Source organism: Phocoena sinus, chromosome 9, assembly GCF_008692025.1.
Source record: "Phocoena sinus isolate mPhoSin1 chromosome 9, mPhoSin1.pri, whole genome shotgun sequence".
Lineage (NCBI taxonomy): Eukaryota > Metazoa > Chordata > Mammalia > Artiodactyla > Phocoenidae > Phocoena > Phocoena sinus.
Genome location: NC_045771.1, coordinates 70,916,212 through 70,988,300, shown reverse-complemented (window position 1 = coordinate 70,988,300; position 72,089 = coordinate 70,916,212). Strand labels below are relative to the sequence as shown.

The 72,089-nt window shown below is 40.8% G+C and overlaps 1 pseudogene; it reads left to right on the top strand.

The window, feature by feature from the left end:
* Positions 1–21,620: 21,620 nt before the first annotated feature.
* Positions 21,621–60,176, top strand: LOC116759158 (annotated as a pseudogene).
* The last annotated feature ends 11,913 nt before the right edge of the window (positions 60,177–72,089 follow it).

Here is a 72,089-nt window from a genome sequence, read left to right as displayed (position 1 = left end):
CCTCCCCATCCCCCCAGTAATTTACTGTTTCTTAGATTTCTAAAACCTCAAGGTGTTTCGCCAATTGAGTGTAGTTAAATAATACCAGGTGTGGTGTTAGTAAGGAATGCTTCATGACAGCAGGAAATGGACTAGATGCATGAAAGCAGGAAAATCGATGTAGATTTCAGTTTATTGTCAGAGTCACTCCCACTCCTTTCTGTGGGCGAGAAACCAGAGGACCAGAGAAACTCGGGAATTATTAACGCACACGATTTGGAGTCCTTTTCTCTGTGTCTTGGCTCAGCCCTGTTATTGCTATAGGTCAAGACAGGATGTAACTCCTTAAAGGCAGCAGCCACTTATGTAGCAGTTCCATCAAATTGATAGACTGGTATTGTGATGAACATTTGAACATGGAGAGTTTCTCAACCATCAAAGTTGACTCTCATTTTTATTTATTTATTTATTTATTTGCGGTACGCGGGCCTCTCACTGTTTTGACCTCTCCCGTTGCGGAGCACGGGCTCCGGACGCGCAGGCTCAGCGGCCATGGCTCACGGGCCCAGCCGCTCTGCGTCATGTGGGATCTTCCCGGACCTGGGCACGAACCCGTGTCCCCTGCATCGGCAGGCGGACTCTCAACCACTGCGCCACCAGGGAAGCCCGACTCTCATTTTTAATCTCTATTCTCTGAGCCTTATCCTTCTTCCCCCTGAAAACGTTGATTTGTAAAAGAATGAAGATGTAAGAAGTCAAGAAAGGTTAAGCAAGGAAATAGTGAGAGGGTATTCTGCAGTGGTTTGAGCCTTACTCAAGAGGAAAGGGGGTATTGAAACTATGGAATGGAGAGGAGTGCTTCTCCCTCTTGCTTTCCTGTTCTGTCTCTTGCCATCCCCTACACCCTACCCTGTCTGTTTTGGGTTTCTTTTTTTTTTAAGATTGTTTTTTGATGTGGACAATTTTTAAAGTCTTTACTGAATTTGTGACACTATTGCTTCTGTTTTATGTTTTGTTTTTGTAGCCCCGGGACATGTGGGATCTTAGCTCCCGACCAGGGGTTGACTCCATACCCCCTGCATTGGAAGGTGAAGTTTTAACCGCTGGACCACCAGGGGAGGCCCTCCCCTGTCTGTTTTCAAGTTGCTGACTGAAGTGTGCTTTAAAAATTACCAATTGACCTAATTATATCATCTTTCCCCCAGATTGACCATATTTGTTTGTTTTACCGCATTTCCCCACTCTATCTCCCAATGCTTAGGTCTGGTCAAAAGGCCAGACTTCACAAGCCCTGGTTGAAAAGTGTGTATGGCCGAATCGGAAACTGGAGGTTGGTTCAATGATGTATTATGAGGAATTAAGGTGTTAATGCCCAGTTCTCTCCTGAGCTTCCTTTTACTTATTTATTCACTCAGTGCCGTGTATTAAGAATCATTTCTAGGGCTGCTTCTCAGGGTCATGTGGGTTGCCCACTGTACAGCCTTACTCGGCAACCCCATATAAAACACTGTCGTTGCTCTCACAGAGCTTACAGTCTAGTGGGAGCAGATCATATCTGATGGCCCATTTGGATGTCTCAGTCACCTGCAGTGTGACACAAGTCTAGACTCATCAGGCTCACCCAGAAATCCAAGCTGTGGACTTGTGAGTCATCCCAGGCATCTCTGTTCTCCCCCCATCCTTCAGCTACTCCATCCTGTTGCCTCTGTCTGTGAGCCTCACCACCGTGCATAGACGTGTACAGTGTGTGTACTGTGCAAGGTCACCTGGGCGACGGGGTGAATGTGTCTGAAAGCCACGACCCAGCCCTGCACCTGGCACAAGTCCGTCTCGGGTGGGAGGAAGGGCAATCTTTCTTTTCACAAAGGGGCTCTTTTTCAGTGTTGTGTTGCTCAAAGAAGATCTTTTCCTCTAATTCCTCTGCCCACAGAGGGTGCCTTGGTGACTTTTTCTGATTGGTACAAAAGTTTCTTGGAGAGTTGTGGCCAACTTTCCACTAGGTTAGTTCAATTACATCCTACCAATCCATCTTCACACGCAGCTGGTCAGGATGATTCTTATAAAACTCAAAACTTGCTAATGGTGTGCCCTGCCTAAAATCCTTTTGCATCCCATTGTTTTCAGAAAACATTTCTTTGAAAGCCTGTAAGATAATTCCTAATATGGTGCCATCTCCATTGTCTTCAGAGCTCCATTTTTATACCCTGCTGTTGAGTTCTATGGATCTCTTCTCAGTCCCTCAATGCTCCATGTTATCTTTGCCTCTGTTATGGACTGATGTTTGTTTTCCCCCTTCCCCAAATTCATATTTTGAAGCCCTATCCACCCTCAATGTGATGGTATTAGGAGGTGGGACCTTTGGGAGGTAATTAGATTTAGGTAAGGTCATGAGGGTTGAACCCATATGATGGACCTGTACCTTCATCTTGGACTTACTATCCTCCAGAACTGTGAGAAAAAAATGTTTATTGTTTAAGTTACCCAGACTATGGGTGATATATTTGTTATAGCAGCTCAAGCAGACTAAAACAGTTCCTTTCAGATGCTTTTCCCTGCACTGGGGAGAGTCATACGACGTTTTCACTTAACTCACTTCTCATCTTTCAAGATCTTGTCCACATGTGACATTGTGCCTAGCATTAATGATCCTTGTAATGTAGCTGACTTTCTGGGTCCTCCTTGGAACATCATGGGAGCTCAAGAAATATGTATTAAATAAATACACTGAATCTATGTTTAAAATGTCAGAAAAAAAATCTCCTACTTCTTTGGAGTTCCTTCTAGAAAGAGATGGTCATGCCAAGGATGGTCGTTCCAGTGGAAAATCTTGTGGTACAAATAACCAATCAAATGAAAGACACTTGGTGGGTATGTGTTGGCGGATGGAGAATCCCCGGTAGAAAGGCCAAGCTTAGGCTTAGATCACCAGTAGGTAGGGACATACAAACAAATAGACAAAAACTGGGGGGAAATGGATGTTTTAGAGAAGGGATTGCATTATCTTGTTAACATTCTGAACTTTGTTGAAACTCCTTTTACTTACTTCGGGGTTTAGATCTTTAAAAAAATATGCTATTACATATGGTAGGTGGTGGTGAGCATCAGGTCTCAGGCTCAGGACTTCTGAAGATCTTCATCCAGCCCTGGGAGGGTGTTGGATAAAAATCTTGGTCAGAGTTTAACTTTCTGGCTTCCAGTAAATCTTCTGTCAGTTTCTGAGCTCATATGGCAGGGCAGAATTTCATGATTCTGGAATGAAACTGGAAGGGGTGGGAGCTTGAAAGGACAGGCAGTGCACATCCTTATATTGATGCAGAACATTTGCTTCAAACACTAGGTTTGGAGACAAAGACCCAGTGGAAAGGAAGCGAAGGGCCTTCCCAGCTGGTCATCTCTTTTCAGCTCCTCTGCTGCACCCACACTCTTCCCACACACCCCTTGGGCAACAGGCTACCCTTCCTCACTTACAGTCTTCATTCCAGAGAGCTCTAGAGACACATTCTAACCTGACTTTACCTTTGTAAAGAATTTAATGGGTAACCCTACTGTAAGATTTATTAAGTCCCAGGAATCTCTAAGGATGGCCTTCATCAAAAAGATTTCTGTATGTTGGGGGAAAAAAGGCCTGAATTAAGACAAGTAGTGAGAGGTGAGATCAGAAAAAAATAACAGGGAGAGTTAACAGACTCAATCATGACATAAATCGAAGATGGGAATGTTTAACTTAGAGAACAGAGGAAGAATTTAACAATGCGGACAGAAAGAAAACGTGGACCGACAGCTTGTTAAGCTAAATTTTCTGCTGTTTGTGAACTCGAATATCTTCATCTTCCCTTTAACTGATAGAGATTTCTCTCTGGTGAGATCATTTCAGTGACTAAGAAAGCCTTCCTCCACTGGCCTTATCCAGGATGAGGGCCCCCCCGGGACACGCATCATTGTTTGCACTGCTTTGCTTTGAGTGATGCAAGACCCAGGCGGCAACCTGCAACAGTGCTGGCCTCCCCAAACGCTTCAGGCCTTGTTCTAGACAATATTTCTTTTTAGGCTAAGGGGTGGCAGGCTGCCCACATCGCTTTATTCCCAGGACCAAATGAAACCTTCCTTAAGTGTTACTACATGTTAATAAACACAGTCAGTGAAATCCACTTAAAAAGAATGACCTGTTTATGAAAGAAACTTTTTGAAAGACAGCATATTTTTCCCGGTGGGCCAAAGCTTAGGCAGAAAAACAAAGAGCTCTTTCAAATGCTTAAAGCATGATGGAGGGTGGATTCTGACTTTCTAACTACAAAAATAATGATACTTTTAGCTCCAACCTGCCTCGCTCCAGGGAGCTGTAAATCTTTACAGGGACAGGTTGAGCCTTTCCAACTTTCTTCCTCGCATGCTATTGGAACTTGTTAAGTGGGAGTGATGTTAGCCTGAATTTATACACCAAGAAACTGAGGCAACAGAACTTGAAGTGATGTGTTCAGTGCCACCAAGTAGCTTGCAGGTCATGTCAAGGATAGAATGAGCATTGACACATACACACGACTCTATGTAAAACAGATAACTAATGAGGACCTGCTGTGTAGCACAGGGAACTCTACTCAATACTCTGTAATGACCTATATGGGAAAAGAAACTAAAAAAAGAGTGGATATATGTATATGTATAACTGAGTCACTTTGCTGTACACCTGAAACTAACACAACATTGTAAATCAACTATACTCCAATAAAAATTAATTAAAAACGAATAGAATGAGCAGAGACCATGTATCTGTGACGCGTGAACATCTCCTGACATCACGACGAGCTGCCTTCTATTTCTCCCAGTATCTTCTTCTGTTCCCTTCCCTCTTGTCTTCCATGTTATGTTTCATTGATTCTTAACTCTTGGCAATGAGCTGGGCCCAGCAAGAGTGATGGCTCTTCCATCAGGAAGCCTGTGTTGGTCCGGGAGGTGAAGGACCTACCGCTTGTATTAACAAGCTTGTACAGCTCATCGTTATTCTTATGAACAATAAAAGAGTATCAGCAAAACTGATCTGAAAGACAACAACATTCTCTAATCCTTAATACTTTGTATTTCTAGAAATACTACCTTAACGTATAAAATTGTACATTTAAAAAATCCCTAGTGTTTGATTGGCATTTTTCTAAAGAAATTGTGCCTAAATCGTTTTTAATTTCCCCCATGACGAGTCTCCTACCTATCAAATGTACACTCATTTACTCATTTTTAATGTTTTTATTTGACAATTATTTATTCCAAACTTATTTTGGCACACTGCTGGGCTTTGTAATGAATGTTGTAGAGCAGATCAAAAATACATCTTGCTTTGGTTTTTCTTAAAAAGCGCATTTAAGGAATGGGAGTTGGTGTCTAGTTAGTTAGTTTTCTGCAATTTAAGAATTGCTGGTTAGCTTAATGGACACAAGTGTCATTTTGAAAGAACATCATTGATGTATTGTCTAATGCTATTTTGAAGTATATTAATATCCTTTCTCTTGTGAATGCCTCCATAGGAAATCTTCCTCAATTCAATCACTTACCTTGGGAAAACAACGTTTCTAGAGATGCATAAGAATAAGAAAGGAAGATTGCTCAGCTGTGACATGATAATAGGACCAAAAGAAACTTAAGCGACAATATAATGTAAAAGCTAAAGCTTTCTATTTGAGTGTATTTTAAAAAGATTTTGTAAACAAATAAAAAGCAAATCAGAAAGTTTTTTAGTATTTACACAAAAACTTGTATGCAAACATTCATAGCAGCATTATTTTTCCTAGGGAAAAGGTAGAAACAACCTACATGTATAGTAATGGATGAATGGATAAACAAATGTGGTATATCCATACAGTGGAATGTTATTTAGCCATAAAAGAAAATGAAGTACTGATACATGTTACAGCATGGGTGAACCTTGAAAATATTATGCTGAGTGAAAGAAGGCAGACATAAAAGACCACATATTGTATGATTTTACTTATATGAAATGTCCAGAACTGGTAAATCAATAGAGACAGAAAGTAAATTCTTGGTTGACAGGGAATGGCAGAAGTGACTGCTAATGGGTACGGGATTTCTTTTGGGGTGGTGAAAAGATTCAAGAATTAGACAGTGGAGATGATTGTACAACCTTGTGCGTATACTGCAAAAGTCACTGAATTGTACACTTTAAAAGGGTAGACTTTTATGGCATATGAATTATATTTCAATAATAATAATAATAATAATAGCAGCAATAATAAAAAGAGCAAAACCAAACAGCAAAACCAACAAGCATGAAAATAGAAAGATGAGAGGTTAGGTGAGGGGGCTCGATGGCCTCCTGTGCTGGGGGGGACCCTTGCCCAACCCGTGGAGAAGGGGATCTGCTTTGAGTGACAGCTCAGCTCTGCACGAGGGAGCGTTGTAGAATCCAAGTGGACTACAGTGGAGGGTTTGTTCTTATGAGAGAGCACCTGGGGCTGCTCAGCAACACCTGCCTGCAAATCTCACCTGTCTCTTCCGAAAGGGACCATCCCTATTTATTCTTCAAGACTTTGCTCAGTTCGTCCAACAACCATTTACCTCCTTTGAAAGATCAGGACACTTGAAAGTGACCACCTCTGAACTACAAACAAACGAGATGAACTAAATAAAATGCGTGCGACTGTAGACACCCAGAGAAGATAGAAGTAGTGTGGAAAGGAAAGTGTCGGCTGTGAGAGGGACTTAATATAACCCGCTTGATAGCCTCTCCTACCCCGAGGCTTTAGAGGGATGACACCTCTCCCTCGGTTGTGACTGTCTAGTTGACATTTGCTGATTGACTGCATCTCTTGATGCAGGGTTGCTTCTGAAGTCAATGTACTGGGTGCTATGAGCCACACTGTCTGCTAAGGAGACTCGGCTTTTCTTCTTCTTGCCAACTCTTGTAGTTCTTCCAAGACCATCACTCCTTTGACCTTGGCCTTCACTCTCAGTACCTTTGTAGCATAAAGGTGCAGTGGAAAGAGATGAGATCAGAAATCAGAAACATTGATCGTAAAGCGACCCCTTATTATCTGTGAGACAGAGCTTGGAGCCTCCCAAACACAGTGTTGAATGAGTTACAAGTAGTTTTTCAAATTAATGATCTCTCCCACCCTTGGGGTCACTCAGGGCCCTGGTGGTTGAAGCCCCGAGGAAGAGCAGCTTTGACTGTCAACAGGCTTGTCCAGGCCACCTCGAGGGCAGACCTAAGAGAGTCTACAGTGTTCCAGGTGCACGGTATCTCAGGAGGTGAGCATTGTCAGCTATGTCATCATTCATGGCTCCTTTGTCACACTCTGTGTACCGCCAATAGGACTTCTTCAGCAGCCGGGGACAGGCAGGACCACGCCCATCATGGACAAGTGGCCCATGGTCTGTGGCAGAGGGGTGGTTCATGTTCCAGATGCCCAAATATGTACAGAGCTCAGCCCAAGGTGTGGGTGGTCAGGAGGATGTGGGGCTAGAACGGGCGTTCTGAGTAGGACTCCTGAGGGCAGTGGTCCACCTGCCTGTTTCTAATTACTCTCTCCATATCTATGATACTTCTGTCCCATTTTGGCTGATGGGTCATTTTAATAGGATTCATGCTCACTGACTCTTCTAACAACGCCTGCACCTCTGCAGGTTAGAGCTTTATCTTTATCGGTAAATACTTGATGTAAAAAACTTGTTTTGTCTTGAAAGTCAACTTGCATTATTTTGGAGAATTTGGTATTGCTGTGTCAATGAGAGAAAGGAAGAACTGTACCGAAGTGATCAATTTCTGTGTGTCCCCTGATGTGGAGAAGGATGTGAGGAAAGAGGAAGTTCTAGACTTTGTAAGCCTCAGTTTTCTCATTTGCAAAATAAATGTAATAGCTCGTAACTAGTTTAGGCTAAAGCTCAAGCATGACTCTCTTCTTGTCAAGCCTTAAATTAACTAGCAAGTTCTTTATATAAGACATGAATAAAAGGTTCAGAATTCTAAAAGATAGACATCAGGTAGAAGGGTTTTTATTTTAAACAAAGTCTTTAATACTCAAAAACATTAGTTAACATCAGACATTGCCCATACTGTTTCCTCAGCCTTCTGTTGGTGAAGTTTTCTCCACTTTGGTTCACATGTTGGAATAACGAATATCTTCCCTCCACCCACCAGTCTTGGGAGACAGACATGGAGAGTGTCATCCACGGTGCAGCTCCAGGTATGTGGCCTGTTCACTTCTTCTTCCCAGGGTAAGGTGACTGCCTCCTTCCTTTGTGCTTAAGTTGATGTACCATGATGGTATCTCTTAGAAATGCTTTCCTTTCTCATGTGGGTCTCTGAGACATGAGCCTGGAAAAACTTTTATGACACAAGGCAAAGCAAAGACTGCAGTAATTGTGTACTTTCCACTCCTCCCTTTTTATATATATATATAAATTATCTCTTGTAAACGGAATGGCCCAAGCCTTGGAGTATTATGCATTCTGGTGATGTCAAGTGCATCGTTTTCCCTCTCAAGGGGGAGGATTGTCACATGGCAGATATATGCCTGCAAGGACATATAAGAATTTTATGACAGACTATCTTACAGGTAAGAAAGTTATAGGGTTATTGTGAGGATCAAACGTAATTGTATGTGTGGGAGCACTTTGTACGCCCTGTGTATGTATGCTTTATCATTGTTGTTTTGGACAGAAGGTGACTGCCAAAATATTTCTTCTTCCCTTAAGACATTAAATTGGTCTGGGATAAAAATACCTGGGGGTGTGACTAGAGGTCAGGTAATAAAGGGGGATGGGCCAGAGTAGGGGGTGGGCCGTGGGAGAGACATGCACTTCCCCCTGTGCATTGTAACTGAACCCAGAGGAGAGAGGTGGTTTTAGACCACAACAAGGAAGATGTTTTTCTACCTAAAAATGGTTCTGTTTTTTGAGGACTACTTGAGCAGGATGGCAGCTTTAATGAGAAGTAATGTTATCACGGTGCAGTGTCAGTGGCTTTAGATCACCCATCTCAGACCTGTCTGAGTGCACAGCATGAGGAAAACCCGGTAGATTCAGTCCTGAATACCTACCATACCAGTGGTGCTTCATGCCAAGAATAATTCTAGAAATGACTTTCTAAACCACATTCCCTATGCTATTCTTTCTAGCCCACTGTGCTTTCATCAACTATAGAAACTTAAGAGTAGTCTCAGGACAGATGGGGTTGGGAGCTGGGGAAAATGAGTTTCAGAGAAGCCAGATGAAAATTTTCCAAAAGGAAGTATTCCAGGTGAAAGTCTTGGAATCATATACTGACAGACATCACCTTAAAACACACCAATACATCTTATTGCATAGAGGATTTATTCTAACTTACACATTCTTCAAAGGAGAGAATTCTTTTTATGTGTGGCTACTGTTCCAAATTAGCCAGGAGATAAATCTGTAATCATTATTTCATAAAGATAAAACTGACAATGATAATCCTAGCAACTGAATAAAGACTTACCTTCTTGAAGATTGAAATCATATCAAACATCTTTTCCAACCACAATGGTATGAAACTGGAAATCAATTACAAGAAGAAAACAGGAAAATTTATTGGAAAATACGCAGAGATTAACCAACAGACTCCTGAACAACTAATGAATCAATGAAGAAATCAGAAGAGAAATAAAAATACCTTAAGACACATAAAAATGGAAATATAACATACCAAAACATATGGGATGCAGCAAAAACAGTTCTAAGAGAGAAGTTCACAGCAATAAATGGTAACCTCAAGAAATAAGAAAAATCTCAAATAAACAACCTAATTTAACACCTCAAGGAAGTAGGAAAAGAAGAATAAATGAAGCCCAAAGTTATCAGAATGAATGAAACAATGAAGATCAGAGCAGAAATAAATGAAATATTTACTAAAAAGACAATAGAAAAGATTAATAAAATCAAGAGACGGCTTTTTGAAAAGATAAATAAAACTGACAATCCTTTAACTAGACTCACCAAGAAAAAAAAGAGAGAACTCAAATAAATAAAATCAGAAATGAAAGAGGAGGCATTACAACTCATACCACAAAAATGCAAAGGATCATAAGAGACAACTATGAACAATTTTATGCCAACAAATTGGACAACCTATAATGGATAGATTCCTAGAAACATACAACTTTCCAAGACTGAATAATACAGAAATAGAAAATCTGAGTAGTAAAAATATTACTATTAAAGAGATTGAATCAGTAATCAAAAAACTCCCAACAAACAAAAGTTTAGGACCAGATTGCTTTAGTGGTATATTCTACCAAACATTCAAAGGAGAAATAATACCAATCCTTCACAAGCTCTTTCAAAAAATGGCAGAGGAGGGAACATTTCCAACCTCATTTTACAAGCCCAGCATTACCTTCACATCAAAACCAGACAAGGACATGGCAAGAAAAATATTACAGGCCAATATCCCTGATGAACACAGATGCAAAAATCCTCAATAAAATATTAGCAAACCAGATTCAACAATATAGTAAAAGGATCATACATCATGATGAAGTGGGGTTTATTCCAGGGATGTATGTTTCAACATCCACAATCAATCAATGTGATACACCACATTAGCAAAACAAAGGAGAAAAGTCACAGTCATCTCAATAGGGGCAGAAAAAGCATTTGACACAATTTAACATCCATTTATGCTAAAAACTCAACAAAGTGGGAACCTACCCCAACATAATAAAGGCTGTATATGACAAGCCTACAGCTAACATTATACTCGATGAAAAACTGAATGCTTTTCCTCTAAGATCAGGAAGAAGAAAAGAATGCCCACTCTCACCACTTTTATTCAGCATAGTACTGGAAGTTCTAGTCAGAGCAATTAGGCAAGAAAAAGAAATACAAGGCACTCAAATTACAAAGGAAGAAGTAAAACTGTCACTACTTACAGACGACATAATTCTATATATAGAAAACCCTAAAGAGTCCATAAAAAAACTGTTAGAACTAATGAATAAATTTGGTAATATTGCAGGATACAAAATCAATATACAGAAATTGATGCACTTCTATACACTAATAATGAACTACCAGAAACAAATTATGAAAAAAATTCCATTTATAATTGCATCAAAAAATAACCAGGAATAAATTTAACCTGTACACTGAAGCACCTGTACACTGAAAACTATAAGACATTGATGAAATAAACTGAAGGAGACACAAACAAATGGAAAGAAACACCATGCTCATAGACTGAAACAATTAAAATGTTCATATTACCCAAGCAATCTATAGATTTAATACAATCCCTATCAAAATTCTGATGGCATTTTTCTCTGAAATAGAATAAACAATCCTAAAATTCGTATGAAATCACAAAAGACCCTGGATAGCCAAAGCAATCTTGAAAAAGAAGAACAAAGTTGGAGGCATCACGGTTCCCAATTTCAAACTATATTATAAAGCTATAGTAATCAAAACAGTATGGGATTGGCATGAAAAACAGACACATCGATCAACAGAACAGAACAGAGAGCCCAGAAATAACCCATGCATGTATGATTAATTAACTTATGACAAAGGGGCCAAGAATATACAATGGGGAAAGACAGTGTCTTCAATAAATGGTGTTGGAAAAACTGGACAGCCATATGCAAAAGAATGAAACTGGACCACTCTCTTATTCCATACACAAAAATAAACTCAAAATGGATCAAACACTTGAATGTAAGACCTAAAACCATAAAACTCCTGAAAAAAAACTTAGGCAATCTTGTTGATGATTTTTTGGATTTGACACCAAAAGCAAAGGCAACAAAAACAAAAATAAAAAAGTGGGACTATGCGTAAAATGGAGGGGGTATTAATGTCACTCATAACACAAGGTATAAGAAAAGTCATGCTTCTCTTATTTGTTTAAATCAAATTTAACTTATTTTCTTGTTCAGCAAGGTAGGTAGGGACTTCTCTGTCATTTGGAGTCTTCTTTACCTTGACCCCAGGGTCATATGAGTGATCCCAGGTGCATTTTATTGTCCAGAGCATTTAAATAAGGCCCTGTGGTCTCCTGAGTTTATAGTATTCAATACTGGTATTTAAATTATCTTGACCTATTTGGTTCCATGAAGGTAAGTAGCTTTTTTAAAAAAAATTAAAAAACATTTTATTAGAGTATAGCTGATTTACAATGTTGTATTAGTTTCAGGTGTGCAGTAAAGTTAACATATATCCACTCTTCTACATATACATATATCCACTCTTTTTAGATTCTTTTCCTATGTAGGCCATTACAGAGTATTGAGTAGATTTCCCTGTGCTATACAGTAGGTTCTTATTAGTTATCCATTTTATTACAGTAGTGTGTATGTGTCAATCCCAATATGTATGGGATATGTACATATTATACATATGGGATATGTACAATATGTATATATGTATATGTCAATCCCAATCTCCCAATTTATCCCTCCCCTACTTATCCCCTGGTAACCATAAGTTTGTTTTCTATATCTGTGACTCTACTTCTGTTTTGTAAATAAGCTCAGTTGTACCTTTTTTTTAGATTCCACATATAAGCAATATCATATGATATTTGTCTTTCTGTGTCTGACTTCACTCAGTATGACAATCTGTAAGTCCATCCACGTTGCTGCAAATGGCATTCTTTTGTTCTTCTTGATGGCTGAGTAATATTCCATTGTACATTTGTACCACATTTTCTTTATCTATTCCTCTGTTGATGGACATTTAAGTTGCTTAGCTTGTCTGCCTTTTGGTCAAGCCTTATCATGGGCTTTGCTGAGTTAAGACAAGGAGCCTTACTAAGGTATACTGTAGAGACCAGCAAAGCCCCACCCCCTTCCCAACCTTGAGATAAAACCATCAAAATCTTACGCCTCCTTCAGACATGCCCACATATTCTAGTCCAAGTCCATTCTTTCATACCCTCTACCCCTCAGACTATCTGGTATAATTCTTCTGAGTGGGTTGAGTTTTCCATAAAGAAATATCCAAGGCCAGTAGGAGTGAGGTAGGGTGGTGGTGGGACATGGATTTTGGGATACCAGACAATGCTGCATGCATCCATGTAACACAAAACCTCTGAGATAAGGAAAGAAAAACCTTGACTACCCTCTTAGAATAAGAAAGAGAAGACTCACTCTGTAGTGAGAACAAAATAAGTTAGCCTGTCAGTTAACCTGTCATAATCATAAATGTCACATTGTTCCATATTCACCCGGAGCAGAAACTATATATGATGGAGGGACATAAACTAGGAGAGAAGAGGAACACATGGAGTCCCTGTTATACGCCAGGTGCTGGGACACCCAGGTGCTTTGCATTTTATTTAATCCTCATAATAGGCCCACAAAGGCACCATTATTCCCCGCTTCAGACAAGGAAGCAGAGGTCCGGAAAGATGAGGTATCTTCTTGTGATCGACATCGCTGACTTCTAAACTCCAACACTCGCCCACTTCTTTCTCTCACCTCTGTCTCCTTTGTAAAGACTGGAAATGCTAAAGAGTCACTTTTCCAGCCTCACTGATGGCCAGGGGTGGCCCAGGGACACAGTGTTTGGCTATGAGACAAGTAGGAGGGTGATGGAAACTTCTGCAGGAGATTTTATCACCCTTTTCTTCCCGTCTTGAGGATGTCTGTGTCTTCAGGCAACACACACCTGCAATGCCGAGCAGCTTTTCCTCCCAGTGTCCCTAATGCTTTTCCCATGATGCTCATTGGCTCATGGCATTTATCCTCTCTGGAGTGGCCTTTGCCCTATCCTCACCCTCAACCCATGTCCCAATCCTACTCAGACTTCTGGGCTCATCTCAACTATTACCTCTTTCCTTGAAACCTTTTCCTGGCCCTCCTGAATAAAGTGATTATATTTCAGCTCCTATACTTCCACAACATATTATCTATATCTTCTTTCTGGTTCTCAATGCAATCTTTCACTGAAGTTCTGTGTGTGCATGTTTGCTCATCTCTGCTGTCCTATAAGGCCTTACTGGCAGGGCCTTTGTGTGTATTTCCCCCAGAAAAGCCTAGCATCATCCTGGAATGTAGTAGTGTTCAACCAATATTTTTTGAGTGATCAAAAGAGAATCTAAGGCCAGATTTAATATTGGGGGCCCCAAAGAAGAGGCCAGGAGAATCTTAGGCACCAGTCCTAACACAGTGAAGGCTGTTCAAAGAATGCCAGGTATTGCCTCTCTCCAGTCTTGGCTTATATGGGATAATTTATTATCTTTTGCTTAAGCTACTGTTTGTTGGGTATTGTATGACTTAGAGATAAAAGCAATCTACTTTTTTTCCTGATGTACTTCTCAAGGTTGTTGAATTAAAGACAGAGCTATTTGATTTTAAAATCCAGCACACCATACAAATAACACAATTAAATGCTTAAACCTTCAGCCCGTATTGAATGACCTATAAGTAAGCAGAGAATATCTGTGTTTTGAAAAAGGCTTGAGAATAAATTGACTACGCATTAAGATACTATTAGAGAAAGGGTGAAGCTCCCAGGTTAGCATCAAAGCTGAGCAGATCATGAGTGCAGTGAAAGGCTGGCAAGTGTGGCTTTATCTTGTTTCATCAGGAAAATGATTTCAATTTATTGAATTTATGGGGTCAGGGTAGTGTGGGCATCTGAGAACTGGCTGAGGTGACCACCATTTTCAACAAGGTTATCTTCCTGGGTTTGAGTGTTTTGTTTGTAAACCAGATAGAAGTGGAGAATCTCAATGTGTTCCAAGAATCGCTGTGGCTGCCACGACATAGAAGGGTTGGGGAAAACTGCCAGTTAGTTCACACCTGCAGTAGCTTAGAATTCTTGCTGATTTACAGCTCTTGGGAGAGCCTTTGGAATCCTGTGGTTCCAAGTACAGTAGTTCTCTTCATCAAAATTCACTCTATCAAAGTGGATGGAAAGCAAGCTGGAAAAATGGACTCCCAGATTCATTGGGACAGATGGTGGAGAATCATGTGTGTGTTGAGAGGGAGGTAGAGTCCTTGGGACATTACAGCAAGGCTATAAAGTTGGGTGCTATGGACTGAATTGTGTTCCCCTAAAATTCGTATGTTGAAGACCCAACCCCCATGTGACTGTAGAGGAGACAGGGCCTTTAAAGAGGTAATGAAGGTCAAATGAGGCCATGAAGATGAGATCCTAGTTCTGTAGGACTGGTGACCTTATAAGAAGAGGGAGAGAGAGAAATCTCTCTCTTCATGTGCACACTGAGGAAAGGCCATTTGAGGACGCAGTGAGTAGGTGGTCTTCTGCAAGCGAGGAACAGAGCCCTCACTAGAACCCAACCACGGCCAGCGTCCTGATTTTGGATTTACAGCTTCCATACTGTCAGAAAAAAATTCTGCTGTTTAAACCACCCAGTCTGTGGTATTTTATTATGGCAGCCCAAGCTGACTAATACATAGAGTCTTGTCATATGAGGACCAGTGAAGTGTTTTAAGTTTCAGGAATTCATGGGGTGAATTCCATGTGAATTCCATGGCTGGTGGACTGAACAGTCCACCAATCATGGACAGTTGGTGTAATACAGCAGCATTTGCTTCTGAAAAAATATGGCAATTTTTATTATTTTTTTATATTAATTGACTTGTTCGTTTGTTATCCTGGGAGTAACCTCGTCAAGAGAAACAGCAACATCAACCTCAAGGGGCTTCAGGACATGTTTGCACACCCAGAGGTCTTCGCAATTTTTTTTTTTTTCTCAATCAAATCAGGCTTAAAAAGAAAATACTAAAAGAACTTTAAGGTAATTTCCCCTTCACAGCCCTTAAGTGGAATCCCTGTTTTACGTGGTCTCCATACTGGCATGAGATAAAATGACCATCTCCAACTCTTGTTTTAGGGCCATATGATATCCCCAGAGGTGTCAAAGGTCTGACAAAACAGGTCTGGAATAGTTGGTATTTAATAGGTCTATAATACTACTATATACTTAATGTTTTCTCTAGGTTGGCTCATCTTTTAAAATTATATATGTTTAAAAAAATAATATCTGTGAACTAAGGGGTTCGGTAGGCTGGTTATATTTTTTTCATTACATGTTAAAATAAATATGTAACTATTAAAATAAAAATATAGTTACTCGGGCTTCCCTGGTGGCGCAGTGGTTGAGAGTCCGCCTGCCGATGCAGGGGACACGGGTTCACGCCCCGGTCCGGGAAGATCCCACATGCCGCGGAGCGGCTGGGCCTGTGAGCCATGGCCGCTGAGCCTGCATGTCCGGAGCCTGTGCTCCACAACGAGAGAGGCCACAACAGTGAGAGGCCTGAGTACTGCAAAAAAGAAAAAAAAAAAAAAAAAAAAAAAAAGCTCTGGGGAAATTTAGTTGAAAACCCATAGGTGTAAAGCTGCTGTTTACAGAATGGCATTTCTGGTTGACTGTGATATCACCATGAGAAAGTCACAACTCGTTCATTTGACTTAATGCTAAAAAAAAAAAAAGCATTAAATACGTGATTTCCTCTAAAATTCAAGAAGGTTTTAACTTCTGATATGCTGTCCTTTTATATTATAGTGGCCCTGAATAAATGCCTTTTTTAGTAAGTTAAATTTTAGTCTAGGGTTTCTTTGCATGTCTGGGCCAGGTATAGATATTTTAGTATTAATTTTTTCATCTAAAAATAGGTATCATGCATTGAATGACTTCCTAACTATCTCAAGGGAATTCTCAGTTGAATTTTTTATTTATTCTTATATCTTGATTATTTTTTAAAAGTAGCTAGCTCCCAACTGACTCCAAGTCCTTCCCTCATATAATGTGTCTTTCCCATATTATTTATTGCTGGGTTAATATTCCTTAGTATTTCAATTCCTTGTTTTAAAACTTTCACTCATTTTCTTATCTTGGTGTTAAAAAGCCTTTCCAACACTTTCCCTATATAGTTTATCTTCATCTTCACCTCAGTAATATTGAGCTGCTTATCTTCCTTATATACTTTTTATACTTCCTTATAACACTTTTTCTTATGTTGACTCATGTTTACACTTTGAAGTGGCCTTTGTCTGGTCTCCTGTGTCCCAATTCTACCCTTTCTTTAAAGGTCCAGCTTAACTATCACATCTTTTCTTGAAATCTTCTTTTATTCTCCTTAAAAACACTGCTTCACCTTCTAAAATTTCATATCACTTTGTAATTCCTTTATGGCTTTCATTGAAAGCTTGCATTTTGTGGTTATCCATGTAACTATGTGTGAACATGCTTGGTCTTCTCTAATGTCATATAAGGCCTTGGTCTTCTCTAATGTCATATAAGGCCTTTTGGGAAGGGCCTATATGTGTAATAATTTCTTCTAGAAAAGCCTAGCACAGTGTGTGGCATACAGTAGCATTTAGTAAATATTTTCTTTAATTAATAAATAAGTGAATAATTGTGTGTATGTGTGTGTGTGCGTGTGTGAGACAGAGAGAGAGAGAGAGTTAGAAATGTACCCAAGGTTTAGGATCCACCAGATATAATGTAATGCCTTTGAAATATGTAAAAGTTAAATCAACTGTGTGTGAGTGAGCTAGGTCTTGTGGCAGCCTTTGGGATTTAGAAAGTTTCAACTACATTAATGGTTACAGCCAAGGCTGTAGTAGCTCTAGGCTCCAAGGACAGTTTTGGAGTCTCTCAGACTTTCCTAGAGCTGTAGTCCTCAAAGTGTGATCCCTGGACCAACAGCATAAGCATCTCCTGGAGCTTGTGAGAAATGCAAATTTGGGGGTCCATCCTAGTCCCACTACATCAGAAACTCTAGGCATGGATCCAGCGATCTGTATTTTAACCAGCCCTCCAGATGCTTCTGATGCACGTCCATGTGTGAGAACCACTGGCTTAGAGGGAGTTCTAGGAGGGCTTCTTTTCAGTCTTGACACTTGTCGGTTCAGCTATAAAATAGGGCTTTTAGTTACACTCTTGTTAAGTGAGCCTGCAGTAATGCCTGCCCAATCTCAGTGCATGAATCAATGGATGAATTGTTAGAAGCCTGCCTTTGACCTTCTCATCAGGTTCATTGTGAGAAACTACTGCTCACAGCAGCTTGACAAGTGAATGATGCTGCATGCAACTGAGCAATGTACACCGGTGCTGAGAAATTGATGTGAAACGTAGCAGGGACCGTCAGCTTCCTATCGGCTGACTAGTGAAGGTCATGGTGGGACTAATGCCCTTTGTTAAGGGATGCTCTTTGACTCTGAGTTGCCTGGATGTCCCTGTTTTCTCATCTCTCCCATTTCTCAAGTACATCAATATCCTCGTGCTTGGTTTCCCTGCCCCGGTGCAGCTGTCAGTGCCGGCCGACTGACCCAAGATGCATTTCCCCTTTTTTGTATCCTGGCAGTACCTAAGATTGTTTTCCAGCGCCCGCCCCTCCTCCAGGTAAGTCAGATTCTGATTTGTCACAACCCATTATGATACTTCCATTCCCTCATCTGAGACTCAAGGAGGATTGGGCAGGTGACCCAGTACTGGTTAATGAATTGTGAAGGCAAATCAGCTAGTGGGATTCTGTGAAAGTTTTCTTCATTTTTAGTAAGAGATGTGCAAGGGGAAAATGGCCTAGGCCATTGGTGTGTGAGGATGTGGTGCTTGGAGTTGAGACAGCTTTCTTGGTACCACAAAGACATCTTAGGCAACACGCTGGGGGGACAGCAGAGTAGAGGAAGTGGAGGCAAGCTGCCTTCTGATAATGTGGCTGAGCCACTGAATCAACTCCCCTGGGAGCTGCCCGCATCAGGACTTTTGTTCCAGGAGACAGTAAATTCACTTCTGCCTGAAATTTATTAAGTATTTATTATTGTTGTTCCTCTCCCCTTGATTTCTCTTGAAAAGTAAAAGGGATTGATGTGATGACACCTCTAAATTACTTCCAGCTCTAACAATTGATGATTCTTTGCTCAAAGCAACTGCGTGGGGAGTTTTAAGGTGCAACAAGATTTGGCAGGAGTGGGTTCCGGAGAGGGATGCAAGTATCGTCTGAGTTACGGTCAAGTTCTTCTAAGGTCCGGGAGGTAACATCAAGGTGAGGCTGTAGGGGGAGTAGCATGGATTCCTAGGGGAGGGCTGAAGTCCTAAGTCCTAGAGCACAGCAAGGTCAGGAATCCACAGGCAAAGCCAGACATTGAAGGTAATAGCTAGGAATCAGGTACAGGGCAAGTCAGGAAAATTCTGATGAATGGTGTGGTTGCCTGTAATCAGACCTCATAATATATGTCTCTCTTGGGCCCTCTCAAGCTACTAAGCAAAGGAGATATATTAGCATCGAGTTCCACAGGTCAGCGATCTCCTTGGGGACATTACCACGATCAGAAATTCTCTGGTTGTCCAGACTCACTGAATTCTTTCTCAGGTCCATCCCGTGAATTCCCGGGCCGCCTGCTGTTTCAGACAGTCTGTTACTTCCTGCAGCTCCCTTTCTTTCTCCTCCAGTTGTCTTTCATTGATGATTTTCTACATTTACATGTTTCAGTTCTTGGTCTTCACTGCACAGTTGTGCAATTTCTAACCTTTCCAGATGTCTTGATCTTTGAAAAACAAATTTAAATAAACCGCAAAATATGGTTAAAAGGAGGGTGTTTACCTAGGTTTCTAGCACTTTTTGGTCAACATTGCCACCTAGTGGTAACATAATCCTTAAGACTGTGTGACTTAAAAATACTTTTATTGTGATGGGATATTTGATTTCAAGGATCTTCAGATGGTAAAATGTTGAGCAAGCGGAGGCAATAATTATGATTCAATTTAAATGTATTTTTCTGAGCCTGAGAAGATGGTGACTTAGGGAAAATCCTTTAGACCCACTAAACTAATTACATGATTTATAGAAATTCTTAAATTATTTGCTCTTAAGATTTTAGTTGCTCACCCAGTTTTGTTCCTTTAAGTTTAAAGAAACCTTTACCAGATTTAGCCACTTCCTGGTGGTAATCATAAAGCAAAACAAAAAAAAAAACAAATAACAACAACAAAAGTCAATTTCAGATGAACCGAAGTTTATGTTACTTTTCTCCTTTTTGAGATGCTTGTTTTGCCTCTTTCCCCAAGTCTCTCTCAAAATTTGTCAGTTTATGAGTATTTCTCCCTCTCTTGTGTATGTTTTAATACAGTAAAAATATTTTAATACGTTCTGCGCCATCTAGCCAGATTTATAGTTTGAGACGGGTCCAGGGTGGGTCTGAATTTCCACCAAGCTTCCCCCAAATGCCAATACTAGAGGACCACCCTTTAAATCATAAGGCTTTATGGAAAAATGACTGCATTCTCAAAACCCCAGACCTTTCTTTAGGATCGATCAGAAAAGTGTGTGCTCTATTTGGATGAACGAGTAACATAAGGGAAAGCTCCTTCGCCTTAAGCGGCATTGCAGCCACAGTGGCTGCTTCCCTTTTGGGCTGACTGGGGGTCATGCAGAAAATGAAACTGCAGCAGCTTGCAGGATTCAATGACAAGGTCAGGGACTGTTCCTGCATTCGGCCGTGACCATGGCTCTCTCTGCGGAATCAGTGATACCTGAGTCTGGCAAGTGTCCTCCCAGCAGCCATCTCAGGCTAGACAGTTGCATTAAAGGTCTCAGTCAGGTTGCACACTGCAATCACCTGGGAAGCTTAAACTGCTATTTGGGCCCCATACCTCGACAGCAGCATTTTAAAAGCTGCCAGGTGATTGCCGTGTACAGCAAGCCTGAGCACCACTGTGAACCGAAAGGCAAGTAACAGGCTGGAAGGACACCACCTTGTCCCTCCTCTCCTTTGTTCTCATCACCAGTTCATCCTGAAACAAAGACCTGGGAAGCCCTCTGCTGGAGAGGAATTCAGCTCTGAGCTGCTCTGGAGATTAATCATTCTCTCAGGGCCGACCCCCATCTACACCTCAAAGGGATGAGCGTGCTTGGAAGCAAATCCAGTCCCTCCCCAGTGTCCCTAGGGCTCGGTGAACTTCGGATTGCATTTTAATGTCACACCCACCTGCTCTCCTCCAGGCCAGCTGAGGTCATGTGATAAGGCTGCTACATTCTGAAGAAAGGGTTTTGGCTTTTATAAGGACAAGTGCTGGATCGCTTTTTGCTCCCGGGAGTTCTGAATCAGACAGTCTGAAAGGTGTCCTTGTGAGGCCTGTGGAGTCAGAAATATTTTCCAGGGTTTTTTTTCTCCAGAACTTTTTATATGGGATCCTGGGAGTTCTGACCTAGAACTAAAATGCCTCTTTGAAAATGAATTAGGAGTAATTGTTTTAGGCTGCTCCTGCCACGTGTGTATTATATATATTTATGGATGGATATACATTTGTAAAATACAGTAATACATAGGCTGGAAACTTTAATGAGAATAAGTGATATGAATTTCAAGGTAAAGAAATGATTGATTCTGTGGAATTATGATTAACGATCAAAAGGAAATGACTTGATTCTGCAATCTTGCCGTTTTTTCCATTAGAGAGAGAGATTGTATTATATATGTGTAAACCACAGAACATTTTTTCTATCCTCATCCTCTTGGCTCTTCTATATTTTAGGCCTTGTTTACCAAGCAGCTGCTATGTGCCAGATGTATTGGTCTCTGGAGACTCAGGAGTGAACAAGAGAGATACGGTTCCTCCCTCCTTGGAACTTATATTCTAGTGGAGGAGATGGACAGAAAACAATAGAGTGTAATGTCGGGAAGGGATGAAGCAGGGTAAGGGGATGGAGGATGATGGTGTTCACATTTTAGGTAGAGTCAGGGAAGGCTTCTCGGAGGAGGTAGCTTGGAGCCCAGACTTGTGCAAGGTAAGTGGGAGAGTCATGGTTTCTCTTCAGGGAGAGCGTTCCAGGCAGAGGATTTTCTCCGGATTTGCTCCTCCATCCACCATCCACTTAGTTGCTCACGCTAGGAATTTGGGCGTCCTTATGTATCCTTTTCCTGAATTCTCATCCCCCCAAATTCATAAGACCCATCTTTTCTGTGACCTAAACATGCAATTGCAAACAAAACTGCCAGGTGAGTGTGATCAGAACTGTTGCAGGAAACCAACACAGAGCGATTCAATTTGTTAGCTGATAACCTCTGAAGTCCGAGAACTGCAAGAGGTTTTCGGTGAGTAGCTCATCCTATGTAACACCAAAACCCATGTTTTGATTGTGATTTTCTGTGATCACCAGTAAAATTTTATTGGTGTTTCTTTTATCTAGTGTAACACCTCCCAGTGTGTCATGTATTCTATGGCCCCCATTTAAATAGTTGTGTTCCTGTGTGGGACACCAAAACCATGTTTGGAGTGTGAGTCAGAGAGCTGAGGGGTCTGTGATTTTGACTACGGAAACTGAGTCAGAATGTTCATGTTGTCATTTCAGCTTGGTTATTTATCTTCTTGAGCCCCAGTCTATTCCTGTCTACAATTGTGATAGCATTCCTATTAATCTTTTAGGGGAGGTGTTGGAAAATTTATCTAGTATTTTATTTTGTAAGCCACTTTTTATTTTTTAGCGTTCCTATCGTTTTTCATGTGTGCTGCATTTATTTTTCAACAAACAAATAAATGTTTCCAGTATTCGGCAAACTTTTATTGAATGCTACTGTGGGCCAGTTTCGGACGGGAGACGGGACTCCACAGCGTGCAGTGGCAGACAGAGGCAGGTCAATCGGGAACTCTGACTCGGGGCTGTGCCAGACATTGCTGGTTCTCTGCTCAAGAGCCGCTCTTTCCAGCTTCCTGGCTAACAGGACCTTGACTTCAAAAAAGAAATTAGGCATGAGGCATCAAGGTGCTCAGAGAAGGTGGGCTCCATTCAAGGGATAAATCATTATTGTTTTAAGCCAATCATGTAATTCTATTTTTCTTTGCTGTGATTGGTTGGAATGGCCACGTGACCCTTTCTGGCCAATGAGATAAAAGGGCGGACCTGGAAAGGGGTTTCTCATTAGTCAAAAATGAGAGGCTAGTGTGTAGGGTGCTTCCTCTTCCCTTCCCAACTTTGGGTTGGTTTTTGAGGTGATAGTGGTTAGAGCTTGAGGGACAGTATTCCTAACTCACTGAGGATGATCGAGTGGACGGATGGAACAGGAGAAAGTTCTGAATGACACTGTGGGGCGACGGAATCAACCGCACCACCGACTTTCTCTGGCATCCTTGTTCTGTGAGGTAATCATGCTAGCAGTCTGTCTGTTTCAGGCACTTTTGGTCAGTCATTAATTACCAGCACCTGAAATAAAAAAGCTTAATCGATAGGTATTTCGTTAAAGTCAGGTACAAATCCTTGAAGAAACAGAGTACAGGGAGGTAATCTGGCCAGGGGAAATCAGGCAGGGTTTCCTACATGGGGTAAACTTTGAGTTGCATTTTGAAGAACAGGTGGAAATCCACGAGGTAGAAATCGCAGGGAGGTGCATCCAGGTGGAGGAAGTGCGTGTGGAATGACTCAGAGGCTGACTGACACCTGGACCTATTAGACTAATTCATGGTTTTGAGGTATCCAGATTCTCAGTGGAATAGATTCATGGCATTTGTGGATTTAAATTCATTTACGTGTGATCTTTAAAGGCTTTTAATTATGCACGTAATGTGTAACGTACAGTAACCTGTAATTTGTTCAAGACTTGAATCTAAACCTTGGTGGCTTTCAGTCTTGGAAGCAGAGTGTGTCCTGTGGGCAGTGAGTGAGTCAAGCTGACTACAGAGCACAGAGCGCAGCTTCCCAGTTTTTGGGCCATAGCTTGGTAACTTTTGCGAAACTTTAGACATTGGCTTCTTTGGTTAATCCTGCTCGTTTGAGAAGCAGACGCCAGGCTGGGATTAAACATGCAAGGAGTTTTATTAGGGAACCGCCTTGGGAGAGGGAATGGATGGAGCTGGATGAGGCCACCAGGCTGGGATGCGACGTTAATGCAGAGAGACAAGAAATGGGAGATAATAAGGTTAGGTGGAAGTGCCCTAGACATAGTCCAGCCTAAGGAAGGTTCCGAGAGACCATCTGAGAAGTCCCCTGTCTCCCAAGAACAGGCCTACCTCGGTATCCCTGCCCCACACAAAGCAGCCAGTGGGAAGCATGACCTCATGGCACACATGACAATGGATTTCAGAGCAGCTGGGGTCACTGTCTATTACACACCGTACAGCTGGAGGTTGACGACGTTAGTCTTTGTTTCTTTTCAGAAATTTTTTTGGAAAAGAGAACTAAGACTGATGATGGAAGTTAAAAAAAAAAAAGTATTTTTACGTTTTATTGGTAAAATTCTTAACGTTTTTTTGGGTCATGGAATCCTTTCAGAATTTGATTTCAGATGTGACTCTATCCCCAGAAAAATTTACATAAACAAAGGAGCCTCTGGTCTAGCATGACTCCTTCATGTTGCATTCCTAAATTCTTAGCTTCTCTACGGCTCCATGCTCAGCAACTCATCGCTTTCTGAGAGCTGAAACCAGAAGCAGAGCACAGGCTCTGTTCCACCTCAGCTGGGAATGTGCTCGTTCCAGTGAACAAAATATTTCGACACTGGACACGTGTCTACAAATGACCATTAACGCATGCAAGTATTGATTTTGGTGTTATAGATAAATTTTAGCCAGTAGGCAAATTCACAGGTATGAAATCTATGAATAATGAGGACCAACTGTACAGGGTAAAAACAAAAAAATTCAAAATGTGCAAAGGGGCAGACAATGAAAAGTCTGTCTCCTCTCCTCTATCCTCAGACCCCCCAGTTCTCCCAGTTCCCTGCTTCCCAATCCTCAGGGAACTGCTATTATCAATCTCTTGTTTATCCTTTCAAAGGTATCCTCCTCATAGCCCCTTGGACAAAATGAGTGGTTAAAAATAGGGGATTTGAATTCTAACAGATCTAGCCTCAAAAAATGTGCCCACACTTGGGCAAGCAAGTTATCCAAACTCTCTAGGCCTCGGTTTCCTCAACTCTAAAATGGGGCCAATAATCTTGCCTGCTAGGCCGGCTGAGAGGATTAAACAGTGTCATGTATGCAAAGTACTTGTCACTGAAAACAGCTTGTATGACGGCATGGTCTTCACCTACAGAGCGTGTTAGCTTCCCAAAGCTTCTTACCTCCACACTATGGTTGTGACTTTCTCTGTCCCGCTGCCTGTGACTGATGCACATGTCTTTAACCTTGGGTCCAAGTTCACAGTGAAAGGTTTGGCTGGAGGGAGAGAGAGGTTAATTAACTAGCAGTTTTGTGCATATCAAACTAGTTAGAGGATTGATGGAAAGGGTCATACAGAGTTTTTTTTTTTTAAAGGACTGGTATAAATTGGGGTTTAACTTTAGGTACAGCCAAACCCCAGAGAGAGGAGACAGGAAGATATAGTTTAAAGGAGAAGGGGCATTTCCTGATACAAATTAATAGGAAAGTGTCACCTCACTATGATTACACCCAATAATGCACGAATGTTCTTTTCTTCTCTCAAGTGGAAGTCTTTCTTAAGTGAAAAAATCAGTTTCCTCCCAGGAAACCTAAACACTCTGCCTTTCCAAATAAATTTCAGGCATTGATCCCACTTTAAAGGATGTGTGTGAAATTGATTCCCTTGAGAAAATCAAAGAGCTTTTTTTCCCTGGAAATTAAAATTATTTTTCTATTATTCATACATTTTCATTTATTAGATGTGCCACTGTTGGCCGAGCCTTTAGGAAGAATTAGCATAGGAGCTCCTATCTTCTTAAAGAAAGGCAGGGCTTTATCTGACTCAACTCTTTCATGTAGTCAGTCAGCCAGGGTATAAATAAATGTAAAAATCAAATAGAAGCCTGTGTCATGATGAAATAGAGTCTGTATTTGGATCATTTATCTCCTTTTTGTTCCCAGGCAAAGCTGTCTGGAGCTTGGTTGTTTCTGTACGAGCTTGGAATACTGATAATTCCGTGCTTTGTACCGTGTATCTTGGAGGTTTAATTCCTATTGACTTCAAAGGGAAGAATGGTAACAGATACATCAGGTTTCTGTTTTGAGGAGGGTTTCAGAGGCTCATCTGCTTTCTAAGAGAAAATAAAAGTCCTCTCTTTCCTCACTTGCTCAGGATGAAAAGGGGGAAATGTGGTTCTTGTTCTTGGGACGCTTACTGTTTGGCTAGTGAGAACACACATGGAATTATTTGTGATGATATAGAAGTGATAAATGTGGCCGTGGTTTAGGTAAGTGGCTCTCCACCTGTTTTTTCTGCCTCAACACATGTAAATTGAAGTTCACAGATGGGATGCACATCCATGTGTGTAATCATGGTCAAACAATTCTTTAGGAAGTAGCTGTAACCCCATTCCCCTCTCTCCTGTTCACAAAAACAGAATGCAAGTAAACAAGCATGCTGGTATTTAAAGAATATCCTTAAATTTATTCACATTTATTTTAAAATGCCAGTTTTTTAAAAACTCTGGTACTTTGTCATTAGTAATGAATTACTTCACGACTGACTGCCCACACAGTTTAGATGTTGAAAGGTGCTGATTTATGCAATAATCGGTGCTTGGGTTAGTAATACTACTCTGAGGCTGGACCCCACAAATACACACACAAATGCAAACTACGCAGACAAATACAAAGAGCCTGTGAGTACCTTTGTCTCAGGCAGAGAGCAACATGCAAATCCGAACAGATTTTCTTGTGATTGACACTGTCTCTAGAGAAACACTTCTCCTTGTCCCTCATCCCATATCCTTGATAACCCACGTCTGAATGCCGTGGAAACTGAGAGCTAGTGTTCCTGCTGACATCAGAGAATGACGCTACTTCAGAGCTCAGAATTTCAGTGGCAGAAGTGCTTAGCGATGTCAGATCCATTCACTCAGGAAAGAAGTGTCGCTTCTCAGTAGCACCTGAACAGCAGCCTGGCCATGTGACTTGCTTTGTCCATTTAAATAGCAAGAAGTGACATATGTCACTTCCAAGTGGGAGCTTTGTGAGCTGTTGCGTGATCCACCGTTGCTTTTCTCCTTTTGCCACGACAGCAGCCCTCACCTCCCAGTTGAAGGGCTGCCCTGGAATGAGAAGGTATGGACAGTTGAAACTGAAAAACATCTGCAGTAGACACTAATGTGAGCAGGAAGTAAACCTTTGTTGTTATAAACCGCAAAGATTATGGGATCATTTTGTTTGTTTGTTTTCAACCAAGCATAAATTAGCTGATTGATTTTATATGGTGTCATGGGAATTCCATCAATTTCCTAGAGCCTTGGTTTCAAGTTTGATCTTTCATGTTTCATAGGCATGCTCCTCCTTTAAGAAATGTTTTCTCATCAGCAAGATAGAAATAAAAATAATTTTTTCTTTTACTGTTGCAATAAAGATCAGCTAAAACATTATAATTGAAGATACATTGTAAACTCAAAAAATGTATAAATCGTTGGGTAGTTACTTTTTAAATCGTTGGGTACTTACTGTTTGTTATCTCCGTACCTAGCCTACAGTGGGAACTCAATACATGGCAGCTACTGTTACTGTAAGAACTTGGATTCTGCTCTCTTGTAATTCATGGTATGTAAACAATAACGTAATTCAACATTTTATGGCTTTACACATTTAAAGTGTGTGGCAGCTGTGGCCTACTTGGCAGTTTTTCCTTCCTGAGCTCCAATCTTTAGAAAAGGACCAATCCATCTTCCCATCCTTGGCTCTAGCATATAAAAGGTGTTGAAATAACATTAGTTGGATGTCAAAAGATTTGAAGTTTAATTGTAGCTGTGCTAAAATAATAGAAAGCTAAGAATTGGGGGATTTTTAAAATGTTAGTATTTTTCAAGGTGTGTTCTGAGACCTGCATCAGAAATGTGGGCGATGGGATGGCATGGGGGTGGGGAGAGCTGCTTGTTACGACGGAGATTCCAGACCTACTCAGTTAGGATCTCTGAGGGGCTTGGTGCTCAAGGAATCTGGATTTTTAATAGGAATTCCAGTCGACTCCTATAAATACTGAATTTTTGAGAATAGCTGTTCCAGTGATAGAAAGCTCACGATGAGAATGACCCACACACAATGGGGTGAAGAGCAACTAGAAAGCCTGAACAGATGCAGATTCAGTGAGCTCCCCTGAGACTTTAAGATCCAGTGGGTCTGTGGTGGAGGCCAGGAATCTGCATTTTTAATAAACATCCTTTCCTGGGCCCCCCCTACTCCAGATACAGTACTGCAGATGTCTGAACATTAAGCTTTGAGAAACAGGAACTAGCTTCTCTTTAAGAGATGGTATTTTCTCCTGGTCTGATCACTGCTACTCCCTTGTTGATTTGGTGTTCTTACATTTAACTGAAAAGTGATGAATATTTAGAATTCTCTGTGGCTGGATTTCACCTAAGGCCGGTTGTGATCATCGGAAACACATAAGTAGCATGTGATTCTCCTGGCTGTGGTATGAGGTGGGGGGATCGCGAAGGGCTTGGAGTTGGCCCCTGACCGACCTTGACCCTGACTAGGCTCAGATGCATTAATATATATGCACTTGAGATGCATCAGTATTTCACCTGTGCCGACAATTCTCTCAAGCGACGTAGATGGAGGTAACTATACCCTTTGGTGCTTCCTAAGTCCCAGCTGCATTATGGCTGAATTCAGTTACCAGACTCCAAAGGAGACGGGCACGTGCTCGTGATAGCAATGGGTTTTTGTTTTTTTAAAAAAAAAAATTTATTTTTTTATTTATTTTTGGCCGTGTTTGGTCTTCGTTTCTGTGCATGGGCTTTCTCTAGTTGCCAGCGAGCGGGGGCCTCTCACTGTTGTGGCCTCTCCCGTTGTGGAGCACAGGCTCCGGACGCGCAGTCTCAGCGACCATGGCTCACAGGCCCAGTTGCTCTGCGGCATGTGGGATCCTCCCCGACCAGGGCTCAAACCCGTGTCCCCTGCATCGGCAGGCGGACTCTCAACCACTGCACCACCAGGGAAGCCCGCGATGGAGTTTTTAAGTCGGGTTGGTGAAGGGAAACAGTGAGGTCCTGGAAGAGACGGAATATTTATGCCTTCTGTGGGGACATCCCCCGTGTCAGAAATGGAGACCGCCAAGCGTACTGCGTTGCAGCTTGTGCCCTGGGGCGCACGCAGGAGCTGGATCCCGGTGGGCTAGAGGCTGGCCCTCGCAGTCACCTGCTCAGTGCACGGTGGCGCTGCCGGCCACGTGTGTGTGCTGGGGCGGCGGTGGACGGAGGAGTTGGGGCCTTTGGGTGTGCCCGACCCTGACCTCCCAGCGCCCAGGCATCTCCTGGGGGGAGGAGCACGGTGGTGGAATGCGAGCCCTGCTCTGTGGACTTGACCCAGTGGCCCGCGTATGAGGGCCGCAGTGGACCGATGGTGCAAGAAGAAGGGGAAAGGGATGGAGTCTAGGCTGTCAGGGGTCGGGCAGCTGACTGAGAGCCCATCCGGGAACCGTGGGGAGGTGCAGGAGGCAGGACTCTGTGTGAGCTGAGGCTCTAAATTACCTGCGGAAAATTAAAGCCCAGCTTATGAGGAAATTCAAGATGGTGACTAAAAAGCATTAAATACCAATTCTGGGACCTTTTGAGCCAGAGATCCTGTGTGACCACACTGGTCACAGGCCCCTGAAACGTGCCCGGAGTCTAGGGACAAATCCCTTTTTCTCCTCTCCAGTAGACACAAAGGGAGCTTTGGGGTTTTCAGTGTTTAACAGGTGTTGAGGAATCTCCTCATTGTTCTTGCATGGATAAAGCAGAACAAACTTTTGGACCAAAATAATATTGCAAATCAGAACATGTTTTTATTCTTTTACTCTCTAAGTTTTTGTTCTTTTGTTTGTGTTTTGGTGGTGAGCAATGATTACACAGCGCTATTTAAGGTCTAAGTAACTCTTCGCTCCTTGTGGATCATTTAAGGAATTATTTTTTCTTGAGGACTCCCCGTGGACTTCAGTCTTAGATGTGCACAGGGGTAACATGGTCTAATTCAAGGGACATGACATCGGTTTCTACTAAGGGAGACCACATGCACATTTGATGTGGATATATAATATTTTCCACATGTGACCACAAAGCTGCCCATAATCCTCCATCACAGGAGACGTGATTATGACTTTAAATAAACCCTGAGCAAACAGCGGGTGAGGAGGGTAAATAAAACTGTAATTGGAAGGTTCTCCTTGCCCCTGAGGCTTCCATTTAATAATTAATACAATTTTAGAGGCCACTTAAAGGTACTCTCTGGGGATTATATTGGTAAGAGCAATGAGATGTACCATGTATGTTGGTTTACCTCGTCAACTGGAAGCCGCTTTGCCTGCTGTTTCTTGCAAAGTCAGGGCAGCATTATGGTCTCGTGTCTTTTCAAGGGTGTGTGGCTACGGGGTGGATATGACATTGGCTGGTGCTCACGTTTTCAGGCCTTTTGTCATGAATGGAGTCAAAAGAAAAAAACTGTGCCCGACTACACGTTCCATGCAGTACTTCTTAAACTGGAGTGTCTTGAAATTGCTTGGATACCAAGTAGATTGACAGTTATAGTTGCTGAGTGGCACAATAATGGTAATCTTCTAAGAGAAAATAAATAGGACAATACTGTCAACTCTCAGGAATCTGTAGGATGGCTTCCAGGGGGGTTATTTTCTTCTGCGTGAAAAAAGAAGGCAGAGCCCGGTGATTCTGTTCAGCGGTTGGAGGTTGGAGGTCTGGTGTGTTAGAGAAGAGGAGGTGCTTTGTACTAATCATGTTTCCCTTCCTTTTGCCCAGTGTCGCTTCATTTCATTTCCTTATTTTTCTTTATTCCTTTATGTTTATCCATATTGCTGACCTACTGTATATTTCCTTGATTCTTTGTCTGTTGTCTGTCACCTCCCGTGGAGTATAAGCGTCATAATGGCACAGACCACGTGCTTTGTCTTCTTCTGTACACCCAGCCCCTAGGCTGGTGACCACAGTGACAGTAATAGATGACAATAGCTAACACTGACTGCACATGCCTGGCAGTGTTCTAAAGCGAAGTTTATGTCACTTGATCCTCACAATAGCCTTTGGCGATAAGTAATATTTTAATCCCTATTTTATCAAGGAGAAAACTGAAGCTTAGAAAAATCAAGCAAATCTTTCCCAAAACTCACACCGTTGATAAGTGGGAGAGTCATGATTCGAACCCAGGCTGAGTGGCTCCAGCATTTGCACCTATGGCTTCACGGGGGCAGGAACCTCGACTGCCTGCTTTCCTACTGCGCCTCCACCCCCAACACATACTAAGCTCTCAATAAATATTTTCTGAATAGATGAATGATCAGCCTGCAATGTGATGTCCCTGCCTCGAGGAGGGGCAGTGGCCATCAAAGATTGAGATGGGGCTGAGGCGAGCTACTGGGACCGGCTTCTTCTCAAGCAATCAGGTGTGATTTGTTGTTTTCAAGGATAATACGCAGGCTGCCCCCATCCCTCACACCTGTGCTTCCCCTTCTTCATCTTCTGTCCACCCTTCCCTCACCTACGTAGGGGTTTCGGGGAAGCGGGGGCTGCTCTGGGAGAAGCTTCTCAAGGCAGATCTGCTTGTACATCCAGGTAACTGCATTCCTCTCATGTGCAGCTGAGTTAGTGATGTCGGCAGGGCCTGCATGTCCCCAGATCAGTGTCCTGGATCTCATCCCAGGGCCTTACAAGTTGTTTAGCCCAAAACAATGTGTGGCCTCCATTGACTCATACTGTATTCATTTGATGTCACTCATAAACAGCTCTCTCTGGGGACAAGCCTTCATTTTCTCCTTTGTGTGTGTGTGTGTGTGTGTGTGTGTGTGTGTGTGTATGTGTGTGAGAGAGGGGGAGGGAGAGGGAGAGGGATTATTGTGGTTGGGTCCAGAAAGCATTTGCATTAGCATTAAAAACAGTTAGGTATAAAACATTCAATTTCCCCTGCTCTCTCTTACTGCCACACAGCTGTTGAAATGTAAGCGAGTCTAACAGCATCTTTGGGAAAGCACGTTACTTCTGTGTGTGTGTGTGTGTGGGGGGTGGTGTTTGCAGCCTTGTGTACCTAGTTGGGAGGGAAAGGGCAGGGATGGAGGTACAGATACATGGCAGTCAGGTTTCAAGTATCAAAACGCAAAGGTGTCGCTTCAGTTGGGACTGTTAAGCGTTGCAGCCTATTAACACACATAGTGGGGGGGTCGTTGCCCTTCACCTACTTGGAAGTAACATACTGCACCCCTACTTGGACACAAAGGCTGCCTTGGGAATCAGGTTGCTCACCACAGATGAGGGAGGGCCTTTCAACTTAGAATGAAGTAAGAATGAAAGAGGCCTTTATTTGTGGGTACCTGACAAGCTGAATCCTGCTTCTTTTACCAGGGAAATTGGTTTTAGAATCAAGGTTTGATATAAGCCCATGAAAACTGGACAAAGAAATTGAATTACTGCTTCACAATCAAGTTTCTGATAAACATAAAGGATGCTTTGGGACTATTCCATACGTCCACACAGCAATGCAAGTATGTAATAGTACAAAATTCATCTGGCAGCCAAATATCTTTTTTTCTTATCATATATTCTCATAGGTGAGTGTGAGCTTTTATTTTGTTTAATACATCTAATAAGGACATGTCATTCAAACTTTTAGTTTATATCAGTGGTTTTAGTTTTTAAGCTATCTTTATCCTTTTAATTCTAAAGTTCTGGTGGTGATAAAAGCCCCTTGGAAAGGGAATTATAGCAGAGATGTTTTACTTCTGCTCACACGATCACCATAGACTCTGTAGAATTCGGCACTATAAAATCTCATTAGTGCTTCAAAAGTCTTGAAAACTGTGATGTTAAATAAAGAGTAATTATAAAGAGTAGTGCATCTGACTTGGGTCCATGGTAACTATTTTTACGTGCTCAAAGAAAACTATAGTGATCTTTGTACAGGAATAATATTCATTAGTCCTCTGCTAAAAAAACACAAAAAAAGATTTCTCTCTTGGAGTCTACATTTTTGTAGAGGAAAAAGCCAATAAACAATAGACATAATAAATAAGTAAAATATGCACTAAGTTAGAAGATGATGAGTGTTAAGAATAAAAAATGATATTATGGGGAAAGAGAAATTAGGAGTGAGGGGTGGGAGGTACATGGCAATTTACAGTAGGATGGTCAGATTAGGCCTCCCTGAGAAGGTGATTTTTGATCAGATATTTAAAGGAGGCAAGGGAGTTAGTCGTGTGGGTATCTAGGTCGGGTGGGGGAGGTGGATGAACATTTCAGGGAATGAGAAGGCCCTGTGCGGCCACACTCAGCATGTGTGAGAGCAGCCAAGAAGCCTGTGGGGCTGGTGTGCAAGTGAAGGCGTAGTAGGATTTGAGGTCAGAGCAGAGTGGAGTTTAGGATCTTTTAGGTCACATAAGGACTTTGACTCTAAAAGAAAAGGGAGCCATTGCAGGATTTTGAGCTGAGGGACAACTTGATCAGGCTTGCTTATAAGGATAAGCTAGACTCTTCTCTGGATGATCAACAGTAGAAGTAAGGAGACCAATTAGAAGGCTGTTATAGTCATCTAGGTGTCTTAGTTATCTATTTCTGCATAACAAGTTACCCCCAAACTTGCTAGTTTAAAATGACAAACATTTATTATTTCACAGTTTCTGTGAGTCAAGAATTTAGGCATGGCTTATCTGGGTCCTCTAACTCAAGGTATCTCATAAAGATGCAATCAAGGTGTCAGCTCAAGGCTTGATTAGGGGAGGATTCGCTTCCAAGCTCACTCATATGGAAGTCAGTTCTTTGTGGGTTGTTGGACTGATCCCTAGATATTGGTCAAAGACCACCCTCGGTTCCTTGCCATACTATCCTCTTCGTAGGAGAGCTTACAGGAGGAACATGGCAGCTTACTTCAGGAGAGCAACAAATGGGTAAGGAGAGACAGAGGGTGGGGTGGGGGGGGAGAGAGAGAGATTCATTTGGAAGTCAAAGTATTTTAAAACCTAAACTCTGAAGTGATATCCCTTTAGTTTTGTCATATTTGTCAGAAATAAGACATTAAGTCCAGCACACACTGAAGGGGAAGAGTTTGCACAAGGGTGTGAATATCAGGAGGTGGGAATCATTGCCAGCCATTTCAAAAACTAACAACCTTGGCAAGAGATGATGCCAGAGAAGTAGTGATGGGAGTGGTGAGAAGTGGTAACAAAATACATAGAAAATCTTGGCGTTGTAATCCATGATCCATTGTTCTGTAGGTAGCTTCAGGCACCCTGTATAATACCTCTGGGTTTCATTTTTTGACTTTTAATTGAAAATCTGCTCACCTACTGCTCAATACAAGTAGTTAAAACCTAAAGAGTTTAAGTAACTAGCCAAAGTTTACAAAGCTAATACATGATAGACCCTGTGTTTAAACCCTGGCAATCTGCCTCTACACTCTTAGTCTGAGGAGGACACTAGAAATGATGAAGTAGCTAAAACTATTCTGAAACATGCAATGTGCTATACAGATATAAGTAAAATATGGTTACCAATGTGGGCACCTTGGTAGAAATAGCTTAGTTAGAATTTGAGCAGTGCTAGGCAAAGGATAGAGCCCTTCTGTCTTTCCACGTGTCTCTCATTTGTTTCCGTAGGGGTGGAAGCAGAAACTAATTCCTGCTGTAGCGTGTTTCTAGAGAGTATGGCAGTACTTCAGTGCTACCTAGGATAAAGCCACGTGGATTTTGACCTAGAACTCAATACCTGGGGCTAGAGAAGTAAGGATGGTTGGGAACAGATGGAGAGTTTGACTTAATGTGGGGCTAGTTCTTTTTTTAACCAAGAAGACATGTGGCCCTGACAAGGCAGAGTGGCCTAACAAGACCCTGCAGTGGCATGAGGTCTGGTTCAAAGTAAAATTGACTAGGGGTTAGGAAGTTCAGGGTGCACGTTTTAAGGCTGGGCCAGGCTGGCTACTATTTGTGGTGTGAGTAGAAGAAGGTGCGCCTGCAAAGTTGAACTAGTAAAACAGAATGAGGCAGAAACCTTGGTAATGCTTAGCTAATGGAGCCACTGACAGCCATTCTAATATTTATATAGATTCCAGATTTCTTATGAGTAGCTTTTGTGTGGTAGCTCTATTTCCCTTCTTTTATTTCCCACTATCTGTATCTTTATATTTTAAAGGAATTTCTTGGTACCATATAATTTTTTTATCTAGTCTGATAATCTCTGCCATTTAATTAGTGTTTAGATTATTTACATTTAATGCAAATAACAATATGAATTAGTTTTAAATATTCCATTTTGCTATTTGTTTTTATTTGTACCATCTGTTCTTTCCCCCTCTTTTCTGCCTTCTTTTGGATTGAGTATTTTTCTGGATTCAGTTTTATCTTCACTATTGGCTTATTAGCTATTCCTGTTTTATATTTTTAGAAGTTACTCTACAAGTTATAATATGCACTTTTAATTTATCACAACCAGCTTTCAAATAATGTTATATCACTCTGCATATAATTTATAAATCTCACAGCAGTATATTTTCATTTCTCTCTCCCATTCTTGATGCTTTTGTTGTCATAAATTTTATTTCTATGTATATCCTTATAATGTTTTTGCTTAGTCAATTATCTTTTAAAGAAATTAACAAATGAGAAATAAGAGTTTTTTATTTACCAGCATATTTACTATTTCTGGCATTCTTTATTCCTTTGTGTGGATCCAGATTTCCATCTAGTATCATTTTCTTTTTTTTTTTTTTTTTTTTGCGGTACGCTGGCCTCTCACTGTTGTGGCCTCTCCCATTGTGGAGCACAGGCTCCAGACGCGCAGGCTCAGCGGCCATGGCTCACGGGCCCAGCCGCTCCGTGGCATGTGGTATCCTCCAAGACCGGGGCACGATCCCGTGTCCCCCGCATCGGCAGAAGGACTCTCAACCGCTGTGCCACCAGGGAAGCTCTCATTTTCTTTTTGCCTGAAAAATATGCTTTAATGTTTCTTAAAGTGCAGGTTAGGTAGTGATTCTCTCAGCTTTTATTTTTCGAAAAAGGCTTTTTATCTTGCCTTCATTTTTAAAGATATTTTCACAGGGTATATAATTCTAGGTTAACATTTGTTTATTCTTTTTTTTATTGTGGTTAAAAAAACATGTAAATTTTACTATCTGAACCATTTTAAGTGTATATTTCAGTAGTGTTAAGTATATTTACATGACTGTAAAACGTTTTCTTCTTGCAAATTTGAAATTCTGTACCCATTAAAAACAGTTTTCCTATCCTCCTCCCCCAAGCCTAAACCCATTCTACTTTCTATTTCTATGATTTTGACTATTGAGGAACCTCACATAAGTAGAATTATATAGTATTCATCCTTTTGTGACTGGATTATTTCACTTAACATAATGTCCTCAAGGTTTATCCATGTTGCAGCATGTGACAGGATTTCTTTTCTTTTTCAGGCTGCATAGTATTCCATTCTATGTATATACCATATTTTATTTATCCATTTATCTTTTGATGGACATTTGGGTTGCTTCCACTTCTTGGCTATTATAAACAAGGCTGCTATGAGTGTAGGTATGCAAATATCTCTTTGAGGCCCTGCTTTCAATTCTTTTGGATATGTACCCAGAAGTGGGATTGCTGAGTCATATGGTAGCTTTATTTTTTATTTCTTTAGGTACTGTCATACTGTTTTCCGTAGCAGTTGTACCATTTTACAGTCTCATCAACAGGGTTGGAGCAAGGGTTCCAACATCTCCACATATCCACCAACACTTGTTTCCTTTTTTGATTTGTTTAATAGAAGCTGTCTTAATGGCTTTCTGGTTACCTCTTATCAGATAAATGATTTTCAAATATTAATATTTTCTCCTATTCCATAGGTTGCCTTTTTATTCTGTTGTGTACTTTGATGAATAAAAGTTTTTAAGTTTAATGAGGTATCACCTCACACCAGTCAGAATGGCCATCATCAAAAAATCTACAAAGAATAAATGCTGGAGAGGGTGTGGAGGAAAGGGAATCCTCTTGCACTGTTGGTGGGAATGTAAATTGATACAGGTCATATACCCTGAGAAAACCATAATTCAAAAAGAGTCATGTACCACAATGTTCACTGTGGCTCTATTTACAATAGCCAGGACTTGGAGGCAACCTAAGTGTCCAGCGACAGATGAATGGATAAAGAAGATGTGGCACATATATACAATGGAATATTACTCAGCCATAAAAAGAAACGAAATTGAGTTATTTGTAGTGAGGTGGATGGACCTAGAGTCTCATACAGAGTGAAGTAAGTCAGAAAGAGAAAAACGAATACTGTATGCTAACACATATATATGAAATCTAAAAAAAAAAAAGGTTATGAAGAACCCAGGGGCAGGACAGGAGTAAAGACACAGATGTAGAGAATGGACTTGATGGGGAAGGGTAAGCTGGGACAAAGTGAGAGAGTGGTATGGAGTTATATATACTACCAAATGTAAAATAGATAGCTAGTGGGAAGCAGCTGCGTAGCACAGGGAGGTCAGCTCAGTGCCTTGTGACCACCTAGGGGTGTGGGATAGGGACGGTGGGAGGGAGATGCAAGAGGGAGGAGATATGAGGATATATGTATATGTATAGCTGATTCACTTTGTTATACAGCAGAAACTAACACACCATTGTAAAGCAGTTATATACCAATAAAGATGTTAAAAAAAAAGTTTTTAAGTTTGATGCAGACCATTTGTCCATTTTTGCTTTTGTTTCCTGTGAATATTCATTTATTCTTTTAGCACTTTAACATGCTCTTTCATTGGATTCTAGTTTATATAGCTTCTGATGAGACGTCTGTGATATTCTTAGCTTTGTTCCTCTGTATTTAATGTGTCTATTCCTCTGGCTCTTTTTAAATGTTTCCTTTTTATTACTGGCTTTAAGCAATTTGATTATGTTTTCCTTCAGTGTGATTTTCTTTGTATTTTTCCTTAGGTTTTGTTGAGTCTCTTAAATTTGTGAATTCATACTTTTCATCAATTTTGGAATATTTTCAACCATTATTTCTTCAAATATTCTTTTCACTTTTCCTCCTCTTTCTGGGACTCCAACTACAGTTATATTAAAGCTGTTAATATTGTCCCATAGATCACTAAAGCTTTGGGATTTTTTTAGTATTTTTTTCTCTTTATGCTTCATATTAGATAGTTTCTACTGCTGTCTTCACATTTGCTGATGTTTTCTTCTGCAGTGTCTGATCTGCTGTTGATTCCATCCAGTAAAATTTTTATTTCTGATACTGTATTTTTTATCTGTTTCTACTGACTGATTTTTCCCTCAGTATGGTTTATATTTCCCTGCCTCTTTTCATGTCTGGTAATATTTTTGGATCAGGTTGGGGACTAAGTTTGTTTTTTTTTTTTTTTTTTTTTTTTGTGGTACGCGGGCCTCTCACTGTTGTGGCCTCTCCCGTTGCGGAGCACAGGCTCCGGACGCGCAGGCTCAGCAGCCACGGCTCTCGGGCCTCGCCGCTCCGTGGCATGTGGGATCTTCCCAGGGGCACAAACCCACGTCCCCTGCATCGGCAGGCGGACTCTCAACCACTGTGCCACCAGGGAAGCCCCGGGGACTAAGTTTTTTGTTTGAATCTTTTTTTTTTCTTTTGTTTTTTTATAAACTTTTAAAAAATTTATTTCTTTGGCTATGCCATGTGGCATGTGGGATCCTAGTTTCCTGACCAGGGATCGAACCCATGCTCCGAGCAGTGGAGGTGCAGCGTCTTAACCACTGGGCCACCAGGGAAGTCCTAGCATTAGTGTTTACTGTATAAGGTTGGATAGAGGATTGTTATGGGTTGAATTTTGACCAAAATTTATATATTGGAGTCTTATCACCCAGGACCTCAACATGTGACCTTATGTGGAGATAGCATCTTTATAGAGGTAATCAAATAAAAGTGAGGTCATTAGGTGGGCCCTAATCGGATGTGACTTTTGTCCTGATAAAAAGGGGGAACTTGGACAGAGATACACGTAGAGGGAAGATGATGTGAAGAAACAAGGAGAAGATGGCCATTACAAACCAGAGAGAGAGGCCTGAAACAGAACCTTCCCTCACAGCCCTCAGAAGGAACCAACCCTGCCAACACCTTGATCTCAGACTTCTAGCCTCAAAAACTGGGAGACAATAAATCTCTGTTTTAAGCCGCCCATTTTGTGGTACTTTGTTATGGCAGCCCTAGGAAACTGACCCAAGCGTTTATGCAGAACTACGTATTAGAGATTGACTCGGTAAGAGGAGGAGGCGTGTAAGGAGCAGTGTGCCACCATGAAAATTCGTGGACACTGTCAGACTCTAAGATAGATGGGCAATCTGTTCTCATAGTTATCCTGCTATGGATGGGAACAAATGCCACCCAGACAGAGCAGAACAGGGCACGGCAGCAGGCCTAGCCTCAGGTTTACCAAGAGCTTACTATTTTTGCTCATCTGATTGAGAAGGATTTAGTAGAAGAAGTACAGTAAGACTTGAATTTTCTGTGTGAGTTGTGAGGGGATTTGATGGCTTCGAAAGAGATTACTTGGAGCGCATAGATGGTTTGAAAGAAAAACACATAAATACTCTAACCTTTGCCATTGGCATTTAAGACACTTAGTATCATACTGAAGCAGGGTTCTTTTATACTCCATTGCTCTGAAGGATTATGAGGTGTATGGAACATGTATAAATCTTATTTTAATTAAATGCTTAGGACTTCTAAATGTCCACCCTATTTCTCTCTCTGCTTGTCTGTTTCTCTCTCTGAATTATGTGGGTGACAGTGCAGATTTTTTGATCCCTGGCTTAGCCTTTTACCTACCTACCCTTTTGTTTATAAAGAAAATTTTTTTCTGCAGATAAAATGATAACTGCCCTAATATACAAAACAAAGAAGGAGGTCCAAATGTTGCCTCCCCAAAATGAGCCCTTATTGAGAGTGGAAGTAAAAAGCCCCCAGACACTCAATAAAAGAGTGAGTGAGGCAGCTGGAGGCCCCCAGGCCTGTCAGCAGTCTGTTACAATTGGTGCCCTTCCCCCTTCTCTGGCCAGGGTCTAATTTAAAACTCCCTTGCTCAGAGCTTCTTGATTTGATTGCCGCAGTTCCCAGGCTGTGAGGAGTTAAGCCAAAAAGGTTTTCATTAACTTGCCTTCTCCCTGAAGATTTTAGGCTTGCTGCCTCAAAGCAAGCTAGACAGCACCGTGGGCCAGCTCTTCGGTGAGAAGCTTCTTCTCTGGGAGAAGGCCGTTTGCTCAGATCCCGGCCTTTCAAAGGTCCAGCGTTACTCATCCCGCTTTGGCTCTTGTTATTTTCCTTTGAGAATGTTTTCTTCTACTAGTAGCTCAGGGAACTTTTACTTGCCGTTTGAAATCTAACCCTGGTACCCAAAAAGTATGACTAATCCTACTTACTGGAATTTCAGTGTTTTCATCAAGGCCACAGTTTCCATTTCCAATTTTGTATAATAAGGGCAAAATACCACCTGGCAAACACACGTCTTTGTTGGTTGGTGTACAGCAAAATATCTCCTGTGTTGTAATTAAAATAGAAGTTTCATGATGGTTATTTTTGCAATGGAGAGAAAACTGTCTCCAAGTGAATTTCAAGAGGGGGATAGCTCACGATATGAATACCCAGTTAAGATATTTACTCTATGAAGCACTTAAAGTAAACCTTTCAGCTGCTTTTTTCTGTCATCTGTACAGCGGGATATTAGGTTATTTCTAGGCAAGGGGAGTGGTATATACGCTGGAGTCATGGCCAATGGAAAGATTTTAGAACAACACACTAATGCTCATGCCATTAAAATAGCTTAGTTAAGCAGTCATTGTGATGGCCATTGGAAAGATGAAAGAATATCAGCTAACCAAAACCAAATTTTTGTATTTGTCCACAGCAATCGTTTATTACTTCCTTATGTCGTTAGCAGTCCAAATATGGATTTCTGGAATGCCGTTGGGAAGAACTCATAGCAGGAAGGTCTAGTGGAATTGGCTGGAGACTTACCAGGCTGCTCTTTTAAGGCAAAAATCTGACTCAAGGGAATATAGCTATTAACTTGGAATGGCCTGAGATTTCCAAATCTTTCTTCTCAGAAGAATCGCCTGGAGATTAATGAGAGTGTAGATCCCCAGATCCCATTCTGAGAGTTTCTGGTTCAGTGGGTCAGTGTGTATATACATTCGTTTCCAGATTATTCTGGGCACAGTCATGATAGGGAACCTCTGCCAGTATGAGTAACTGTAGTAACAAAGTAACTATCCTGAATTATTTGGTCACCCGTGTAGGGTCTGCCGAATTTTGGTATGTAAAGGCAAAACTTTTCGCTTTTTGTTTAATCAGTAGATCAACCCCAATCTCCTGTTGTTTGTATGGCTTCTTTGACTCCTGGGGAGTCATTTGTGTGTCAACTGATAAACAGTCAGCTGGAATCTTTCTTAGAAAAATAATGTCCTGGACTTAGGTGGATATCAGAAACACCTGTGGAGCTACTTGAATATATATTTTCCCCAGACCTTCTGAATCATGATCTTAGGGAGGGGTCACGACCTCTATCCTTCTATAGGCTTTATAGTTGATTTTGCAAGGCAGTTTATTTTGAGAATCTGAGTTATACTAATGGGGAGAAGTGCTGATTACTAGTATTGGGTACTAAGTGAAGCTGAATTGCCTCTGTAGAAATAATATTCGTTTGATTAAGATGATTAAAATTGTTCGTTTCACTGTTTTACGATTAGCTTCTGCATGTGATCAGTAGATATTTGGTCACGGGCCTAAGTCCTGTTGAGAAGGGCAGGAGAGATCTTCAACACTTGAAGCTCTCAGATATAGCTTAAGGTGAACCTTGAAGTATGGGTAGTATCTGAATAGGTAGTGGAGAGGAGAGCAGAGAATTCTAGGTGAGGTGAGTGAAGGAGTGAAGTGATTAAAATGGACCCTAGACGTCCACGCTAGTAGGGCAGTGTGGTAACAGAACAAAGCCTATGTAGTGGGAAATAGTGGAAAATAAAATGCACCGAGTGGATTGAGGTCTAGGGAGTGGCTTGAACTTGCAAAAAATTGGGAAACATTACAACATGTTTGTGTGTGCCCAGGAATAAAGTGCTAACGTTTTATTTTGGTAGGGTGTGCACAAGTTCAGGGGCCAAGGCTGTGGCAGTAATGCAGAATAAGGAGATAGCATTTGGTAGCGGCTGGGAAATAGCAGAAGGGCAGATTTGGTAAATATGTATAGAAGTATCCTAAAAGAACACTATTTCCTTTGCGGATTATTTAGAAATTTGCTCCTTAAGAAGAGACCATCTCATGCAGAGGAAGGCATAAAATAACTGTCTGCACAATTGCAAAATAACTTCTTTAGTCAAATTGGCTGCTTTTAAAACTGATCAGCAAAAACCTTCAGACACAGCATTAACAAAATTTTTTATTATGTTCAGAGGCAAAACTTTTTCAACTTAATCTGAGTATACAGTCACTTTAGTTTTTTGTTTGTATAGGAAGCGGACAGGCATTCAGATATTTGAGTATTGTGAATAATCAGGTAAGAGAAATGAGTATACTTAGCTGTAAAGCTGTTTGAATAGTCTTTTCTTCCGTGATGCATAATGTTTGTAATTTTTTTTTTTTTTTGCGGTACGCGGGCCTCTCACTGTTGTGGCCTCTCCCGTTGCGGAGCACAGGCTTTGGACACGCAGGCTCAGCGGCCATGGCTCGTGGGCCTAGCCGCTCTGTGGCATGTGGGGTCTTCCCGGACCGGGGCACGAACCCGTCTCCCCTGCATCGGCAGGCGGACTCTCAACCACTGCGCCACCAAGGAAGTCCGTTTGTAATTTTTAAATGATTTATACGCACATAGTAACGTCTGACATGGATTCAACAGACAGGCTAGAATTTTCCTGGCTTCCTCCCATCATGCCCCTACTTATCTTTCAAGAGCCATTTCAAAAATTACCTCTTGGGTGACTCTTTCCTTGGAGGCTCCTTTGTATGGCTTGCCTCCAGTCTGATGGCTGCAATTACTCCTTGTTCCTCTTCTCTTACTCCCAGAGTCCTGATGCCAAAGGACTCATTCAGCAGAGACGTCTTTGGTTCAAGGCAGCAGATGGCCTATGTAAGAATCAGAGGCCTCTTTCTACAACCAGAGTGGTGTAAGAGAGACCCAGACTAGCTGGGCAGGGGGACGGTGAGGGGGAACGTCTGGAATCTGTAGATCTTGGAGAAGGATGGGGAAGCAGTGAGAGTCAGAAAGGACTTGGAAAAATTTGCTTTGAGATGCGGATATATCAGGCCTGCAGCTTACAAAGTAGCTGAAAAGTATGAAAGTAGCTATTTCATAGGAAGAGGCTTCCGGTTCAGTTCCACAGACATTCATGCACAGGCAGTGGGGATATGGCACTGAATGAAGCTGGACACAGTCTTTGGTCTTATACAGCCTTGCCTCAAAATGAGCTCAATTTATGGGAAAAGAAAAGGGGGGATTTTAGAATGTATACTAATATATTACATTCTTTCACCCCATGCCGGTCATGGATGAATAACTTGAGTCTTGCTAGAAGCAAAACCTTCAGACTTTATTAGATTCAGTACTGTGTTTCTTCATGTCCTTAAATACGAAAATGAAACTGAAATCTGGACATCACAGTTATGGGATGCTAGCTCTTAAAGTAGAAGCAAAGGACTATGGGATGAGGTTTTCTTATAGCCCAGGGCATTTTCTCAGAAGACTTGTCCAATTTGTCTTATAATTTCTTTTTTCATTCTTTCTGGAAATCCCAAGATTGCAGCGTTATTACGTTCAGGCATTTCTTAGTTTAAATTTATCTCCAATCACATGTTAAAGAATGGTCCCAATTATTACTCTGAACAAAACAGGGGAAAGAGAATATGTCTAACCGTCTCAAATACATGATACCAATTTGAATTTTCCTTAATGAATGATGAAAACTATCTAGGTACATGAATCTTTTGACCCGCAGCTGAAGATTGGACTTTGAGCTAATACATAGGTTAATTGCATCTAACGTTAATCTGCCTTAGCGGGGACAATTAAGTCAAATTATAACTTGTCCATGTTATAATACAGTTTGACTTTCTGATTCATCTGTGGACTCCTACAATTCCTCCTTCATTCAAGTGTCTGCTCTTCCATGGGAGAGAATGATAGGAGACCCCATCCCAACAGTGTGCTCTATTGTAGCTTAGGTTACTTCTTCAGGGAAACATTCGTATTCATCTTAATTTAAGCATCATCTTAATTAAGCATCACTGAAGGGACAGGTCAGTGGCTTGCTGGAAGATTCATTCTCATGGTCTTTCCTTTCTCTGCCTTGGCCACACCCTCAACTGGAATTTAAGCCTGAGGTTAGAAGGAGCATGCTTTTAACCAACCCTTGAAGATGTCTGACCTAAACTTATAGCAGTTGTTCTTTAAATATGGAGAATAATCAAGCTCAATAAATACTTTGATTTTTTTGAAAGAAAATGACAATTTTTAGCGTGAGAAACTCTTTGAAGTACAAGCACATCCAAGAAGAATGTCATATATTTCATCCTTTTCTTTCTAGATGGATGTTTAAAAGCTGGATAACAGTGTTAGAATGTTAATTTGTGTTTTGTGTTCAGTTTCATAGCTCAGCATCTGGTATTTTGGGCTCACCTGTGGTCTATTTTATTATTTTTTAACAATGCAATTCCCAGTTTGAAAGCTCATTTAAGACATTGACTCTTGATCCTGTTAAGTTCTCTTCTCCCTGGGCAGTGCTGTTAATATCAAATATCTGGCCTTTTTTTCTTCCAGTGCCAGAAACTCCCAGCAGATGTCATCATAAGGCAGATATGTTTAGCAAGGCTTTTCTAGAATAGCAAACAGAATTGTTGCATGTAGTAGGGATGTGTGTATTGGGTACTGGATTTAATTCATTCTGGTCTCAGGTCTCACCAGGGTGGGTTGTTATAAAGATGTAAAGAGACTCCCGGGATTCTTGCCTGCCTTTCTGTAATGTGGGAGAATTGTTTTCCTTCAATATAAATTAGGGAACAAAGAACAGCCTAGCAGTCAAGCATTTCCTGGGTTCTTCAGCTCAGCACAAGGCAGGGCTGTGCTCTCTGTGGTGCAGAAGGGCAGTGAGGGAGGAAACAGTTGCTGAGATACAGATAGTAAGCGAGGGAGTTGGGATTTAAAACGAAGCAGGCTCACTGACTCTAGACTCCATGCCCTTAGTACCAATGGGAAAATACAAATGGGCATAAAAACTTATGTCCTTACCATGCCCAACAGAGCCCATGGCTGTTTTTTTATCTTAAAAAGAAAGGAAGAGAGTTATATTGGAACTGCCCAACATTTCATGGCTATCAAATTCAGTTAGAAAATACAGTTTTTTTCCCAGGGAAGACCAGGGCACGTTGACTTATTTGCTATAAATGTAAATGAAAGTCAATCTAAATTCTAATTAGTTTCCACCTACACAGATAATGATAAATTTTTTCCAGCTTTATTGAGGTATAATTGACAAAACTGAATATATTTAAGGTGTAAAACATGAAGATTTGATAAATGCATACATGGTGGAATGATTACACAATTAAGTTAATTAACATTCATCACATTACCTTTTATTTTTGGTTTATGGTGAGAATGCTTAATTTACTCTCTTAGCAAATTCAGGTATACAACAGAGTATTATTAACTGTAGTCACCATGCTATGCATTATATCTCCAGAACTTATTCATCTTCTAAGTGAAAGTTTGTAACCTTTGATCAACCTCTCCCCATTCCTCCCACCCGCTAGTTCCTGGTAGTCGTTCTACTTTCTTGTTTCTCTATGATTTTTTTTTTGTTTGGATTCCACATACAAGTGATACTATACAGTATGTCTTTCTTTGGTTTATTTCACTTAGTTTGTAATGCATGTTGCTGAAAATAGTAACATTTCCTTCTTTTTCTATGGCTGAATAATATTGCATTATATGTGTGTATATAAATTTATGTATGTATACATATATACATACATAGCACACCCTCTTTATTCATTTGTTGACAGTTACTTACATTGTTTCCATGTCTTGGCTATTGTAAATAATACTGCAGTGAACGTAAGGAGTGCAGATATCTCTTTTAAGATACTATTTCATTTCCTTTGGATATAATACAGAAGTGGATTGCTGGATCAGACGGTAGTTCTGTTTTAATTTTTTGAAAAACTTCCATGCTGTTTTCCACAGTGGCTGCACCAATTTACATTCCCACCAACAGTGTACAAGGGTTCCCTTTTCTCCACATCCTGGTCAGCATTTGCTATCCGTTGTCTTTTTGGTGATAGCCATCACAACAGGTGTGAAGTGACATCTCATTGATTTGCATTTTCCTGATGATTAGTGATGTTCAGCACCTTTTCATGTACCTGTTGAACGTTTGTGTGTCTTTGGGAAATGTCTATTCAAATCCTTTGCCCATTTTTAAATCAGGTTATTTGGTTTTTTGCTATTGAGTTATATAAGTTCCTTGTATATTTTGGATATTAACCCCTTATCAGGTAAATGGTTTGCAAATATATTTTCACCTTCTATACGTTGCTTGTTCTAAGAATTTATCCATTTCTTCTAGGTTGTCCAATTTATTGGCTAATAATTGTTCATAGTTGTCTCTTGTTGTCTTTTGCATTTCTGTGTTATCAGATTTAACATCTCATCTTTTATTTCTTATTTGAGTTTTCTCTTTTTTAGTCTAGCTAATGGTTTGTGAATTTTGTTTATCTTTTCACAAAGCAATTTGTAGTTTCTGTGATCTTTTATATTGTTTTTCTGGTCTCTATTTCATTTCTTTCTGCTCTGATCTTTTTTATTTCCTTCCTTTTGCTAACTTTGAGCTTAGTTTGTTCCTCTATTTCTAGTTCCTTGAGATGTCAAGTTAGATTGTTTATTTGGATCTTTCTTTTTTCTTAATATAAGTGTTTCTTGCTATAGCTTTCTCTCTTAGAAATGCTTTCGCTGCATCCTGTAAATTTTGGTATATTGTGTTTCCATTTTCATTGTTTCAAGATATTTTTGATTTCTCTTTTGACTTCTTCGACTCATTAGTTGTTTAGGAGTGTGTTTAATTTCCATGCATTTGTGAATTTTCCAGCTTTCCTCCTGTTATTGATTTCTAGTTTCATACCACTGTGGTCAGAAAAGATACTTGATATGATTTCAGTCTTCACTTTGTTAAGACTTGTTTTGTGACCTAACATATGATCTATCCTGGAGTGCTTGAGAAGAATGTATATTCTGGTGCTGTTGGATGAAATGTTCTGTATGTATCTGATCTTCTGATTTGAAGTGGACAGACTGATTGATGGAGTTTTCTGGACTGGGGCAGAGGGGTCCACTTTTTAGACTATATCTTATTGTACTTATTGTACTTAATTTAATCTAGCTTCCCAAGTAATTGCAAATATTAAAAATAGGTACCTGCTATGCATAATTTGCCCTATATCATAGCAAAATTATGACATTAATGATGGTAGTCATGACAAAAGAATCTTTTTATTAGTTTGCTTCCATCATGTTTGATTCCGGAGTTGTTCACATTTAGAACAATCCTAAGGTAGGAACAAATTGTATTTCAAAGGGATAAAACTCCTTTTGAGGTTTTGAGGTGATTAAAGTGGTGATGGCAATGTAAATGGAGAAAAGAAGACTGAAGGAGAAAGGGAAAGGGAAGGAAAGCAGACGGCTTACTTAGAAGGTGAAAGAGCACTTCTTAGAATCTAGTTTACTGAACTTTGGTCTCTTTTGGGCTCTCCTGGGAAGACATTTACTTATTTTCATTACTAGTTAAATTAAATAGAATAATGAATACTGATCATTTAAAGTTAGAACTATACAAACCCTTCCTAGGCATTTTAACTTAAAACTTTTTTCCCCCCAAGCATTGGTCTTGTAAAGGAAAATGGCATAATCAGCTTGAGAATAATAGTTTGAAGAATATTTATCAGAGTAAGTGTATCCTGTGGTAAACAGAGCAAGTGGAAAACCAAATTCCAATCGCCGTTCATTCTCCATCAGAGAAATTTAATTACAGTGGGTATATGTAATTTATATTTCAAAGAAGGCAACATATTTTGAAAGGATAAGAATAATTACTCCCATGTAACTTAAAGACTTTCTCCATTGCTGAATTTAAGCATCTGGGGAGAATTCCCTGAGCAACTTTAGGCACATCTGGAAATGGGGTTGATCTTTGAGCTTTACGGCCACATGCCAAGATTCTGACTACTGCCTTTTTCTGTCAGTGGGATATTGTTTTGGGGGGAGGTATTACATAACCTTGGTAGAGAGCTCCTCATTTTCTGCTTCTGGGTGAGTTGTTGGAGCTGAATTGTTGGTGTTCTTGGACTTTGTTCCTACCTCAAAACATAATGATCCCAGACAGCCTGGAGTGGGGAAAAAGTGTGCTAGCTTCTAAAAATGTTATTTTGTGAGTCAGGCAGCTTGAGGGTGCTGGAAAGGGCGCTGAGCTGGGTGTTACGAGATTTTGGTACTCATCCTAGTTTGGCCCCTGTTGGGTGATTCTTGGCTCTAACACTTCAGTTTGAGGCCTCTTTCTTCAAGGCTTAGGAATGTGGACAGAATTTTAAAATTCTGTAGAGAAAAATTAAACCTTAGTTGCATTTTTCTTTCTCAGGAATTCTTTCCAGCTTTTTTGGGGGGAAAAAGTCAAACTGAATGACATCTGAAATCCAGTTTATGTGTTACATTTTAGATACTCTGATTCTAATATGTATACTCACAATCCACTTTGTTGATGAAGAAAGTGGGGCAAAGACAGACAAAATTTCTAGATCACAGTTGTGACTTGAGGTTTTAACAGAGACCCAAGTAGTTTAAGTTATAGTTCTGTTATTTTTTAATCTCTGCCTAAAAGATTCTCTATTTAGATAGGATAGAGTTTTTGCCATGTGATTTTAATGTGGTAGGAAAGATAGGCCTCCAATAATGAAGTATGGGCTTCAGACCCAAGGCTGTGGCTGCCCAGGCCGCTCTGCCTCCCAAGGAAGGCTTACGTAGATTTTTCAGTTTAACTTAAAATACTGTTGTTTCAAGAAAGGAACAAGCAGTAGATTCTCCGGGAAACAATGAAATGAAGGTCAAGATGAATCCACATATTTGCTTTCTTTTTTTTTTTTTACCTTCAGGGTTGTAAGCACTTTGTTACCACCTCTCACAAATACAACTTCTACTCCATTCAGCTAAAAAGGGAAATGAGTTCTCCTCCTGAAGCGGCAGACACACTAGCCGTGATAACCTCTAACGCTCATGTGCACTGGAAGGTACTGGCTCACCCGGCCCCCAACCCATCTCCTTTCCTTCTCACAGGGTCCCTTGAGGCAGGTCTGATTATTATCTACATTTTACAGAAGAGAAAACTGAAGCTTTGACAGATTAACTAAGTTATTCAAAATCTTCTAAAACCATTCATCTTTTTGAAGTTTTTAATCTACATTTGACCAAACACACTTTTGAATTCTATTTCTCTTGCCTATTATTTCCCCGCCTCTATTCTTGCTACTCTTGTTGAGTATTTGCCATTGACTGGCTCCAGCTAGGAAGCAAGATCAGGTACTTCCATTTCCTGGTTTTCATGGAGCTTTATGCAGATGAAGACAGTTTAGAAATAGTATATCCCACATAATTCTTCAAAATAGATAATTTAATATGACCTAGTGCATAAATTTAAGTATCAGGAGAGTCATTTTGTCACATGGACTAGATTTTGATAGAGTTTATGCTACATTAAGGAACATCCTATATAGGAAAGTCTACATTTACTCAAAAATAAATGAAGTGGTTATTATCCACTTTACAAAAATGTCTTTTGCTTAATAAGATTAATAATAGGCCCTTTAAAATCTGATATTCTTCTAACACATTAGGTGCTAGGTGAATGGGTGTAGAATCTCAGAATTATGGTAGAAAAAAAAAAAAAGCCTGTGTTCTTGTGTTTACCAAAAGGGTTGATGGATGTCAATAGTGGGGGAGGTGTGTGTGTGTGTAGGAACTGTGGATAAATAGGAACTCTAGTTTCTACTCAATTTTGCTGTGAACCAAAACTGCTCTTAAAAAATAAAGTTTATTAATAAAAAGATAAGGGGGTTAGTTAGAATTTCAACTCTGTGACTCACTATTTGTTTAATATTGAGTAAGTTGTCTCTCTGAGTCTTAGGCTTTTAGTCCATAAAATGAAAATAATAATAGATCCCGTACCAACATTGAGAAGATTAGCTGAACATAACTATTTATCTCTTTCTCTTGGCTCTTTTTGAGTACTAAAAAGAAAATGCTGGTTCCTTTCCCCCTAAATGCCCTTAGGTTGCATGTGAGGGACATGGTAAGTTTGTTTGTTTGTTTGTTTATTCATTTATTTTTGGCTGTGTTGGGTCTTCCTTGCTGCCTGTGGGCGTTCTCTAGTTGCGGCAAGCGGGGGCTACTCTTCGTTGTGGTGCATGGGTTTCTCATTGCGGTGGCTTCTCTTGTTGCAGAGCACGGGCTCTAGGCGCGCGGGCTTCAGTAGTTGCAGCACGCAGGCTCAGTAGTTGTGGCTTGCGGGCTCTAGAGTGCGGGCTCAGTAGTTGCGATGCATGGGCTTAGTTGCTCCGTAGCATGTGGGATCTTCCCGGACCAGGGCTCAAACCTGTGTCCCCTGCATTGGCAGGCGGATTCTTAACCACTGCACCACCAGGGAAGCCCAGGACATGGTAAGTTTAAAGCAGAATAAGACCAAATCCAAATATTCTACCTCCTCGTCCAATGCATTTTTCACCATCCCACACACTTCCCAGAAACCCAGCTTCACGTACAGTGAGAGATGCCCATCTGCATAGGTTGTAACTTGTGTGACCTGCGTCATGGGGGATGCTCGTCAAGTTGGTTGGCAGAAGAACCTACTTGGTGGGTTTTGTTTGTTAAGGTCATCCTTAGGTAACTGTACCAGACACATTTTTCAGGCCCTGTTCAGTTGCCCCATAATCATTTTCAACAGCCTAAAGCTGTAAGGAGGCCTCTGAAGCTGTGTGATAAGGAAAAATAGAGGCCTCTTCGTCAGAGAGCCTAACTGTGCTCTCAAGTCCGGAGGCAGACTTGAAGCCTAGTGGTTTTGACAGGTGAAGAACTGTGTACTTTAGTCACGGATGAGCCATTCCCAGAAAAGGATAACTCACTCTGTCTCTTGGATGAGTGAGTTAATTCCTTAACTGCCAGATGGTTTCTTCTAGTCCCTTCTAACTTTATTATTTTGATTCTCCAAATCACAAGCACACCTTTTCTATAAAGCAGAGGTTTTTAACTCTGGAATCAAGAACTGCTTTGAGAATCTGATGAAGACCACAGGCCCATTGCTTAGAAGATACACACGCGCGCACACACACACACACACACACACGCATGCACACAACAACCTTTACAGAATGTTTGAATTGAACTTCAGAGAGCTAAACTCTGCTGTAAAATAACTCAAACATCAAACTTTCCTCAAACATTAGGAAGCAAAACTAATGTTGGAAAAAAAAAACAAAGTAAAATATTGAGCAGTTGCTGCTCTCTCTTAAAAAAAATGAACCCCTAAAATGAGCCACTTTAAAAAAAAATGTTGAATCTAAAGGGTTATTTCTTACTGCAGTTGAAGAGGATTAGGTGTGGGCTGCCCATATATATAGATGGTCAAGAGCCTAGAAGGGTCAGCAAGAACCATCTCAGCAAAAAACAAAACAAAAGAAAACAACAAAACTGCCTAATTCTAATGAAACAAAGGCAGCCAATATTTAAGATATTTCTTTAAATAATAATTCTTAAGAAGGTATTATTCTTCCTTTCCTTACATCAGAAGAATATAATCTAGGCTTTAAGAAACATGTCCAGAATAAACAGTTACACACTGTAGCAAAAAAAAGTGCTTTAGGGTGGAAATCTCCAGGTGGGAAAAATGGGATCAGTAGACTACCTGATACATTTGTGGAGGATTGTTTTGAGAGGATGTTTCAAAGTGAGGGAATTCCTCACTATGTCCTTATAGTGGCATAGAAAACTAAACTAAATAAATAAAAAAAATTGAAGAGTCATTTTCTGGAAAAATAAAAGTTGAACGCGAAGGACGTAATTATAGCTCACTACTTGGTTTAGCAGCAAACAGTTTACATAGCCATAGTAATTTTTTTTTTTACATCTTTATTGGAGTATAATTGCTTTACAATGGTGTGTTAATTTCTGCTTTATAACAAAGTGAATCAGTTATACATATGTTCCCATATCTCTTCCCTCTTGAGTCTCCCACCCTCCCTATCCCACCCCTCTAGGTGGTCACAAAGCCCCGAGCTGATCTCCCTGTGCTATGCGGCTGCTTCCCACTAGCTATCCATTTTACATTTGGTAGTGTATATATGTCCATGCCATAGTAATTTAAACATAAATAATCGGGTGACAAGAAAGGACACTAATTGTCATCTTTGATATTAAGAACTGAATATACCTAAAATGGATAAATCAAGAAATACTAGCATAAGCATAATTTTTAGGAATTGGAGATAAATACTTGAAAAACAAAAGGCGCTAAAAGTGCTTAGTTTTTTTTTTTTTTTTACCTGTGCTATACAGTAGGCACTCAACTGTCAACTACTTCATAGACAGTAGGGTACATACATCATTGCCAATCTCCCAACCCATCCCACCACCACCCCTTCCCCCTTGGTGTCCATACGTTTGTTCTCTACGTCTGTGTCTCTATTTCTGCTTTGCAAATAGGTTCGTCTGTTTTTCTAAATTCCACATATATGCGTTAATATACGATATTTGTTTTTCTGACTTCCTTCACTCCATATGACAGTCTCTAGGTCCATCCACTTACAATCTGTTTGCAGGACACATATCAAGTTAACCTTAGAAATGCATTCCAGTATACATTAGGTGCAGACAAATACTGTTTGATTCCACTTACACAAGGTATCTAGAATAGTCAAATTCATAGAGTCAGAAAGTACGTTGGTAGATACCAGGGGCCAAAGGGGGATGGTGGGGGGAGTGGGGAGGGGGAATGGGGAGTTAGTGTTCAACGGGGACAGAGCTTCAGTTTAGGAAGGTGGAAAATTCAGGAGATGGATGATGGTGAGAGTTGCCCAACAATGTGAGTGTACTTAGTGCCACTGAACTGTACAGTTAGATATGGTTAAAATACTATGTTTTACATTATGTGCCTTTTACCACAATGAAAAAACGTTAAAAAAATAAAAGTGCTTAGTTGTTTTCGGCAAAGGACAGCAATGTTTTAATATGACTTTTTAAAGTCATATAATGGATCTTTTGTTTGACACAAAATCCCATGTTTCTGGGTCAAGTTTTACACAAAAATCCAGATCAGAAAATACTGGAATCCATCTTAAGCCCATTCTGGACCTGAGAACTGCTGCTCCCTTGTTAAGGGACTTGTGTCCTCACTCGCCCTTCCTCAACCAGCCCCTGCCCCCCACCCCCAGTGCATTGTGTTTTCCAGGCCTCCCTTTGACGAAGATTTGTACTACTGTCTGTTAAGAACATTAATTTGGAGTTCAGTAATTCCATTCAATTTTACTTTTTTTAACTGTGTTTTTAAAAATCACACACATAGTGTGATCCTAATCATATAACACTTTTATCTACCTATGTCTAAAGCTGCCCAGAGGTGTCTAGAATTGTGTTCAACAAAGATAATATGGGCTAATCTGGGAAAAGGGATATGGTTGATATATTGCTTTCTCTCTGGCCGATTTTCTATGTTGCTTGACTTTATAAACAAAAGACAATTATTTTTGTAAAAAAAACAAATTGATAAAAACAATTTCATCCACTTACCAACTCATTTTGAAACTCTTTTGATAAGTGAAATGGTAATTTTTTCTCTTTATCACTCTGCGTAATTAGTTGCCAGGACTAGGTCCTTATCGAGCTATCCTTTTATGTTTCTGTCCAGCTGTGTTTGCAAGTATGTAAGCTTTCTGAGGTCAGATATTTTAATTTTTTTGTGTCTGTGTTTTCATAGCTATATCTCCAGTGCTTGGAGCAGTGCCAGGCAGGTGCTAGGCCCTCAGAAAACATTTTATGAAAGACTAAATAGATAAAGAACCTGTTGCACCTTTCATAAGAACTGGTATGTTAGCAAAAAGTGTTTATAAGAAGTACACAGATGTTACTAGGTATTCAGCATGCCCTTTTGAAGGTTCTCAAAACACCTAATTTTTTTCTTTTTTTCCCTCTAAGAACAGCTTTACAAGGCAGCTATCAGGCCCATGGGATTAGAGATTTTAGTTGCATAACTGTCCTTGGTTGTTCCTCAATACCAGCGCCACTGACCAGTGTAAGATGGGTGTGACGTGCATTGCCTCTTCAAAGGAGCAGTATGGAGAAGCAGTGACTCATACCGTAGTGAGAAACGGAAATGATCATCCAGATAAAAATGTCTAAGCCCTTGGTGAACCTAACTGAAAGCTACAGAGGGTGGAGGGGGAGTCCTAATGTGCCCACCGCTCATGTCCAAGCTGCTTGGGCTGCATGACAGGGTGATTCCCAGGGCCCTGCCTCTGACTTTGGCAGGATCCCAGCTCCCTGCTTCCTTTTATTCTTTAGGCTCTAGGTACTCAGTCAGCTTCCCTTTTCTTTGTAAACCCACATGTGGCTGTGGAGTATGAACAACCCCCTTTCCTCTCCAAGCCAAGGCATTCTTCTCGTCTCTTTGCTCCTGTAGCATTTTGGATACAAGAAAATGTGCTGGCTCTGTGCTCACATTCCAGGTTAGACAGACTTGGGTTTGAACCCTTTGCCACCTATGGATGTGGACAAGACACTCAGCGTCTTTAGAGCCTCTGTTTGCTCATCTGTGATAGTACCTACCTATGATATTATTGTGAACTACTAAATAAAAATATTCAGGTAAAGCACTTAGCATAGTGTCTAGCTGACAAGAAGTGAACAACAAGGGTTAGCTAGTACAGCTGATATTGTTTCAAGTATTTGTTTACATATTTGTCTCCTCTAGTAATGAACCTTTCCAGGACAGAGACTGTGTCTTAGTCACCTTTGGTATCCCATTTGCTTAGCAACATAATGTGAGTGTAGAAGTTGCTCAGTGAATCTTTGACTAATGAATAATTGCATGTATGTATGTGTACATATTATATATATATCACACACATAGATATGTATAGTATAGAATGAGATGAAATGGCCTTTTGAAGCTCTAGTTTGCTTATGAATATGGATAGCATTATTAGAAGAATTATATATAGCATTATTGAAACTCTGATTTATTTATATTGGAGATTTCTCCTCACCATAATTGGAACGTTTCCAAGTTTAGTTGCTCTCAGCCTCAAGAAACTTGGGTCTTCAGGGCAGGACCCAATTTCCAAGAAAGGAGACTGCATTTCCTGGCACAGGGAGAATCAAGGCCATTTGGCAAGGAATAGGATATCTGCAAGATTGTCGCATTATTGTTGTATAATTATGTATCGATAAGATTACCATTCGTCGAATTATTATTTGGTGCCTCACATTCTTCAAGGTAGGTATAATCGCCATTTTACAGAGGAAGAAACTGAGGATTAGAGAGTGTAAGTAACTTGCTCAAGGTTACACTGCAAGTAGGTGGACAGCTTGAGCCCACATATCTGTATGACTTCCCAACCTGCCTTTTTGCCAGATATGAAAATCTCTGAAAATCTGATGAGAGCAGAAAGTTCTTTCCTCTGATTCAAAAAAAAGAAACCCCAAGGGACATACACATCACGTTTTATATGCAATTGCAGGAACTTTGTAACCCCTCCATCCCGCCACTGAAACACATCTGTGAAAGCCCTGCGGATGTGCTGACACCCCATTAAGAGCAATGAGTCAATTTTCAACAAAATAACCTTGAAATACGTGTTAGCCTTCCAAGTCGTCACAATGTGACACTATTTGTCAAACATGTCTGTGGCTCCAGCTTGAGGGCGTACTCAGAACCCATTTACTGGCCACAGAAGAAAATCAGTCCCCGTTATTTATTTTTGTTTTCTCCAAAGAGTATTTGTTGTCCTGCCTCTTTGCTTCGAATGACTTTGGGCCATTTTCAAAATTGCAAACCATTCTTCAAGGTTTAAAGAAATCCAGAGAACATGCAGTAGGCTCAGAAAGAGCCTCCCTCCCTCCCTCACACATCCACCCATTCACAACTTCTTATGGGCGACACAACCCCATCAGTAACAAATTGTTGGGTCATTGATAATATAGGCTTTGGTGCACGAGGGTCGTTTCAAGTCCGGGTACTTACTCTATCACTTTCCTTCTCATGGAGATAGTCATTCTACTGTACTGTGGCTGACAGCCATTGGCTTAAAACAGATGATGTCCTTCATATTTTCTCAGCACATTTAGCGTTGATTCCTGCAACTCAAGGTGTGATCCAGGAACCAGCAGTATCAGCATGACCTGGGAGTTTGTTAGAAATGCAAAATGCCAGGCCCCACCCCAGACCTACTGAATCAGTACTTGCATTTCTAACAAGACCCCCAGGTGATTTGTACATACATCAGAATTTGAGTAGCATTGATTTAGATAGTTCTACGTAAGCTCAAATATTGTACATAGATGTTGCAGAAAATGCTGAGTTGCTGTATTTTGAAAAAAAAAAAAACAGGCAAAAAACTGCAAGCAGACTGAATAGACATAACAGTTCTCTCTTCAGCAAGCAATGGGTATAAATATGTGAAATGGTTAAATTCCAGCTATTTGGTTTCTTCACTTTAGCCTTTGGAATTGACTATTTTTCTATTTCCACTCCCTTTCATGTTAAGTTTGTGCTCTGTTCTGACTCACTGACTAAAGCTCATCATCCAAAGCAACATTTTTAATTTGCTTCTCTTGGGAGTAAGAATTTGTGGTTTCATTTCATGAAACCACAGGTCTTGTGAAGTAATCCAGTTTAGTCCCAAATTAGCAGCAAAGATTAAGGATGCAACCAACTGACCAAAAATATATTGTAAACACAAGATGCAACCACAGATCTGTGTCAAAAACTGAATGTTCTGCCTGGAAAATTACATTCCACGGGAGACTCTGCAGAAATCTGTAGCTCTACCTGGAGCCCTAGCTAGCACTCTATTATCTCCTGAGCCATTATTTGGTGGGATGTTGAAAAGGGTCCCCCTTCTCTCTTACTCTACTGGTGGGAGAAAAAATTGAAATAAGCCTTGTAGAAGGCAATTTTGGAAACATGTATCAAAAGCGTTCAAAAATTCTTATTCTGTGACCTAGTAATTCCAGTGCTAGAAATTTATTTTAAAGTAATCATATGTATGGATCTGGAAGTGAAATGGGATGTCAGTTCTATGATGACATGGCTACAATATCTAAAGGAGGCAAAACAACCCTTCTGCTTGCTACATCATGGGCACCCATCTGTCTGCTCTCTGCCAACCCCACTCCCTGCCCCTCAAGACTTCTTCAGAATCACTGAAGGTCTTTTAGAAAATCACTCGATGATACGATTTGGGGCTCAGTTTCCTCACTGAACATGAAGTTTGGGATAAAGGCGGTGTTTCTTAGAATATTATCTATGTAGACAACCTGAATGAGAATCATTTTGCCTGCTTGTCTGGAACGCAGGTACCTGGGCCTGAATTATCACAGCACCCTGTGAAGGAGAGGTTATTTTCTTTTTATGGAGAAGGAAACTGAGGTTCTGAGAGACTTTCATTTTACACTTGGTGAGAGGTAGAGCTGGGATTTGAATCCACTTCTACTGATTTAATTCCAATGTTTGTTCTGTTGCTCTAGGTGCTAGGGAAACAGGCAGGCAGACAGGTGCAGACCCCTGTCCTCCTAGCTCGCATCCTAGCAGGGACGACTTTGAAGACTATTGTCACATGCCCCACGTGGTTCCTTAGAGTGGCTTTTTTGGTGAAAAGTTTTTTGCGAATCTTTAATTTATGGCCATGGAAATAGAAGATCTAAAAGTTTTAGCTTTTTCTTGTCTCTTTTTGAGTTATAGAAAATGAGAGATTCTCTTCCAAATATTTAATATTCAAGAGCCACCGAAAGTGCTGCATCTTACTTGTAAGTTACAGACCTCTCTAGTAGGGATGCGTATTACTCAGCTTGGAAAGATGGTGCTGCCATGAACTGGAGCAAGACTGACTCCCATTCTGTGGGTTATGTTTGCTTCGATCAGATGTGTAAGCCTTGTTTTTTATTCCAGGGAAGCCCTGGTTTCCTGTCTCGGAGTTGCAGGTTTGATAACTGCCTTCAACCTGTGCTGTTTTTATTTCCATTAAATTCTTTGAACTGATCCCAACTGTTGGGAAAAGCAAATTTCCTTTAAAGGAATAATTAAAGAAATATATTTATTGAGTATTTCTTGTGTGCCTGGCACAAGCTAGGCCTCTTGTACCAAACGGCCAAGTTACGAATGCGAAGGAAAAGTTCTTGAAGGAAATTAAAAGTGCTACTTCAGTGAATACATGAATGATACGAAAGCGAAACAGGCTTATTGCTGGTATGGAGAAAGTTTTAGTGGTCTGGAGAGAAGATCAAACCAGCCACGACACCCCCTGAAGCCAAAGCCTAATCCAGAGCAAGGCTCTAACTCTCTTCAAGTCTGTGAAGGCTGAGAGAGTTGAGGAAGCTGCAGAAGAAAAGTCTGAAGCTAGCAGAGATTGGTTCATGAGGTTGAAGGAAAGATGCCATCTCTATAACGTAAAAGTGCAAGGTGATGATATAGAAGCTGCAGCGAGTCATCCAGAAGATCCAGCTAAATTAACTAATAAAGCTGGCTATACTAAACCATAGATTTTCAATGTAGATGAAACAGCCTTATCATGGAAGAGGATGCCGTCTAGGACTCTCATAGCTAGAGAGGAGAAGCCAATGCCTGGCTTCAAGGCTTCAAAGGATAGGCTAACTCTCCTGTTAGGGGCTAATGCAGCTGGTGACTTTAAGTTGAAGTCAGTGCTCATTTACCATTCTGAAAATCCTAGGGCCCTTAAAAATTATGAGAAATCTACTCTGTCTGTGCTCTATAAATGGAACGACAAAGCCTGGATGACAGCACATCTGTTTACAACATGTTTTACTGAATATTTTGAGCCCACTGTTGAGACCTACTGCTCAGAAAAGAAGTTTCCTTTGAAAATAGTACTCTCATTAACAGTGCACTGGTCACCCAAGAGCTCTGATGGAGATGGACAATGCGATTAATGTTGTTTTCATGCCTGCTAGCAAAAATATCCATTCTGCAGCCCATGGATCAAGGAGTAATTTCAACTTTCAAGTCTTATTCATTAAGAAATACATTTTGGGGCTTCCCTGGTGGCGCAGTGGTTAAGAATCTGCCTGCCAGTGCAGGGGACACGGGTTCGAGCCCTGGTCCGGGAAGATCCCACATGCCGCAGGGCAACTAAGCCTGTGCGCCACAACTACTGAGCCTGCACTCTAGATCCCGCGAGCCACAACTACTGAGCCCGCGTGCCTAGAGCCCATGCTCCACAGCAAGAGAAGCCACCACAATGAGAAGCCCACATACTGCAACAAAGAGTGGCCCCCGCTCTCCGCAGCTAGAGAAGGCCGAGTACAGCAACAGAGAACCAAACAGGTCAAAAATAAATTAATTTAAAAAAAAAAGAAATATATTTTGTAAGAATATAGGTGCCTTAGGTAGTGATTCCTTTGGTGGATCTGGGCAAAGTAAATTGAAAACCTTCTGGAAAGGATTTACATTCTAGATGCCATTAAGAACATTCATGATTCATGGGAAGAAGTCAAAATATCAACAGTAACAGGAGTTTGGAAGAAGTTGATTCCAGCCTTCCTGGATGACTTTGAGGGTTTTGAGACTTCAGTGGCGGAAATAATTGCAGATGAGTAATAGCAAAAGAACTAGAATTAGAAGTGGAACCTGAAGATGTGCCTGAATTGCTGCAATCTCATTATAAAGCTTTCACAGATAAGGAGTTGCTTCTTATGATGAGCAAAGAAAGAGGTTTCTTGAGATGGAATCTACTCCTGGTGAAGATGCTGTGAAGACTATTGAAATGACAACAAAGGATTTAGAACATTACAAAAATTTAGTTGATAAAGCAGCGGCAGGGTTTGAGAAGATTGACTCCAATTGTGAGAAAAGTTCTTCTGTGGGTAAAATGCTATCAAGTAGTGTTGCGTGCTGCAGAGAAACTGTTTGTGAGAGGAAGAGCCCATCAATGCGGCAACTTTACTGTTGTCTTATTTTAAGAAATTGCCACAGCCTCCCCAACCTTCAGCAGCCACGGCCCTGATCGGTCAGCCGCCGTCAACCTCAAGGCAAGACCCTACACCAGCAAAAAGACTACAGCTCGCTGAAGGCCCAGGTGATGGCTAGCATTTTTTAGTAATAAAGTGTTTTAAATTAAGGTGTGTACATTTTTTTCAGACATATTGCTGTTGCACACTTCATAGACTACAGTCTCGTGTAAACATCTGTGCTGGGAAACCAAAGACTTCATATGGCTCGCTTTCCTGTGATATTTGCTTTATTGTAGTGGTGTGGAACCGAACCTGTTATACCTCCAAGGTGTGCCTGTAGTCTACTTTAAATCCTTTCTGCCTCATTTTGCTAAACTTTGCTCTAAAGTTTAGTTGATTAAGAAAATGATCAATTAAAGTGCAGTTTTGTATATAATCTTAACTCATTGGAAGTGCAGTAGTGTGTGACATCCTCTAAGTAACTGAAAGCATTATTTCCAAAGGGGAAGACACGCAATAGTTTAACTCCCAGTGTTAATACTGTGAGTCCAGTTTTGGGGGGTAAGTTCTGTTAAAGAATCCTATGGCTTTGAAAATCCTGCCATGCTATTTAATGCTCTTTGTTTATATTTGATCTTCAATTTTATGGGCTGCTTTGTTGAGTGACGGTAACAGCAGAGAATTAGGTAATCTTCGATGGGATGAAAGGAGGAACGGAACTGATTACAAATAAGTCAGCTTTTTCATGTACAGCAAAGAGGAATAGTGAAGAAGCAGCAACACATCCTTAAAATGATTCAGTAATTTACTAGGGCATTTTGAAGCCTCACTAAAAATTAACAAATTGATGTTAATGCATCTTATCTTATTTTGTTGGTAGGTTGTCCAGTGCCTTGAGACTCTGGTTAATGGACTCAGATGATAATCTCTACCAAATGGCAGTAATCTAACATTTGAAAACCATCTCTCTTTTCTGTTGATTGTAGTGAGGCAAAGATAGAACAAGGTGGACCCTTCCCTAGAGTGTTTTTCACAAAATTTAAATTTTGATTTATTGACTGCACAAAGAAGCACTCTGACAAGCGTTGCTGCTGCATCTGACACTTGTCTCACTTGAGGTTATGAGTGCCTTTGCTGAACACCAGATCTATCTACACACATTTAAGTAAATTAGATCAGATTTCAATTCTAGATCTCTAGGAACTGCTTAAATGCACCATCGTGAAATGGAAGCAGCAAGGCAAGTAAGCTGGCCTGGCCCTGTACCCTGATAGCAGGATTAGGTCGCGGCTCTGGCTTTGTCCTATTGGTTCCTGCTTGAGGAGCTGCTGTCCTTTGGGTGCTTGTTGTATTCCCATCAGCAAATCAAGGAGCCTCTTGTGACTATCCATTCCTGATCAGTGCTTCATCTGCTAGGACACCAAGCATGCATCATTTTGCATGCATCATCACTTCATATGAAAATCTCTGATATCAAGAACCACTGAGTTCGAAAGGGCCCTCAAAGATTGAATCAGATGCATGCCTTTCAGTTTGGTTTACAGCCCTGTCTTAGGCTCTATACCTTGCCTAAAGACTTAGAACTAGAACGTGGAAGAGTCACACCAAGTCTCCTCCCTTTGCCCCTCACTCCCTCTTCCCCAAGCATCGGTCAAAGCCTTCGGTTTTATTCATTTATTCAACATGCGCACGTACACACATACACACACAATGCATCCTCTCCTATTGCTAGTTATTTTTAAGGGGAAGGATAATTTGCTGATAATTTTCAAGCAACCTTCCAGATAGGTCTTTAAAGTGTCAAAAAAATTTTCTCAGTATTCCTAGTCAATGCATCCGTACCTCACATATTAGCAGTAGTTTTTCTAGCGACCTGTGTTTATGAATCTTTTGAAAGCTATCATTTTCGTTTTCAGAGAAATGGTATACAGCTTTATCCATTCGTATTTCATGGGTTTACATAAAATTTCATTGATTGTACATAATTAAGATAAAATGTCATCAGAATTTGTAATGTTGAGAACCTAAAAACAAGTGACAACACAGCAGTTAGGAGTGAACATGTGGGAGGGTACCAGAGGTGAATGTAGCAGCTGTAAGTGCTCAGCATTCTATGGACATCAGCAAGTGTCAGTTAATCTAGTGGCTTGATTAAGAGAAGATTGACTAAGAGAGCTGCAATAACTAACATTTATAGAGGGTTTATTCTGGGCCAATCCCTGTGTTAATCACTTAACATACAGTCTTTCATCTAACCTTTAATGTAACTATGAAGCTTAGGCGTTAGTAGCCCCATTTATACAAAGGGAAAATATCTCTGCTAAGTAGCTTGTTCAAGGTCACAGTGCTAGAAAGTAGCAGAGGAAGAAAAACCCCAGATCTGGCTGCCTCCAAAGACCTGATTTTTAACCATCTTGCTATATTATAATAATGGCTTTTTGACTATCTAACAACTCAAAAAAATTACAGCTACAGAGAGAATGCAGATATCACAAATGAAGTCTCCATTTGAGTAAATATATGATCATTTTCCCTAGTTGATAGCAGTTTTTTATTCTTCCTGTTACAGGAATTCACAAGAAAAGTTTTGTTGAAGGAGTCTGGAAAAACACAGGCAATGACTTTGGGGTTGTGTATAAATGAGGGCAAATAAACTCTCTCCTCCTGCTCTACGTTATTTATTAGCAAGTTTCCAGTTCAGTACTGAGTGAAGTCACATTTAATATATTCTCAGAACTTGCATGAGCTCTGTCAGCATGCACATTTCTAAGCTAGGAACACAGAGATTTTATGACAGACATTTGTTTTCTTGTGGTTCTTTGTACTGTTGCTCCACACTGTTTAAGTCCTTCAGTTTTGATGAAAGCTTTGATCTTTGATGAGAGAGGATAATTAGGATAATTAGGGAATGTTTGTGGCTTGTATTGGTGATTTAGACAGTGACATGTATATGGCTAAGCCGTGGGATCAACCTGATTTCATATATACATATTTTTTTCACATCTCTTACCTTTAGGAATTAAAGAGTATTTTAAAAATAAGTTTAAAGTTGAAAATTGATCCTGACTTTATGACGTAAGTCTTGGAGTAAGCCAGTCATTTGTTTTGGGAGGCTTCTGGAGCTGTTGGAGAAAACTGCCCAGAAGTCCTCATCCTTCGTGGATCAGCTGGCGCTATTGGTCCTCATTCTGTTTAATGAAATCAAGATTATCCTGCGTTGAATAGATTTTTGGAATCTCCTGTACCTAAATGGAATGCTTTAGCTTTAAATGAATTTGACACTCAACTCCCTAGAGCGCCTTTAATATCAGCGCGTTTACTTCACTTTCTCTCCTTCTTGCCTCTGAGTGTTGACACAAATCACCTAGTTTATCTAGAGCAGCCTCTCCCTTCCCTAGTGGTGTGCTGCTAAAGGCTTGTCATCAGGCTCTCAGTGGGAAGAAACCAGTGTTCTGGCCCTGACTGGTAGCATTTGGTGATGTCCACAGTGTAAACCTCCCCTCATGGCCTATGTGAGGCTACCATCCTGGATGAGTTGGGAAGAGATGTGAACGATCAGCTCTCACGAGCCAGTCTGAGCTGGCTTCTCTCCTTTAATCAAACAGCAAAATTGTGCAAGCTCACTTCTGAGGTTGACCAATGGAAAGGCAATGAAAATTTCCTCTGGGGGAATTCGCTGGCGGTCCAGTGGTTAGGACTCCAAGCTTTCACCACTGGGACCTGGGTTCGATCCCTAGTCGGGGAATTAAGATCCCTCAAGAGTGGTGCAGCTAAAAAAAAAAATAATTTCCTCTGGCAGTGCTTCCTTGATGAATTTTCAAGCTATTTCTTTTCAACTCTTTTACTTACAAGTTCAAATGCAGATGTTAAGTGAAAGATTTCATTTTAGGGCTCAGTTGTGTGTAAGTATGTGTGTGTTATGTGTGTACACATACATATGATATTTATATGTACTTAAATTGATATTCTATTTCAGGCTCTCATTTTGGGTTTTGGCAAACCACGTTTTCTTAATGTTTTCAAGGTTCTTGAGCCGTGTCTGTTCAACGTGCTTTCCTCAGCCTCTTGACTCATATATCAGTAATAAAATCGCCCTAGACATGAGCCCATCACTGTCAACCCTTCCTTCCAGTTAATCCTCACAGATTTTCCTGGTGCAAGCTTACTATGGAGAGGATGTATTTTGTTTTTTTTTTTTCAAGAAGGTGAAAAACTATGCAAATGTGACACCAGCCACAGTTTTATACAAGGCCTTCCTAACATTTGAACAAGATTCCAAGTGCAAGTAAGATGATTCAAATGACCTTTTAATGATATAACAAGGGGGTTAACTTTCGCATGAAATGTCTTCTGCTTTTCCTCTCATGGTCTGAAGCTCCCTATGTTAAATTGTGTAACATCAGCAGGATGAAACACAGAAGACTACTACCACCCACTGGTCCTTCCTCCTCAGGACAAGATTTCCAAACAAGATAGGTTGGCTCTTCTTGGCTAAGGCTTTAGTCCTTTTACAGTTGGTACACGGAAATGACCACAGGTCTGAATGATGCAGAGGGTTCAGACTTGGATAATCCCTTCCACCTTGCATACATAGAAATGATAGATGAAATATCATAAGAGAAAAGTTCAGAAAACCAACAAAGGACAACTGGCTCAAAAACTAAATGTTTTGGGGGCCTCAAAATGTTGCAGAAATGCCTGAGAGTGAGCAAAGCTGGTGTTGCTGTCCTTGAAGTCTTCCTCCAGTGTCACCTTCTCAATGCACCTCCTCTGGACACCATACTAAAGCAACTTCTCTTCTCTCACACCCAGACAAGCAGTATCCCTCTTCTCTGCTTCATTTTTCTCCTTAGCGCTGATTATCTTTTAACGTACTGTGTATTTGACTAATTTATCTTATTGCCTGACTAGGGTGACAGCTGCAGGAGGGCATGGATCTTGTCTTTCAAATATTTGTGAATGAATAACTAGTGTTGGCACTATCTGAAGTTTTACTACCTCGTTTCTGTCTCACTCTCCCATCCCTCTGCTGCCTTTGCCTCTATTTACTGCTCTTTTTTTCTCTACTGTTGTCCACCTTTCTTTCTTTCTTCCTCTCTGTCCAGTGTTGGATCCAATGCCTTGTGCCTGTGGAGAATAGGAGAGGCTACTGCAGACCCTCAGTTTCTGAGTTCACGCTGCTTGTAGGTATGTGGTGGGAGAATAAGGAGGCTCATGACATAGGCAGGACGGTAAGACCCCTTCTCATCCCTCCTCTATCTCAACTTCACTGCCATGTCCACAGGGCTACTTAGCTTTGATGAGAGCAGATCCTAAAGCCCTTTCTGATTCATACCGAACCACACAGACAAAACACAATCACAATAAATGTGGATTTTAAGGACACCTTCCTTTTTAACTTCTTTATTGGAGTATAATAGCTTTACAATGATGTGTTAGTTTCTGCTTTATAACAAAGTGAATCAGTTATACATATGCTCCCATATCTCTTCCCTCTTCTGCCTCCCTCCCTCCCATCCTTCCTATCCCGCCCCTCTAGGTGGTCACAAAGCACTGAGTTGATCTCCCTATGCTATGCGGCTGCTTCCCACTAGCTATCTGTTTTACGTTTGGTAGTGTATATATGTCCATGCCACTCTCTCACTTTGTCTCAGCTTCCCCTTCCCCCTCCCCGTGTCCTCAAGTCCATTCTCTAGTAGGTCTGTGTCTTTATTCGTCTTACCCCTAGGTTCTACATGACATTTTTTTCCCCTTAGATTCCATATGTATGTGTTAGAATATGGTGTTGGTCTTTGTCTTTCTGACTTACTTCACTCTGTGTGACAGACTCTAGGTCCATCCACCTCACTACAAATAACTCAATTTCGTTTCTTTTTATGGCTGAGTAATATTCCATTGTGTATATGTGCCACATCTTCTTTATCCATTCATCCGATGATGGACACTTAGGTTGCTTCCGTCTCCTGGCTATTGTAAATAGAGCTGCAATGAACATTCTGGTACATGACTCTTTTTGAATTATGGTTTTCTCCGGGTATATGCCCAGTAGTGGGATTGCTGGGTCGTATGGTAGTTCTATTATAAGTTTTTTGAGGAACCTCCATACTGTTCTCCATAGTGGCTGTACCAATTCACATTCCCACCAGCAGTGCAAGAGTGTTCCTTTTTCTCCACACCCTCTCCAGCATTTATTGTTTCTAGATTTTTTGATGATGGCCATTCTGACTGGTGTGAGATGATATCTCATTGTAGTTTCGATTTGCATTTCTCTAATGATTAATGATGTTGAGCATTCTTTCATGTGTTTGTTGGCAATCTGTATATCTTCTTTGGAGAAATGTCTATTTAGGTCTTCTGCCCATTTTTGGATTGGGTTGTTTGTTTTTTTGTTATTGAGCTGCATGGGCTGCTTGTAAATTTTGGAGATTAATCCTTTGTCATTTGCTTCATTTGCAAATATTTTCTCCCATTCTGAGGGTTGTCATTTGGTCTCGTTTATGGTTTCCTTTGCTGTGCAAAAGCTTTGAAGTTTCATTAGGTCCCATTTGTTTATTTTTGTTTTTATTTCCATTTCTCTAGGAGGTGGGTCAAAAAGGATCTTGCTGTGATTTATGTCATAGAGTGTTCTGCCTGTGTTTTCCTCTAAGAGTTTGATAGTTTCTGGCCTTACGTTTAGGTCTTTAATCCATTTTGAGCTTATTTTTGTGTATGGTGTTAGGGAGTGATCTAAACTCATACTTTTACATGTACCTGTCCAGTTTTCCCAGCACCACTTATTGAAGAGGCTGTCCTTTCTCCACTGTACATTTCTGCCTCCTTTATCAAAGATAAGGTGACACCTTACTTCTGTGAAATGAAACCTGGGATTTTGAGGTGGGAGTAAATAGAAATTTGTGGGAGGAAGAAGTGAGATACAACCTACAACAAAGACATTATGGGAGGGGTATAGGGCATCAGAGATTTGAATTTAGTGCTGAAACAATTTCTTCCCCTGGTTTAGAAATTCACTGAAGACAATAATCACCGCTTTCCTTCCCAAAAGAAATAAGGAATTGTGATATTGGCTTCAATGTGGCCCTGAGTTCCTAGATCCCAGTCACAGGCAGGGTGTAAGTTGTGTTGATGGGAGGATGAAATGGTGAATCTCCTGCATTTGATGAAAGGGAAGTTAGCAATTTTGCTTGGTGAGAAGAAAGTGAAACACGTGGCTTGTCCCTATTAGCACTCTGTGAAATTTGTTGCATGCTTTACACTAGTCCTCAGCAAATGGGAAACATATTTTTAAGAAGTGACTGAGGACAATCCCACTACTGGGCATATACCCTGAGAAAGCCATAATTCAAAAAGAGTCATGTACCGCAATGTTCACTGCAGCTCTGTTTACAATAGCCAGGACATGGAAGCAACCTAAGTGTCCATCAACTTAGGTTGGGATAAAGAAGATGTGGCACATATATACAATGGAATATTACTCAGCCATAAAAAGAAACAAAATTGAGTTATTTGTGGTGAGGTGGATGGACCTAGAGTCTGTCATACAGAGTGAAGTAAGTCAGAAAGAGGAAAACAGATACTGTATGCTAACACATATATATAGAATCTAAAAAAAAAAATACTGGTCATGAAGAACCTAGGGGCAAGACGGGAATAAAGACACAGACCTACTAGAGAATGGACTTGAGGACACGGGGAGGGGGCAGGGTAAGCTGGGACAAAGAGAGAGAGTGGCATGGACATATATACACTACCAAATGTAAACTAGATAGCTAGTGGGAAGCAGTCGCATAGCACAGGGAGATCAGCTCAGTGCTTTGTGTCCACCTGGAGGGCTGGGATAGGGAGGGTGGGAGGGAGGGAGACGCAAGAGGGAAGAGATATGGGAACATATGTATATGTATAACCGATTCACTTTGTTATAAAGCAGAAACTAACACACCATTGTAAAGCAATTATACTCCAATAAAAATGTTAAAAAAAGGAAGTGACTGAGGGATTTTATCCTCCATAAATAACAGGTGGCTGAAGGAATGAGAAGGTTAAGAGCACCAGCAAAGCAAGTTGCTCTAGCTAAGTTGAACGTGTTTCTATTTTGAATTTTATAACACAATGACCATAAACTAGCTCATGTGGTCATCGTCCACACACGTGACTACTGCTTTATCGATGTACGTTTACTATATGGATTTGCTTCAAGGTGATGCTCATCTTGGCTAAGTCTCAGGGTGGAGTGAGGGTGAAGTACTGATGTCCCTCAGGTAGCAGCAGGAAGTGGGCGACGTTGACCAGAGCCTCTTAGATAAGTGAAGAGGTCTCCAGGGTGACTTGCTCTGATGATTACCCTGCCTCACCAGAGCTCCCCACCTTGGCTGATGCCCAAAGTTGCTGGAGCCACAGCTTTGGGGGCCTGAGGTGGTGAAAAGTGTTGAGGAATTTCATGAAGCAAGAGCTCTTTCCACAGCAGGCAGTGCCATGCTAAGGGGTATTAGCTGCCCATGAGTTGTGGGGATTCATTGCCTTTGGAGCCAGGAGGAGCCTGGGGACCTGCTCGGGTCTGTTTTCATTGCTGCAGCCTCTGGGGCTAGACAGACTACTCTGTTTAACCAGGTGTGTGACTTTCTGAAAGTTACTTAGACTTTCTGAGCTGTGGTTTCTTCAGCTATAAGATAGGAATAACACTTGCTTGTGGGGTTGTCCTGACAATGGACATTTAGTTAGTTTAAAAAAATTTTATTAAGCATCTACTATGTGCCAGACCTCTGTGAGATGATGGGAATACAGCGGTGGAAAGAAATACTCTCCTTGTTCTCATGGAACTTATAATCCAGCTGGGAAAACAGAAATGAAATGGTGACAGGCACAGAGTAGGGGCTCAGAAAATGGTAGCTATCTTATTATTCATTTAAAAACGGGGGGGGGGCTTCCCTGGTGGCGCAGTGGTTGAGAATTCGCCTGCCGATGCAGGGGACACGGGTTCGTGTCCCGGTCCGGGAAGATCCCACATGCCGCGGAGCGGCTGGGCCCGTGAGCCACAGCCGTTGAGCCTGCGCGTCAGGAGCCTGTGCTCCGCAACAGGAGAGGCCGCAACAGTGAGAGGCCCGTGTACTGCAAAAAAATAAAAAATAAAAAAAATAAAAATGGGGGCATCACAGCCAAGACGTTAAGTGATGTGCTGGCAGAGGCAGGACTTTATATTAAGGCCTATAATGTAAAATGAAATACTTGTCACAGAGGCCAGTGGAGATGCCCAGAGCCTTTGTGATGAGGTGGACCTTTTGATTTATTTGGAGGCAGCATTTCCTGACCAAGCACCAAGGTAGCATTGGTCCCCCCAGCATGGCCAGGTATTTGCCAGGTCAGACTTATTTCAGGTCAATTGAAATAATTTAAAAATTATTAGTTTACTCTACATGGAATTTGTTACCCTCCTGCAGGTTCTTGGAAAATCTGCACAAAAAATCAGCAACGTTACGTCGTAGGCTTAGGGCTAAATGAGCCTTGATTTGCCTTGACGACAGAACTGGTATTGAGGGTAATGTCCATAATGTAACTCAGTGACTCCCATTAAAGAACTCATAAGAAAAACGTGAGGATTTAGAGCCCACAAAAATTTTGCTTCCTCGTTTCTTACAATCGAGAACCATGAAAACAATTGTTTGCTTTTTTGCCACACCTGCACAAAATCTTGGATTCAAAATTCATTTCCAGTCACAGGGAATGCATAAATCCCTGAGGCTAGGATATGTTTATTTCTCGCTTCTTTGGTTCTGATGTGCCTTTCATTTATATTTTTTTATTGTCTGTATGTCCTGTAATCTGAGCTAAATACCAGAAGCATATGTTAAAAAACTGCTTTCCCTTGTAGGGTAGAGAGTGCCAGTACAGGAAAAAAAATAGAAGCCCTGAGGGAGACAATCAGGAAAGACATGAATGAGGATGATCCCTAGACAGTTATTTTGTCATAAACCCCTTTAACCAGGTAACAATAGACTTTCTGTTTGCTGCAGATGGAATGGAGCCCAAGGATCTATGACCTCTTGGTTGACCTGGATCCAGTCTCAAAACAAATGCCTTCTAGCTCTTTCCTTTTGCCACTGTGTACATTTGCCAGTGTATCAGATAAGGCATAGCAGTTAAAAGCTTTTTGGTCCCATATTTACCACTTATCTAGATTTGCAAAGCCGGTTTCGTCTTGGCTCCCAGTACGCTTGCTGTGATTATTAGGATTTTGTTCTCTGTGGCCAGAGCTACCTTTACCCCTAGTTTCTTTACCTGTGTGTGCTAAGTTCACATCGGTTTTCTACAGAACAGCGTGTTTTCTGCAGAACTGGCTCTTCCCGTCTCTGCTTGTTGCTATCGAGAAGGGAATACAAATAAAATATTTGGACTCATCTCTCAAATAGGAATATGTTTTGACAAAGTAGAGCTATAAAAACATCATAGAACCACCCAGATTTACCCTGGCTCTCCAGCCTGGGGACAAAGTGAGGTCACAATAAGAGTTACAGAGCAGCCGATTTCTGGCCCAGCTCAGTTAGTGATACGCCTGCAACCCAAAGTTCTTTGTAGTTGAAGGGGTTTCTGGGTGCTCTACCATACACTCACCAAAGGTTGTGAGTGACCTGCCCTCTTTTTTGACCTCGAGGGTCCTGCTGTTCTCTCTGCTGCTCCTGTTCTGGGTCTCTCTGGTGATCCTCTCCTGTCTGTAATACTGGTGACTCCTTTCGAGGACCCTCTTCCTGGTACTCCATCCCCCTGGCCACAGGCTTGGAGCTGTGGCTGGGGCAATTCCTCTGCTCCTGTGCCACCACCTCCAGGCTCCCTCTGTTCAGTGTTACACCCTGTTACCAGGCACGAAGCCGAAGTAGCTATGTCCTCAATTGTCTGCAGGTCCTTGGTTGTGACTGTCCTTGCACTTGGCGTGCTTATTCATTAATTGGACTAGTGTGGTGATTGTTAGTTATACGCCCACATCTATTGTCCCTCTTCCAGATGATATGGCTGCCTCAGAGTTAGAGCCTACTTTTTCCCACCTACCCTGCAGCTAGGTAAAGCCATGGAACTACGAGTTCACTAATGGAATATTAGGGTTTACATTTTTGATCACTTACTTAGAAAGTGTTTGCTTTGTACGTTATTGTTCCCACTTTCCCCTGGGGAACATCAATCACACTGATGAGGACAGAAATTTGAATTTTGGAAAATATGTATCTGCCACTATGAACTTGACAGCAACTCAATATTTAAAACCTTTTCTCATGAGATTGGTGGTGATATTGATGAACATGATTTTCTGATATAGTATAAGAAAATGTATCACCATTTGGAAGTTCAGCATAACTCAGTGAACCAATAATTTCCCAAAGGACTGATGCATGATGTTATGAAATCACACATGGGTAAAAGATCCCATGTGTGTAAAACATGAAGTATAAAATAAGAAAATTTGCTTTTTTGTTTATTTGTGTGATAGTTTTTGACAAATGTATTCAGTGTGCAATCACCACCAGTGGATTTTGATGTGACAGAGTATAAAAAGTTCATTGATACGGTTTCAGATTCTATACTGCAACTAACTTTTAAGAAACTACCACTTGAGTTTTGGTGCAGTATCAAAGAACAACATTCATAGCCATCTGAAAAGGCTATTAAAATACTCTTCTTTTTCCCAGCTATACAGTTGTGTGAGGCTGGATTCTCTTCACATACTTTAAAACAATCTACTGCACTAGATTGAATATAGACACGTTCAGTCATCACCACTACACCATCATCATCATGTCTTCTATTATGCAGCCAGACATTAAAGAGTTTCAAAAATATCAAATAATGCCACTCTTTTTAAAAGACGTAATTAAAAAATTAGTTATGTTAGCATTCAGTGGGTTTATAATTGTTTGAAAAAGAAATTAATAGACAAATATTTTGATAATTTTCAGTTCTATTTTTGAACACAGTAAATATCAATAGATACCACCCACATAAACAAATTTCTCTGGGGTCCTCAATAATTTTTGAGTGTAAAGGTGTCCTGAGACCAAAACATTTGAGA